This window comes from Zea mays, chromosome 7 (genome assembly GCF_902167145.1).
Source record: "Zea mays cultivar B73 chromosome 7, Zm-B73-REFERENCE-NAM-5.0, whole genome shotgun sequence".
Classification (NCBI taxonomy): Eukaryota; Viridiplantae; Streptophyta; class Magnoliopsida; order Poales; family Poaceae; genus Zea; species Zea mays.
In genome coordinates this window covers 151,825,859-151,896,562 of record NC_050102.1, presented here as the reverse complement: position 1 = coordinate 151,896,562, position 70,704 = coordinate 151,825,859, and the positions used below count along the sequence as shown (strand labels likewise).

Genomic DNA, 70,704 nt, shown 5'->3' with positions numbered 1-70,704 from the left:
ATTGGTTTCGTGTTCTTTTGTTTTTTAATTATAAAGCTTGAAATGTTAATATCTATAAAATAAATTATGTGTTTTAAATTTCGGGTTTTGTTGTGAATTTTGGGCTATATGATTTTTGGTCCCTGTACGAATTTCAGGCTAGAATTTAAATTTCATGCCTTTTCAATTTCGAGCCGACCGAAATAAACAATGCATGTTTAACCAATAACGTGTTGAGCCACGGGCCAAAAGCTAAGCCCATGGATCAGCCTGTCACGACCTGGGCCAGCCCGAAATTCAACCGTGTCGAGGCTTTCCGTGTTTGGACCGGGCCAGACCGGACGGCCCAAATATACACTTATAGTTGGAACCCTATTTAGACTTTGTAGAACTGTGCTAAAGACATTCCTTCATTTTTTTTACACTTGTCCTCTTGATATTCCTTAAAATACGGATGAGTTATACATGCTTAGACCCAGTCCAACACCTATAAAGTCATCTAAAAATATTGTTTTGTATTGTAGACTGTATTGTTTGTAGAGTAAAGTTTAAATATAAACATATACATGAATAAGTCGGTAGAGATAGCCTTACCTGTTATCCATCTAGATACAAGACTTCCTACTGCACACCGAGACCGGAGATCAACGTCCGTGACCGAACCGGAGTACGGGACACCCTTTTCGACCGCGACGCCTTTTCACGAGGCCACGCAGCCGACAAGTGTCCATCTGCGGCAGGCAGTATGAAGGAGAGGGAGAGCGGAGTGGACTAGGCGTACGCAGTTTGGTGGACACAGACAGCGCGATCAAATCAACACCTGTCAGAGTGGCGCTCCGGTGACGGCCACAAAGACGACACCAGGTGTACTTAACTCGCTTTAAAGATCGGGGGGTGTTGAGGGTGGGGGCACGTCAGCTAATCCCCCAAGAGTACTATTATATTAGTAAATGTATAAATATACATTACGTGTTGAACTAGCAAACTGTTCCTGGCATCGTATCAACAAAATCTGGTGCCGCGTATGGCGCAACGTGGGGAATGAGATAAGCCTGGGATTAGGATCCCACCAACGTCTCTCTCTCTATCTGTTTTTTCTTGGCGGGGGATGTGTGTGGGGGGGGGGGGGGGGGGGGGGTGCTCGCTGATGTTGCTGGTGCAGTGGTATTGGATTAGTATCCTTGTCTAGACTCCACCTTGGCCGCCATAGCCATACAAGTGAGTGCACAGAGAGAATCTTTGACAGCACCGGCGTCGGCACCTCCGATCCGTCTCCTCCAGATCTTGATCCTGGGGACTCGTTGCCGTCTCCGCCAGCGGCTTGGCACGTGTGCGCCACTCCACGTCGAAGATTACCCTGTCCCTGTGCGCAGGCTGCGCTGATGTGCTGCCACTGCCATCACGCACCTCACGACCGACACGACGCTGTTGCCTGCCACCGAGTGCCGGCTGCCGACCTGCTTGTCGAGCTTTTTTTCTTTAATAAAAAAAAGGTGCCCCACGACACGCGAGCTGTCATCGGCTCGGGTCAGTATCGCTGGCTACTGGCTATGCTGGCCGAGCCCACGCTGCTCCGGATTTCGCTGGATTTGCCTTACCAAATCTGGTAACTCGCGCCGGTGGCGCGCTGATTAATTTAAGGTGCATTTAGTTGAATGTACAGTGAGAAATGAAATGAGGCGGTCATATTTTTTATAGTGTCTGTATGAGAGTCAAGCGATGACGAGATGAACACCAGAGTAATTTTTGGTGGCAGCACGATAAAAAAAATCGAGAAAATATTGTCATCTCTGACTTATCCTAATTCGACATCAAATCAAACACATCATTATAGTCCACTAGTGGTCAGTGGTGGGTTAGCTAGGCAGTGCCCACAGACCCACTCCCAGGGCCAGAGATCTCCCAGACGATGCCGGAACGTGGGCTTGTTCATAAACGGCGGAGGGCTGAAAATATTTCTTTCCGGCGCGCGTGCGCGTACAAGTTGCCGTTAAACTACTGTACATGAAAGTGGGGCCAGGGTACACTATGCACAGAACTCGTGCTGCCCATGCACGCGCTGCCTTCTTTCAAAGACGGCGATTGCTTTCCCGTTATCGCTGTGCAAGAGTTTAGTAAAAAAAATTGAAATTTCGTCTCGCGGAACGCGCAAACAGGCAGGACGGCTCGGCTCGGTCACTTAGCGAGCTCGGTAATGAGGCTCGGCTCGGCTCGATATAGGCTCGCGAGCCGGCTCGGCTCGGCTCGCGAGCCTGTACACTCAAGTACTCAACAACATTAATTATAGTCATTAGCTCAAATTTGAAGCACAATATGTTCCATGTAATAAAAAAATTATGTCCCTGCACTCTAGTTCCTTGTGAGTTGTGACCAAAACAGCACAATTACACACTGGTCAACGGAGATTCGAGTAAGCAGTAGTTTGGACCGAGCCTCGAGCCAGCTCGCGAGCCTCACCGAGCCGGCTCGGCTCGGCTCGTTAGTGTAGCGAGCCGCAGAATTAGGCTCGGCTCGGGCTCATTTAGGCTCGCGAGCCTCACCGAGCTGAGCCGAGCCTGATCGAGCCCGAGCCGGCTCGCGAGCCTCGAGCTTTTTTTCCAGCCCTAGGCAGGAGCAAGGAGGATGAGAGAGATCTCCAGAGTTCCACGCCTCCACCAGACCACCACCCATTTGTCCCCGACCCCGACCGCTGCTGCACATCATCCTCCCGCCGCTCGGCGTCTTCCTCCGATTCGGCTGCTGCAGAGAGCAGAGTAAGCACCTCTTCCCAGGCACCCGATCATCCCATGATCCGTTCCTCTGTGCACACGCCTCTTGGCCCGGACTCCCTCGTTCGCACCGCGCGTGCCTGCCTCTGCCTATAGCGTCGCGCTAGGTTTCGGTAGGCGAATCATTCGATTTTTCAAGCTATTCGGACGGTGCTCGATAGGAATTCCAACGCATAGGAGTATCAAACGATTAACTTAGGGCCTGTTTGTTTACCCCATAGATTATATAATCTGGATTAAATAATCCTAAAAGACAAACAAACAGTCTAGCTTATTTGCCCAGATTATATAATCTAACCCCTTGGATTATGATAATCCATAAGCAAGTGAGGATGTGCTTATTTCAGATTATTTTTTTCCCACTTCCCCACTACCCTTTCAAGTTTCCTAGAAATTACTCACCATTGCCATTATAATCTACCGAATCGTTTTTGCGCCTATCGGATCGGAGAAGCCCGCCGCCCAACAGAAACACGCCAGATAATCTGGGTAAACAAACAGCACTACTCAGATTATATAATTCAAATTATATAATCCAGATTATATAATCCTCCAAAAATAATCCAGATTATATAATCCATTAGGGTAAACAAACAGGCCCTTAACTCCCACCGAATCTTGTGTCGCATAAGCTGTAGGAGTACCTGTTTTGCTTCTTTCGTCGTGCGTTGGCCGTCTGTTGTTGGGTTGGGCTTTTGTGTTTGGTTTCCCGCAAAAGACTGTATCGAGGACTAGAGCTCATAAGCCTATTATTATTATTATTACATTGATGAGCAATGATACTCTGTTCTAGGGACAAGTCAGCAGCATTCATTTCGCCGCCACATTCTTTTTTTTTTTGCCTGATGGAATGGAAGAGTGAGTAAACCAAACAGCTAATTTGGCTAATCTGAATCACGAAACTCAGTGGGATGGAGCAGTGATATATACAATCGTCTGTTCTAATTTATCCAAGTGACCCTATTTTTTTGGCGTAAGCTTTCATGTTTCTTATTACCCGACTTGTGAGCTCTTTACTCTTTATTGTGGTCCAGCTATTCAATCCGTAACAGTGGTGCTACAAGAGAATGGGATGTACCTGTATTCCTGAACCCTGAGAGCAATTAATCCTGAGAGCAATTAACCGGTCTCCGTTCGCAGCCCCCTCCACTTCCTCTGCAGCTCCGGTGATATGGGCAGTGGATTCGGGTGCCGCCAGATCTTGCGCCTCATCCCGTGATCTGGAGGCGGCACGTCTTCATGTCGATGATGATAGCCCAGCGTGCAGCCAGCCAAATATGTTATCAGAATGATTCTGTTTCCCGGTGCTGATTGCTCGTGCACATGTGCATGCAGCCCAGCGATTCGGATAGATCGCGAGCACCTGTGTAGACTGTTTGCAGCGGATGCTGCTCTGGAACTGGAAGCTTTGTTTAATGACACCTTCGGATTGCAAGGACCTGCACCCTTACCTGCCCACTTGAGCGTATCCGCGTATATGCTTTGCTCACTTGTCCGGATAATCTGGTACACTGATGATATATGCTGGTTGATTCAGCCGTAGTGTATTTATTCTGAAAAAAAATATCACATCTGATTCTCTTCTTGATTCTTAATATCGCTGCCTCAGACTTTTTCTTTTTGTCTGGACGATGTAACTCGACTGGCGTCATCGGTGACCTACAAGCTAAGCTGCGGGAAGGTCATTGAGGAGATACGCATGCCTCGTTGCTTAGACGGATCAAATCGTTCCAACAAACTCAGCCGAGCCAATTGCGTTAGCAACGAGGCATCTTTCACCCCCCCCCCCCCCCCCCCCCCCCCCCCTTTTCCCCAGTCAGGCAGATAATTTATGAGACGGTAGAAAGACCACATGACAAAATTAAATAAGATTGTAAAAAAACTAGTGCGGTATATAATTCAAGTTTCATATCGATACACGATACAAAATTAAAGAATAAAATTGTTTAAACAAAATAACCAAACATGCAGCTAATATTTTTATGAACGAATCAAAGCCGTGTACCTTGTCAAATGTCGATCTCCTAAAAGGGTAGGGGTTGAAAGGATCACGATGCCCAAGAGGGGGGGTGAATTGGGCTTTTCTAATAATCAACACTAATTAAAACCTAAGCAAGAGCTAAACAAGAGCCCAACTTCACCCCAACAACTAGCACTAAGAATATAATACTAGAAATGTAACAAAGCTAAGATAATACTTCAAATACTTGCTAAACAAATACACAATGTAAAGTGCTTGAATTAAGTGCGTAATATAAAGCAAAGTTTAGAAGACTCCTCCAATTTTTCCCGAGGTATCGAAGAGTCGGCACTCTCCACTAGTCCTCGTTGGAGCACCCGCGCAAGGGTATCGCTCCCCCTTGGTCCTCGCAAGAACCAAGTGCTCACTACGAGATGATCCTTTGCCACTCCGGCGCGGTGGATCCCTCGAGACCGCTTACAAACTTGAGTCGGGTCACCAACAAGATCTTCACGGTGATCACCGAGCTCCCAACGCCACCAAGCCGTCTAGGTGATGCCGATCACCAAGAGTAACAAGCCATAGACTTTCGCTTGACCAAGAGAAGCCTAATGCAAGTGGTGTGTGCTCTAGGTGGCTCTTACTAGCGCTAATGAGGAACAAGCGTGGATTATGATTCTCTAATCTCCTCACAAGGCTTTTGGTGCTTGCAATACTCTACCAAGGTGCTGGAATAAATGTGGAGTGCAAGACGTTGAATATGGTGGGTGGAAGGGGTATAAATAGCCCTCACCCACCAACTAGCCGTTACAGGCAACTTGCTGCGCGATGGCGCACCGGACAGTCCGGTGCGCCACCGGTGCGCCAACGGTGCGCCACCGGTGCGCCAACGGTCACTTCCAACGGCTAGTTCTGACAGCTAGCCGTTGGACTTATGGCGCACCGGACAATGAACAGTTCACTGTCCGGTGAACACCGGACAGTCCGGTGCGATGTCCGGTGTGCCACTAAAATTCATTTCCGAAGGCTGCGCTCTCGGGTTTCTGCGACTGGGAGAGTCCCTGCCGTGGACCAGCCTGGCCCACCTGGCAGAGGGTGCACCGGACAGTCCGGTGCACACCGGACAGTCCGGTGCCCCAAAGCCAGAAACACTAAGTCTTGTTTTCAGCTGATTTTCAAATCGGTTTTCGTTCTAACTTTTGTGTGAGTTCTAGAGTGACACCTAGCACTGTATATGAGTGTGATTGTGCACCAACACTACACTAGAACTCTCTTGGTCAAACTACTCATCGACAACCCCTCTTTATAGTACGGCTAAAAGAGAATAAAAGACCTAACTAAATCGCGAGTGTCCACATCTCCTGACACTCGGACTCTTTAGACCTTCACCTTTTGTTCCGTCGTTTTAGCCGTCGCTTCGAGTTCTTATCTCAGGGATTGTTTTCACCGTTGTAGTACTTCTACCTGTCATGCGACCTAACTTACCATTTGTCTCTGCAAAACACACGTTAGTCACATATAATAATACGTTGTCATTAATCACTAAAACCAACCAGGGGCCTAGATGCTTTCAATCTCCCCCTTTTTGGTGATTGATGACAACCCTACAAGTTTTGTGAGAGTAGTTTGTTTTGAAAATTCTGTCAATAGAAAGAATGGTTAGTTATACTCAGTAATCTTTGACAGAAAGAATGTGTACCATAATAATAAGAGTGAGCGCATACACATCATAAGATTCTTGTTCATATAAAGAGAAAGTAAATTAATGAAACAAGAGCTAGAAGATTGGTGATATGATATAAGGTGAAAACGTAATACACACAGTCAACCAAAAGCAACGAGAGTATATGACGAGTTTGTGAGCCAAAAACATAAAGCTAGTACAGAGAGTAGCAGGCACAAATAATACATCAAAAGGACACTGACTCTCTACTAACTCTCTAACTCCCCCTAGCTCTCACAACTCATATCTCTCCCCCTTTGGCGTCAAACACCAAAAGGGACCTGAAACTAAACATCTGAAGCAGGAGGAGGCGGCGGGGGCACATCCGGTCGAGGTCGAGGTAGCAGAGCGAACGCCGACGGAGGGTCAGAGTCAGTCTCGGATCCAGGATCTGCGGTAGAAGCTGGAGCTGGTACTGACTCGGACACAGGCAGCGCTGCAGGAGCTACCGGAACAGAAGCGGTCACAGATACTGCCACAGCGGTAGTGGTAACAGCAGATGCTGGTGGCACTGGCGGCTGCGGGCAGATAGAGCTGAGAACCGGAGAAGTGAACGCCAAGGTGACCGGCCGGAGCGGAGAGGTGACAGCAGGGGGTGCAGACAAGATCGAGGGCACCACTGGAGCGTGAAGCGAAGAAGGCGGAGCAGACTGAACTGGAGGAGCTGAGATACCAGAATGCTGAAGCATGAGGGCCATGAATGCCCTATTCTCTGCCCTATCCTGAATAAGCTGCTGCTGAAGAGCATCCTGCCTGTCCTGCATGCTCTGAAACATCGAGAGCATCGTCTCGGATAACCGGGCCTGCTCGGCTGCCAGGTTGGCCAGAATCGCCGCAAGAGCAGGGTCCATAGCCGGAGGAGGAGCAGGAGCAGCACGAGAACTCCCAGCCTCATGATCATGGGAGCGTGGAGGCATAGGAGGCGGAGGCGGAGGAGGAATCCCAAAATCATCATCATCATCATCATCAGCTGTACCCTGGGTGTCAAACTGTCGAAGTGCGGCATCCTCGGCCGGAGTGTCAAACACAGGAGCATAAGCTGGCACTGGAATCTCTGGAGCAGGACGGTAAGATCCAAACACAAGGCGTGAGGCCTCAAGGGTACTCTGAAAACGAGGTGGCTGGATCAGCTGCGCAAATATGTGGCATAAGTAGTGAGCATAGGGTAGCTGCCGCCGAGCACGAATCCCATCCAGAACAGTGTCCTCAATCTCACAGATCAGAAAGTCAACAACATCAAACTCAGAGTGGGATACCAGGGCACCAAGGAGCCAAAGCTGAATATGAGTGGTGGCCTCCCTGTATCCCATCCTAGGCAGGAGTGTCCGTCTGACGAGCTCATACAAGTACTTCGCTGCAGTAGTGAAGTCTGCTGGAGAACGTCGTGACCCATCTGAAAAAGGCGGGCGGAACAGAGCCGCGGCGTGAGCTGTCCCTGGAGCCACACCGCCGTGAGGGCGACGTGGAGGATCTGAAGTGCCGTAACAGAGACTGTGGAGGCGAGTAGTCGACTCAGGGAATCCAAAAAGCTGTCTGATCTGACTGGCAGTGATCGTGACATCCTCGCGCTCAAAGCGAAACCTCATCCACTGATGATCCGGGTCAATCCAAACAGAGGCATAGAAGACGCGGACCCACTCCTCAACATATCTGCCGCTGATAGTCAGAAAGGACAGAAGGCCTGGCAAATAGGTGAGATGCGCCTCAGACTCAGCACCGGCTGCTAGCAAGAAGGCTGGAAGATCCAAGAGGCGGTGAACACGTAGCGCAATCTGAGCAGACATCTGAGCCCTGAAGAAAGACTCCTGAATCCGTGTGCTGAAAAGAACTCCTGCTGCTGGGTCTCTCTGAGCTGGCAGCCAAGACTCCACGGGTACGTACCTGAACCGACGTACCCGGGCTGCAGTAGCACGCTGAAGATCAAACAGACGAGGATCCGAAGCCAGAGGACGAACCTCAGTCTCATCACGCTCCCGGAAGCGAGGTGGAGGGACAGGTGGAGCAGAAGCGGGAGCGGGTGCAGGGGTAGCAGTGGAAGCTGGCGTGGTGCTGGTAGTGGGTATGGCGGTGGAGGTGGATGGAGCAATAGGAGTGACTGGGGCAGGCAGAGTGGGTGGCGGAGTGGAAGCGGAGGTGTGAGTGGAGGAGCGAGACCGGGAGGCGAGACGACGAGCACGGAAAGCAATCTGATCTGAAGGAACATCCGGCTGATCTCCAAGTGCTGCCTGTGCAGCGGCTGCTGCAGCTGCTGCTGCTGCACGAGCCTCTCTGTCCGAACGCCGCTTCTTGCGGCCTTCCTGCTGCTCCAGATACACAGTCTTGCCCTTCACCTGCCTGAAGGGGCGACGAGGGTCCTCATCGTCGCCACCCCCTGATGCTGACGCATTCTTCGTGCGCGGCATCCTGAACTAAAGTCTGCAAATGAGATAGAGAGACTAAGCACAGAGCAAATAGTGACTGATAGATTTAGCAAAGAGTGAGATGTCTACCTGGAAAGCGCACACTGGAGGTGACGATCCAGGCAGAACGGAAGACGGCACACGGTCACACAGGGTCACTGAAATGACAGAAGAGGTGAGCACGTATTAGTCACATAGTCATAAGCATATGAAATGTGAATAAATACATACACAAAGAGATATGGCACGAGACGGGACGATCGATAAGTCAAAAGCCGTGAAAACGACGTTTGACGGACATAGGATGATTGGAATTCAAATTGAGGCACAAAACGATATGGGATTGAGCCGATACTTCACGAATAGGTTTATATAGGTCAATATGAGTGAAGTGGGTGCTTGGTTTGAATTTAGGCGAAGAAATAGGGTTTAGGGCACTCGGCTCGGAAACGATCGCGTAAAACGGGAATTTTGGTGAAATTTAAGCCTGGGATCTTGGATTGGCGTGAAATTTGGCAAGTAGGTTACTAGAAGTGTGGTGGAGGTGCCTGAAAAATTTGGGTTCAATTGGAGCAAATTTGGCTGGTTTGGGCATTTCACCGAGCACGTGGTGTGCGGAGATCTAGGGTTTTAGGGAAATGGCTATTTGAGGTGGGAATGCCCTCCCGAAGGAGCCAAGGACCTGCAGGGATATGTAATAGAGACCAAGAAACACATTTCACCAGTTGGAAGCATGGGATTTCACAGATTTGAATTTGCACAGGAAGGTGGTGAATTTGGTGGTACAGAGGCTTTGAAAACTGAGAGCAGGGAGAAAGGGGGAAGGGAAGAGCTGCTCACGGAGGGGAAGAGTGCGGTCGAGGTCGCCGGAGTCCAGCAGGGATGGTCGCCGCCGGTGAAGCTCGCCGGCGGGGGAGAAATCGCCCCTGGACAGAGAGCGCGTGTGCTGGGAGAAAGAAAGGGGCCTCTGGCCTGGCTCGGGCTGGAGGCTGTTTTTTAAAACGCGAGATGGGCACACCGGACAGTCTACAGTGCCTGTCCGGTGCACACCGGACAGCGCACAGTAGATGTCCGGTGAACCACCGGACAGCGCACAGGAAAAGAGGAACTTCGCGCGCGGCTGCCGGTGCACCGGACATTGCACAGTGCAGTGTCCGGTGCACACCGGACTGTCCGGTGAGCCCAGACAGAGGGGAGTTTGGAAAATTTTGAATTTTTCTATCTAACTCCTAACCAAACCAAATCCCAACTTATAATCACACAAAATAACACTTGTTGGGACAGGTATTGGCACCCTCATATATTTTTCAAAATATTTTGCCATAGGCTAGATAATTTTTAAAGAAAGTAGGCAAATGGTGAAATTTGCATTTGGGCTTGCACTAGGGGTTTTCAAGAGTGATTTGAGTTTTGAATACTCCCCCTAAGTGCAGTACCTCCTGCATATTTCAAGAACCAATAATTTGCATGAAAAGGAAGAATTTAAGTGCTAAAAGCTTAAAACTAAGACTTGTCAAGTTTGACCGAGTTAAGCTTTTTCACTCGCTTTATTGGCGGTTATCTCAACTAGGTTAGACAAGCCCTAGATGCAATACAAGGAATTTAAATATGCAATGCAAGTGACAACACCATTTGACCTTTCACATAAAATTTCTGAGATCAAGAATATTTAGTTCATTCCTCAACATGCAAAAGCGGGTCTTATCAAGAGGCTTAGTGAAAATATCCGCTAATTGATCTTCCGATCTCACTCCTTCTAAAACAATATCTCCTTTGGCAACATGATCTCTAAGGAAGTGATGACGGATATCAATGTGCTTGGTGCGAGAGTGTTGAACAGGATTATTAGCAATTTTAACAGCACTCTCATTATCACACAACAAAGGTACTTTTTCTAGAACTACGCCATAGTCTAGAAGAGTTTGCTTCATATATAAAATCTGTGTGCAACAAGCACCTGCGGCAATGTATTCCGCTTCGGCAGTTGACAAGGCAACACTATTTTGCTTTTTGGATGTCCATGAAACTAGTGATCTACCAAGCAGATGGCATCCCCCAGAAGTACTTTTCCTATCAATTTTGCAACCGGCATAATCCGAATCGGAATAGCCAATTAGATCAAAAGTAGCTCCTTTGGGATACCACAGACCAACGCTTGTGGTGTGCTTGAGATACCTAAGAATTCTCTTAACAGCGTGAAGATGAGCTTTCTTAGGATTAGATTGAAATCTAGCACACATGCAGACACTAAACATAATATCGGGCCTAGATGCGGTAAGGTATAATAAACTACCAATCATAGAACGGTAGAGAGTTTGATTAACCGGGTTACCTCCCTCATCTAAGTCGAGATGTCCATTTGTAGGCATGGGGGTCTTGATTGGTTTGCACTTCTCCATGTTGAATCTTTTCAACAAGTCTTTGGTATACTTCTCTTGTGAGAGAAAGTTACCATCTTTCATTTGCTTGACTTGAAAGCCGAGGAAGTATGTTAGCTCACCAATCATTGACATCTCGAACTCCTTCGACATCAACTCACCAAATTCCTTGCAATGACAGTCATTTGTCGAGCCAAAGATTATATCATCAACATATACTTGACAAATGAAAATATCACCGTTATGTTTCTTTGTGAAGAGAGTTGTGTCGACGGTCCCGATTTTGAAGCCCTTTTCGATGAGGAAGTCGCGAAGACGCTCGTACCAAGCCCTTGGAGCTTGCTTTAGCCCATAAAGCGCCTTGGACAACGGATGGCTTCCAGTCGAGCAACCGGTGCAAAGGTCTCTCCAAAATCTAAGCCTTCAACTTGAGAGAATCCCTTTGCGACAAGTCTTGCCTTGTTTCTTACAATCACACCTTGATCATCTTGTTTGTTTCTGAACACCCACTTTGTTCCAATGATTCTTGCATCTTGTGGGGGCTTCTCCAGGGTCCAAACTTCGTTACGGGTGAAGTTGTTAAGTTCTTCATGCATGGCATTCACCCAATCCGGATCCTGTAGCGCCTCATCTATACAAGTAGGCTCAACACAAGAAACAAAAGAGTGATGTTCAATAAAATTAGCATGTCTATGTGATCGAGTAATAACCCCTTGTGAAGGACTCCCGATGATTTGGTTTTGAGGATGAGCTTGAAGTAGTGATGAGTTTCTCCTGTCAACCACTTGGGAAGAAGATCCTGGAGCATCAACATCTTCGGCTTGTACCCTTGCTTGTTCATGAGAGACAAATGTATCTTCATTTGCATGCCTCTCATCTTTTTCATCATCTTGTGGTACATTTGATGAAGAAGGCCTGTCAATGATTTGCACCTCTTCTTCATCTTCTTTTGGTTTGATAGCTCCAATAGGCATATTCTTCATTGCTTCCCTAAGTGGCTCATCACCTACATCATCAAGATTTTCAAGTGCTCCTTGGGAGCCATTAGTCTCATCAAATTCCACATCATATGTTTCTTCTACCACGCCAGTGGCATGGTTGAATACTCGATATGCTTTGGACTTTAATGAATAACCCAAAAGAAAACCAATATCACAACGTCTTTGAAACTTCCCTAGATGATGGCGTTTTTTGTAGATGTAGCATTTGCACCCAAACACCCGGAAGAAAGAGACGTCTGGCTTTTTCCCATTTAGCAGTTCATAAGGAGTCTTCGCAAGTAGCCGGTGAGGAAATAGCCTGTTTGATGCATAGCACGCAGTGTTGACAGCTTCGGCCCAAAACCTCTCCGGTGTGTTATACTCATCAATCATTGTTCTTGCAAGAGTGATCAAGGTCCTATTTTTCCTTTCAACAACTCCATTTTGTTGAGGTGTATATGTGGCAGATACTTCATGCTTGATCCCAATTTCATCACAGTACTCATGAATGTTGGTGTTGTCAAATTCTTTGCCATTGTCACTTCTGATCTTCTTAATCTTGCAATCAAATTCATTTTGTGCTTTCTTGGCAAACTTCTTGAATATAGATGCAACTTCAGATTTGTCATGGAGAAAGAACACCCAAGTGTATCTTGAGAAATCATCAACAATCACTAGACAGTAGAGGTTGCCACCGGCACTGACATAATTTGTAGGTCCAAATAAATCCATATGTAGTAGTTCCAGTGGCCTTGATGTTGACATGAAAGCTTTAGTAGGATGTGTATTAGCAACTTGCTTTCCAGCTTGACATGCACTGCATGGCTTGTCTTTTTCAAACACCACATCCTTTAATCCTCTAACCATATCTTTCTTTAATACCTTCTTGAGAGTGCTCATTCCAACATGTGCAAGCCTCCTATGCCAAAGCCATCCAAGAGAAGCTTTGGTGAAGAGGCAAGTTCTTAAGTCTGCATCTTCTGAAGTGAAATCCACTAAGTAGAGGTTGTTGTATCTAAATCCCTTGAATACCATTGATTCATCATCCATTTTTGTTACAATAACCTCTGATGGAGTGAATAAGCATTGAAGTCCAAGATCACAGAGTTGTCCCACTGATAATAAGTTGAAGCTCAAGGGTGCAACTAAGAGAACATTTGATATTGATAAATCATTTGAGATTGCCACCTTGCCAAGTCCTTGTACTTTTCCTTTTGAGTTGTCTCCAAATGTGATTTTATCTTGACCATCAACATTCTCATCTAATGAGGTGAACATCCGTGGGTTGCCAGTCATATGTTGTGTGCATCCACTGTCAATAACCCAATGGCTCCCACCGGTCTTGTAGTTCACCTACATTCACAGACAATTCAAGCTTGAGTTTTGAGAGCCCTATATTGCATAGGACCAGTGACTCTCTCAATTAAGGACTTTGCCACCCAGATTTGTCTAGGTCTATTCTTATTTGGTGGACCTAGGAATGTAACCTTAATCTTTCCATTTGCAACCTTTCTTAGAACATAGTGAGCATTGAAGGCAAATGGTCTTGAGTGCTTAGGCAAGGGAGTTGGTGGTTTAGCTTTGCAGTTGTGGGCAAAATGACCTTCATTTCCACACTCAAAGCATTTGATAGGCTTGTGAGTCTGCATTGGCTTGTATTGAGTGATAGCTTTCTTTTGCACAAAAGCATTGTATCCAATACCACTCTTGTTATTTTTCATAACAGTGTTCATAAGCAGCTCATTTTGGAGGTATTGACCCTTGTTGAACTTTTGCACACTTGTTGCAAGATGTTCATTTTCATTTTTTAGTTTCTTGACCTCATTCTTAAGCCTTTGATTATCCACTGCCAACTCATTGTTGAAATCATTGTTCTCAATAGCAACTTTTCCTCTAGTAGTTGCATCAGTCAAGTAATTCTTCAATTTTTGGTTGTCTAAAGTCAGGACTTCAACTTTTTCAGCCAATTCAGCATGTAGACTAGTTTGCTCTTCTTGAATCAAATCATCACATGAGGTTGCTACATCAAGCTTAACAACAGGGTTAATAGCCTCATGTGTTTTGCAAGATAAAAGTTCATTTTCAACAAGAAGATTGTCATGATCAAATTTAATTTGAGTATAGTCTTCCTTGATCTTAACTAGTCTATTTTGCAACTCCCTATTAGCTTCATTTAATTTGTCATATTTTTCCTTAGCATCTTTTAGGGAGTTTGTGAGCTCATTTACAGTTGATGACATAGTTTTATTTTCTTCTTTTATTTCATCACTAGCCTTTATAACTATGTCATACTTGGCATTTAAAGATTCATTTTCATTTTTCAACCTATCACATTTAGCTTTTGACTTTCTAATGATTTGAGTATATTCTTTAAGTAAGTCAGCTAACTCATCATATGAAGGTGAAGCAAATTCTTCGTCACTATCACTATCACTAGCATCATCAATATTAATATCATTTTGTACCTTCCGTTCACCCCTAGCCATAAGGCACAGGTGAGAAGTGGATGATGGCGATGGTGGTGGTGAAGAGAAGTCCCCGGCGATGGCCGCAACTTTTTCATCATCCTCTTCTTCACTTGAAGAAGATCCACTTGATGATTCGACGTCGGTGAGCCAGTCGCCAACAATATAAGCCTTTCCATTCTTCTTTTTGTGGAACCTCTTTTGCTTCCCATCCCTTCTTTTGAAGAATTTCTTTTCTTTCTTTTCATCATCGCTGTCATCTTCTTTCTTGCCCTTGAACTTGTTCTTCTTGGGCTTGTTGCATTGATGAGCAAGATGACCAAGCTCACCACAGTTGTAGCAGTCCATCTCAGAAATGGGCTTTCTTTTGTTGGAAAAGAACTTCTTCTTTCTTGAATCAAATTTGATGCCTTCTCTATTTAGCTTCTTCAACATCTTGGTGGTCTTCCTTACCATCAAGGCAATGTTTGCATCAAGGTCATCATCACTTGAGAATTCTTCCTCAACTTGTATTTTTGCTTTTCCTTTTCTTTCAAGATTTGCTTTGAGAGCCAAATCCTTTCTTTTGGAAGATGATTCTTCTTTGTTGATGTGCATGTACATTTCATGGGCATTGATCTTTCCCAAAATTTGTGTAGGTGTGGTAACTGAAAGATCCATTTGATGTAGCACAGTGACAATGTGTCCATATTTGTCTATTGGGAGGACACTGAGAATCTTCCTCACAACATCCGGTTGTGAGATTTGAGTAAGCCCCAATCCATTGACTTTCTCTACAAGAATATTAAGTCGTGAGTACATAGCGTTTGCATTTTCATTAGTAAGCATTTCAAAAGAATTTAACTTTCGCATAGCTATGTGATATCTCTCCTCACGTTCACTTCTAGTTCCTTCGTGTAGAGCACAAATGTCCATCCACAAATCATGAGCATTTTTATGATTCCGAACTCTATTGAACACATCTTTGCAAAGGCCTCTAAAAAGGGTGTTTTTGGCCTTCGCATTCCATTTCTCATAATTGAACTCATCACCTACAAGATTTGTGGGATCTCTAGGTTGGGGAAACCCTTGTGTGGCGGCTTTATAGACACCAATGTCTATAGCCTCTAAGTATGCTTCCATACGAATTTTCCAATAAGGAAAATCGTCACCATCAAAAACGGGAGGAGGTCCATCCCCACCGGACATCGTAACTCTAGCGGTTAAGCTAATCTATGAGCAACAAGGCTTTGATACCAATTGAAAGGATCACGATGCCCAAGAGGGGGGGTGAATTGGGCTTTTCTAATAATCAACACTAATTAAAACCTAAGCAAGAGCTAAACAAGAGCCCAACTTCACCCCAACAACTAGCACTAAGAATATAATACTAGAAATGTAACAAAGCTAAGATAATACTTCAAATACTTGCTAAACAAATACACAATGTAAAGTGCTTGAATTAAGTGCGTAATATAAAGCAAAGTTTAGAAGACTCCTCCAATTTTTCCCGAGGTATCGAAGAGTCGGCACTCTCCACTAGTCCTCGTTGGAGCACCCGCGCAAGGGTATCGCTCCCCCTTGGTCCTCGCAAGAACCAAGTGCTCACTACGAGATGATCCTTTGCCACTCCGGCGCGGTGGATCCCTCGAGACCGCTTACAAACTTGAGTCGGGTCACCAACAAGATCTTCACGGTGATCACCGAGCTCCCAACGCCACCAAGCCGTCTAGGTGATGCCGATCACCAAGAGTAACAAGCCATAGACTTTCGCTTGACCAAGAGAAGCCTAATGCAAGTGGTGTGTGCTCTAGGTGGCTCTTACTAGCGCTAATGAGGAACAAGCGTGGATTGTGATTCTCTAATCTCCTCACAAGGCTTTTGGTGCTTGCAATACTCTACCAAGGTGCTGGAATAAATGTGGAGTGCAAGACGTTGAATATGGTGGGTGGAAGGGGTATAAATAGCCCTCACCCACCAACTAGCCGTTACAGGCAACTTGCTGCGCGATGGCGCACCGGACAGTCCGGTGCGCCACCGGTGCGCCAACGGTGCGCCACCGGTGCGCCAACGGTCACTTCCAACGGCTAGTTCTGACAGCTAGCCGTTGGACTTATGGCGCACCGGACAATGAACAGTTCACTGTTCGGTGAACACCGGACAGTCCGGTGCGATGTCCGGTGTGCCACTAAAATTCATTTCCGAAGGCTGCGCTCTCGGGTTTCTGCGACTGGGAGAGTCCCTGCCGTGGACCAGCCTGGCCCACCTGGCAGAGGGTGCACCGGACAGTCCGGTGCACACCGGACAGTCCGGTGCCCCAAAGCCAGAAACACTAAGTCTTGTTTTCAGCTGATTTTCAAATCGGTTTTCGTTCTAACTTTTGTGTGAGTTCTAGAGTGACACCTAGCACTGTATATGAGTGTGATTGTGCACCAACACTACACTAGAACTCTCTTGGTCAAACTACTCATCGACAACCCCTCTTTATAGTACGGCTAAAAGAGAATAAAAGACCTAACTAAATCGCGAGTGTCCACATCTCCTGACACTCGGACTCTTTAGACCTTCACCTTTTGTTCCGTCGTTTTAGCCGTCGCTTCGAGTTCTTATCTCAGGGATTGTTTTCACCGTTGTAGTACTTCTACCTGTCATGCGACCTAACTTACCATTTGTCTCTGCAAAACACACGTTAGTCACATATAATAATACGTTGTCATTAATCACTAAAACCAACCAGGGGCCTAGATGCTTTCAGGGGTGAGGTCAGACGACGTCTCCAAATGAGAGGCAGGGTTTGCTGATTCGTCAAGCTCGTTGGACGCGGAGACGGGTTGCATCGTTGCGACGAGCGAGACCCAGCTTGTCGGTGTCGCGACGACGACGTGGCGGGGGGTGGAGGCGCCAGGAAATGAAGGGTCGGGCAGCATAGCATGAAGAAGGAGGCGACAATCAAAACGGGGCATCGAGGTAAATTGGTTTAGATGGCACCAGAAAGATTAGGATCAGACTGATAGATGCGAGGGCTAGGTCGGGGAGACATGATTGTTTTAGGCCTTGTTGTAAACTTCTAAAGCTAATTATTAACAGGTTTTAGCTAAGTTGATAGATGCGAGGGATAGGTCGGGGAAACATGATTGTTTTAGGCCTTGTTGTAAACTTCTAAAGCTAATTATTAACAGGTTTTAGCTAAGTTGAGGCAGCTAACAGCTGATGATTATTGGAAGGTATAGCTAAAAATTAGTTGATCCATTCTAAGTTTCTCAACTAATTTTAGAGCTAGGTTTAGAATATGACTATCATATCAAAACTTTGAATTTTTTTAATACTTAACAATAAACCATCATTATGTATAAAAGGTTGCAGAATTGAGAGGAGAGGGGGGATAAATGATCATTATTTTTTATACTTAAATTATGGCCCTTTTGGACGGATCACATCTGGCACCTGATGATATTGATAGTTTTGTGGCCACTTGACTGAACCCTCTTCTGTTAGTGCCGTACGTGTAGTTTCTCAACCACGTCTTTTCATCTCGTTGATGGTTCAGTGTGCAGGCTGTGGAAATAAAATACGCATCGATCAGATTGATTCGTTTCCGGTGTCGAATGTTCGTGCCCATGTGCATCCCAGCATCCCAGAGTGATCCTGATAGATTGCGATCACCTGTTTAGACTGTGTGCAGCCGCTCTTGGAGCTTTTGATTAATGACGCTTGGGATTGCATGGATCCTGTCTGCATTGCTGTACGGATGGGAGGAAGAGGATAGCTATAGGACCTGGAGCCAGCAGGGGAAAGACGGCGTGAGTTCGATGGACTTCGTAGCCGTAGAAGGAAACGCGTCCGGCGTCCGCACCGCACCGCACCCGACGTGTACTGCTACTGCATCGGTCGTGGCTCGTGGACCGGTGGACGAAGAGGCCACAGCCATCCAGCCCAGTGGTGGGCCGCCTTGGAAAAACACATGTCGCCCACGGGCCGGACCGTGGTCTTGCCTCCCTGGCCTGGGCTTTACTAGTACCTTGCGGCGTGGGCCGACCGAGCCTGGCCCGTCCTGAGAAATGTCCAGATCTCCCCCCAACCATCTTCCTCCCGCCCTCCGTGAAGGAAAGGAAGACAGGAGGAATTCGGAAGTCCACGGGTTTTCGTTCCGCGTTTGGCAGTTACACGTGGCGTTTTTTTTTCTCTTCTACCTCACCGTCAGCCGTTGGGATACGGTTCAGATGGCCGGGTCGCAGAGTCACATGCCAGAACAATGGCCACGGCATCGCATCTTACGCTTTCGTCTCAGGCACCAGGCAGGTCAGACACCGCATACATCCAGTGCTTTGGTGACGCACCCAGCTACTACCCAAGGTCTGCGTTTGCCTGCTCGTGCAGTGCTGTTCGGACAACAAGATGGCCAGAAACATGCAGGCTTGCCAGTTATATTTTTCAGGTCGGCAAGCCAGGCCTGTAATATTGCCTGTCACTGTACTACCACCCACGACCACGACCGTGATTGTTCGAGCACCGCAGATGGTGCGCGGCAGCATCCGGTCCAGTCCAGCGGGTACCCGATGGCAGCTGGTTGCCGTCCCGAACCGAATAGTCAACTGCCTGCCGGAGCAATGACAGAATAGAACGGGTAAAGCCGCTGCGTTTGTGCAAATTGCAGCGTAGTGAGTCTCGTTGCTTTGCAAGGCAGGCGGTCAAGGGAGCGGGCGCGCGGCCAGGCCAGGGGAAGGAACAAAGAAGAGGAAAGATGCCGTGCCTCGCCGCTGCCACGCACGCTCGACAGCGCCACCAACCGCGGGCAAGTGGAAACCGAAAGCGAGGTGGGGGTGGGGCGGCGCGTGCCGTGGATGGAGGTCGCTACCAACCGCAGCTGAACCGCGGGCGCCCGCCCGCCTGCCTGCCTGCCGCGCGCGGCCCGCTGGTTGCCGTGGAAAAACGAGGGCACCCGCTCCCGCCTTCCGCATGCGCTGGGAGTGGGCTCCACGCACGCCGCACTGACTTTCCCTTCCCACCCCCGGTACAGTCCAGCGCCACCACCCAACAAAAGCCGCCGCTACCCGGCGCGCTCCGCTCATTCGCGATATGGATTTTCTCCGTGATCTGCATCTGCCTCTCCCACTCCGCGCCGCAGACGCGTTTCCGTTCCAACCCCGCCCGTCCCGTCCCGCCACGCCCCGCGGTCTCCGCGCTGTGCCGTCGGCCCTGGGGACGGGAGGGATCCGGTCAGCGCTGGCGTCACGCCCCACTCCGCCACGCCCGGCGCCCGCCCTGCCTAACCTAAAAATTAAAATGCGGTCCGACGCGCGCCTCCACTGTCCACTCCACCCCGCTGCCCCCCACGGCCACGGGCAGCGCCCGGTCCACGGCGCCCGCCTGGCTGACGCGCGGGGCCCAGGGTCCCCCAGCTGGCGCGCGCGGCAGGTGGCGCGCCGGGCGCACGCGGGCGGTTGATGCGGGAAGGAAGAGGACGAGGACGAGGACGACGGACGGACCGGGGCCCCCCGCCGGGCCAGCCAGCCCCAGCCAGCCTCCTCTCGGTTCCGGTGATCCGGTCTCCCACTTTCCGCGGCTCCCCTCCCCACCTCGTGCTCCCTCCTCCCCTTTCTTTCGCCCCGCGGGCCGATTCCTACTCATCAGCCGCGGCGGGAGAAGACAAGCGCCTTTCTCCCCGGAATTCCGCGCCCACCACCACCACCACCACCTCCTCCCTCCCCTGTGCATTTGGCAGCGCAGATCCCGCCGCTCCCGTCCAGCCATCCTCTTCTCCCTTGCTCTACTAGGCCTTGACTGTTCTCGACTCCCCAGTCACCAACTCGGTTTCCTCTTCCACGCCGCGTTCCGTTCGGCCGCTTGATCCAACACGCCAGCAGCTGCTGCCGCGTAAAACACCGGGAAATACCTGCCTTCCTTTCTGGTGTAAGCAAGTTTCAACTCCCGAAGTTTGCTGCTTTGGGTAAATCTTTTCTGACCTTTCAGGTCTCAGCATCACCAGGCCCCTTTTACTACCAATCTTTCTGTCCGATCACTGCAATTTTAAGCTTCAGTCCCCTTTTTCGGAAAATCCAGTCTCTGACAAAGCTGTTCGGCGGCTCATGCACCAGTAGCTTCAGCTAAGATCTCCCCATGCCACAGACTCCTCCTCCTCCAGGACCGTCAGCCATGGTATAGAGCTATAGCGCTGCTCCGGCCGGCCTGCCTGCCTAAGCTGCGGAATTCGGGCCCCCTCCCCGGCTTCCCGCGCCATGGACGGCCTCCCCGACGCCGACACGGCGCCGGTTGCGGCCGCGCCGGCGCAGAAGCGCGACGAGTGGAGCGAGAGCGGCATCCTGCGCCTGCTCGAGGCCTACGAGGCCAAGTGGCTGCTGCGGAACCGCGCCAAGCTCAAGTGGAGCGATTGGGTCGACATCGCCCGCGAGGTGTCCGTGCATTGCGCCGACGACGCCGCAGCCGCGGGGAAGCCCCCCGGCCATGGCGGCGGCAGCAGCGCCAAGACCCCCAACCAGTGCAAGAACAAGATCGAGTCCATGAAGAAGCGGTACCGGGCGGAGGCCGCGGCGGCGGCGCGCGCGGGCCCCGCCGCCGCCGGCCCGACCTGGAGGTTCTTTGCCCGCATGGACGGGCTGCTCAAAGGGCCGCCCGTCTGCTCTGCCCAGGTGCAGCAGCCCGAGCTGACTAGCAGCATAGACTTGCGAGCTCCGGCGAAACCAGAGGCCGAGGTAGAACTAGCCGATTTTGCCACGCAGTTGCGGGAGGCAGTTCCAGTTCCAGGTGCATTCTCTGATCTGATGAACATCGACACGAATGGCGCTGTCCCGGATAAAGCGGAGAAGGTTGACAACAGCATGCAGAAGGAGAGCAGGCCTGCTGATAGCGATGCCAACGTGAGCTCCCCAAGGAGTAAGGTGGCCGACGAGGACGTGGAGGAGGTGGACAAGGCCTGGGACCGGCCCAGCAAGAGAAAGAGCACAGAATTCGATATAGCCAAGAGCATCGAGCTGCTGGCTAGCTCGTTCTTGAAGATTGAGCACGCCAGGATGGAGATGTACAGGGAGACAGAAAGGATGAGGGTTGAAGCTGAGATTAAGAAGGGGGAGATGGAGCTCAAGAGAACTGAGATCATGGCGAAAACGCACCTTCAGATCGCTAGGCTTTTTGCAAAGAAATTGAAACAGAGCAGTGGAAAGAATGGTGTCAGTTCGTCAGTAACAGCTGAAGTGGACACCCTTACCAAGAAAGGCGAGAATGGTTAGTGTCAAACACAACATCCTGATAAAAATTTTATACTTTCGCAAAAAAGTTTCTAAAACTTGTTATATGGTTACAACATGACAAAGCAAAGTTTTCCCTCGAGAGTACATAGCTTTCTCTGTGTTAGAGTCCCCCATTTGTTAGGTCTGTACTTCTGTGCCTGTTCCTGAATATATGAATAGAATTGGGAGTCTCAGCCTAAATTAGCTATAGCAGTTCTCTCTATCAGAAGTTGATTATTATGTAATGTTTGTGACAATTTGAGAGTTTATGCTGTGGTAGGGCTGTAACATTCCAACTTTGCTGCTGTTCTCTGCTTTTCATTATTCTCAGCTAATTCTTAGAAATGAAGTATTGGTTTGTTATTGTGAGTCAAGATCTTTCCATAGTAAATGGACATAATGCTCGTGTTCCGGGATCATTTATTTATTTACTTGTCATAGAAGGGATTCATCGCAGGCTGATACCGCGTGTTTGGTTGCCCGAATTAGGAGAGCCCGAATTAGGAGAGTCAGACTCCTCGCATGCATTGACCATGACTCAGCATTTAGCACGTGTTTGGTTCGCTACATCCAGGAGACTGGCTCTGCACCCACTTGTGTAGTCTAGACTTATTCGGTTGCATCCGCAGATACGTGGGGATAGGCCGTATGCTCGTATGCGACGGGACACGCTCGCGCGAGCCTGGGTGTGGGCGCACAGTGATCCAATCACATGGATAGTACTTGTGATAGTATTGTAATGTAAGTGCAATGCGCAGCTCTAGTACAAGATTTGTTTCAGAGTACAGATATTGCTGCAATGCGTGGAATATGTTAGTCTTTCACAATGAAAAGGAACACTTCTACATTAACGAGATGATCCTGTGTGTTCCAAACACATGGCTCCTGAATATTCAAATACAGACATGAGTACATTTATATCCTGCAGAAACGGATTGGAACTGCATAATACACCATCTACTAACTCCATATACACTATGGACTGCTAGTGATTTGTATGCTAGTGTGATTCTGAAATTCCGTGCATCCCCAAAAGTAGAAACTGAAAAGGCGTTCCTATCATTCACATGATGGATACGATTGTTTCTGACTACATGCTGGGGCCATCGATAGACTGAGATCACATGCGTATACCCTAGAAAGCATTGCTGTGTAAAAGTAGGATGAACATGTTGAATCGTGGGATTACTTCTTGTGTCTTCTTATTCAAGTGCACTTTCTAATTTGCTAAGAACTCTTCCCTACTATGTGACTAAAATTGCATGAAAGTTGGAGGCATAATACTTCTTTTTTTAATCATGAATCTGTCTACCTGCCACTGCCAGCCTATATGCAGAGTCACCCACATATGTCCTATTGATGATATTGAGATAGGGATATAATATTCACTGTGTTCTGATAAAAAAAAGACAATAAGATTAAGTTCTTGAAGGATTTGCAATCACTGAGTGATTTGTGTACTTCTTTTCCCGTTCAATGCTTACTTCCTGGGGTTTCTGTCGTCGTTACCTTACATAGGCTCACACCTCTTATGCTGCTCAGATGTTATCCTGTCTGTTATTTAGCTTTAATGATGTTATTGCATTGTACAGGCAACCTGCATTCCTATGTACTCCCAACGTTCTTTTTTATTTGTCGCGTTTTAGTTCAAAAATGAACTAGTCGACGACAAATATTCGAGAACGGAGGTAGTATTATAGCTCTACCTCTTTACTGTTGCATATGCATTCCAATTTCAGTTTGGACTTACAAAACGAATTCAAATCACATGTGTGCTTGTTTAGTTATATAGGACAAATTTTGTTTGTGCCATATACAATTTACTGAATCATGTAGGTGCACTGTTCACCTTATGTTGTTTTCCTGTGGCCAATCCTCTTCTCACCATTGGGCTTGTGAATTTCAGGTTCCGGGTGATGTGGCATGCCCGGCAGTTGATTCTATCCTCAGCGTACATGGCACCTCACTTTTCCTGTGCAGCAAGTGTACCGAGTCTGATTGAGAAATAGTCAGCTGTAAACTTACAGATGCAATAATGGGAGCGAAGATTTGACTGTTTGGCCCATTGCGGGATTATAGAAGCGATTTTTGAATCAGTGACTTCCTAAGTCTGAAAGTTTCTGCCCTCTGTTCGTGTAGTAATTTACTGACAAGTGACAACCACCATTTGTATAAGCACATGCCCATGCTGTGAAGAAATGAAGCAGCAATCACCAATGCTGTGGTAAAAATGTACTCCCCTTCAGGCCTCGATGACCAGGTAGAACGACTTCTGCGTAAACGAGCCTTAGATGTAAATATGCGAGCGAGACTTTTATAGGCTGTTTGGTTTGAGGAATGATCTAGTCCATCGTCTTCTCACTCCTCACATTTTTGTTTGGTTTGTGGAATGGATTGAGTTGATCCACCATCAGCTCATTTCTTATAGTTATTTAGTTAGTACTAATATGAGGAATGAGGTTATTCCACTAGATTTGAGGAATTGACTCATGATGCACCACCATATTTTGGATGAAGTGATTCCTCAAATCAAACACCCCCTTATATCTTTGTAAGCATACAAACGAGACTTCTCAGTTCTAAACGGAGTTGTATTTTAAAATATAGGGCTGTAATACAAAAAATCTGCTCCAACACATATCCTAATTTTTTTAAAAAAAACGTCAAATAATTGTAGGACTCGACCTTTTAGGTTTTAAATATAAAAGCAACTCCAATAAAGATGCTAAACTGGGTCATATTTTAAATTAAAGAGTTTAAGACTCAGAAATAGTTTTTCAAAAATGGTTCTCATTTATAAATTTTAAGCAAATTTATATAGGACTCGAACCCTAGAGTCCTATAAATATATAACCCAACATAGGAGTCCGGCTATCTCAACCGTCGAACCCTTCGTGAATCCCCATCCCCTTCATCGATGGGCCATCAACACCCTTGATGAGCAGTCGCCGGCACACAGTTGTTTCCGTCTGCCCCGTCTGTCCTTCCAACTTGCTGAGCCGGAGACGTACATGCCATGTTCCCTTCCGTCTCCACACCAGGGCCCTGTCTCGTTCGTCAGCCGCCAGCGAACAAGCCTTGTTCTCTCCTGTCGACGCACATGATTTCAACTTCTTCACTCGCTAGGTACGTCCGCAGTTTGATCACAGGATTATCATCTTCGTCACCCGCAAGGTTGGTTCACCGTTGGCACGCAGGATTGGCATCTCGTCGGCGTGCCCTGCTGCAACCTGTCGGCGTGTCCTGCTCCAGCGACCTCGAACTCCAACCCATGGATCAAAGGAAGGTGCAACAGCCACAAAGGAGTCGTCGAAGGTCGTCGCTAAACACTGCCATAGATGCAATTCGGCAAGAATCAACAGGTCCCCTTGCAGTTGGAGTTGCTGACCGCCCTCAACTTGCATCTCGGTCACAGTTCAGCAGTGACAATTCATCTTGGACCGCGCTCAATGTTCGGCAACATTGATCCCTCTTGGATGGCATCTGATTCTAGGTTTGAATTCCATGAACTTCTTTCGGTTGATTTCCTTCACACTGATGTTCATTTATTGTTAATTGCTTTGCTCGTGTTTGTGTCAACAATACTTTTAGGTTCTAGTAACTATTTTATTCTTGCTTCTCCCAGAGTGGTTACTACACGTCACTACTAAGCCAGGATGTTGCAGATGATTTTGTCTCAGTTGATTATGTGCAAGTTGATATTGAAGTTGTACAATCACCGGGGCTGAATGAAATGAGCTCACATTCAACTAAAAGGTGCCGATCCAAAAAATTCAGTGAAGAGGACACACTATTAGTTTCAGGCTATCTTAATATGAGTAAAGACCCTATTATTGAAGAGATAAAAAAGATGGCACATTTTGGGAAAGAGTATGGAAATACTTTCACAAGAATAGGACATTCGAGTGTGATAGTAATTGGTCGTCTTTGAAGCGTTGTTGGGGTATAATTCAAAAGGAAGTGAAGATTTTTCAACATTACTATGACACCACAGAAAGAAAAAAAATGAAAGTGGAAAAACTAGTGATGACAAGGTGAAATTTGCATATGTTTATACAACAATTTCTTCACATAGCAGCATTTGCTCACATGATTTATCATTGTCATTTTGTAGCTTGCTAAAGCGAAAGCGAAATTTCGTGAAGACCATCAAGGAAAGACATTTTTTGTCTTTCACGTTTGGATTATTCTTAGGCATGAGCCAAAGTGGACTTTCAAAGATTCAAAGCTGAAAGACCTTCATGAGGCTAATAGTAATGGTCCTGTCAATGTTGACAAACCACTAGGGAGGAAAGATGATGAGCGAGAAAACATGATGGCTGCGATATGGTGATATTCTCTTTGGAGAAGTTAACAAGATGAGAGAAGAAAGGCAAGAAACAAATAAATACCGGAAGGTTCGTGATGACAAGTTTTATGAGCTTGAGATGACCAAGGTTCAATTGGAGCGAGACCCGCAGGACAAGGACATTAAGCAAACAGACACAAGCACAATGGACGATGACTCCAAACTATACTTCAAGATGATGAAACAAAATATTTTGGCTCAGTGTTTTGGGAGTAGTTAGGCAATAGTACCTGACTTGGGTTTCAGGACCAGTATTGTCAAATAAAAACCTTTAGTTTGCAGTCTCGTGTTCTGGGAATAAAAACGTAAGCTACCTTCCCTGGGTTGATAGGTGGCTTATTTTGCTCAATTGTAATAGGTCGAATCTTGTTTAATACTTTACACTGGTAGTATCCACAGTTCTTGCTTCATATTGTAATAGTTCTATAATCAAAACCTTTCAAAGATTCCAGGCCGCGCATTGATTAATGATATATCTATTTATCACTGTATCATTTGAGCAGCTCAGTACATTTTTGTGTTGTACAATAGGTGATCTGTTTTCTGTTGTTTCATTTGAATGGTGTTATTTGTCGCTCAGGCGACTGCTTTGAGGTATAGTAGTACTTAGCAATATAAGTATCGTGGAGATTACGTGCGGAGGAAGATAAAAGAGTCTATAAAATTTAGGATGTAGAACGCAACGACTCGGTCAATTTTGTGTTTACATTAATTTTGGACGGTTTTGACTAAAATGATTCTCATGAAGCTAGCTGAAAAACTGTGCGTTTGACAGTCTGCAACAGATTCTAATGCCCAGAAGATGAAAAAAGCTAAAACAAACATGACCATTATTTAAGCAGTTCAGTAGTAAAGAGAGGGTCCATAGAAATCATATGTTTATAATGTATCCGGCCTATGTTTAAACTGTATACATCTTATAAAAGTGTCCATCCAATATATAGGAGATAAGAGAGAAACATAGATAAAAATATTAAGATCTATTTATGTAGTTTTTTTATTTTTAGTATTTAATTTGCTACTTCTAAAAATTTAGAAATATTAGCGAATATAATGTTTAATTACTGATTTTTGTGTAAATTTATATAAATTTTGAATATTATAAGATGCCAGAATAAAAAAAGGCAGAATTGACTCCACTTAGATCATGTTACGTCACCAAAACTGCTAACTAAAAACGTCCATATGGTTATTGATTTTATAAAGTTGAGAGGATTAAATAACTAATTTTAAAGGTGAAAGAGTGAAATAGACCGCATTCTAAAGATTAGGGAACTATGTAGATTTTTCCAGAGTTTAGGATTATTGTTATAATAACTGGCCATTAATGTGCACCCACATGTCAGTGCCGATGCATGAGAACAGGAAAAAAAATTGGTGCAGCACTGCTGCAAACAGTTTGGTTTACAGCCCCTCACAAAAAATAATGATAGACCCCACCTGCAGTAGCAATAATACAACTACAACGTTATCTGGTGGACCTGCAGGTGGGGTCTATCTGTCTTTTTGTGAGAGGCTGCAAACAGTATGATTTGCAGCAGGGCTGCACCAAATTTTTTTCATGAGAACAGGCCGTCACCACTTGGTCCACCCCTTCGCTGTCCTCTCTGGCTAAAAAGAACCGCAGAAAGATCGTTTTTTTTCCCTGTCCCCGTTCTTGCACTCGAGTTCTTCAGTTCTTAGGAATAGTCAGACGGAACAACTCGAGTTTGCCATGGTGGTGATCTGGAACCGGGGTGTGCTGCCCCCTCTTTGATTCCCTGATTGGTCTCGCTCCAGTTCGACGCGGGATTTGGACGGGACGGGCGGAAGTTGGGAGAGCAGAGCGGCCGGCATGTTTGGGTCCAGGGTCCAGGATGAGGTGGAGATGCAGAGGAGGCCTAACAACAGGTACACATCTTGATTCCATACGGCTTCCTTTTCCACCGCGATCTATTTTAAGTTCTGACGTTTTTGGATTGCCTGCTGAGAGTCGATGAGTTGCTGTTAGAATTTTGCTGAACTGAGATTGACTTTGGGTTTGCTGAGTTTTTTTTTTGTGGGGTGGGGGGGGGGGGGGGGGGGGGGAGGTTCGGATTCGATTCTAGAAGAGAGGACATAAAAGGTGGTGGTGTACCTTGGTAGGCTCTTCGTTACCTCGAGGAATCGGATAGTACCAATTTTAAGCTTTGATCCCGTTTAAGCCTGGATTCAAGTTCGTTTTGCTGGAGGGGATGAGTGACTCTAGGATGGAGAGTTGGAGACTGAGAGATCTTTATTGGAGATTAAGGCTATGTTTGAATGCACTAAAGCTAATAGCTGGTTACTAAAATTAGGTGAGGACATCCAACTAATAGTTAAGCTAGTAGCTATTTTTAACAAATTAGCTAATAGTTAGCTAGCTAATTTCACTACCAATTTTTAGCCAACTAACATTAACTCTAGTGCATTCAAACACCCCCTAACTCGTCATGTCCACAAGAACGCGTTGGTTTAATTTAGTGTGCATGAGCATGGCAGAATCGTATGATAATTTGTGAAAATGGCAGTAGAATTTGAGAGCATTACTAGATTTCATTTGTTCAAGCTTAACGTTTGTCCTGCATTTATATTCAGGTTTATGGACAATCTTCATTTCCCCCCTTTCAACTAGCCTGAATCCCATGCAATTGCATGGTAAATTGAATAGTACGGTTCTATTTGCTAAACAGTTGTAACTTGCTTAGTTTAAAAAAGAGCTGTTTTTGTCCAACAATCACGACTACTATATATCTCTGTCTTACAATTAAGAGTTAGAGACTTCTTTTGGGACCTCTGTTATAATTCTCTTCTCTATATTAGTGATGTAAGGAGAGCTTCTAGACACTTTTACTTTTTAAGGATTGTGATAATCTCTAGCCCTTAGGGCATGTTTGGGAGCAAAGGAAATGAAGGGGATTGGAGGGGCTAAAATCCCCTTGTTATTTAAAATTGAATAGCAAGGGAATTTTAGCCCCTCCAATTCTCTCCATTTCCATTGCTCCCAAACAAGCCCTTAAACGGAAGGTAGCATGATGAACTAATGGTTTTGCCTATCGGGTGAAGATGGTCCGTGGAATCCTATGTATTATTCTTCTATTGTTACTACTTTGGTTCGAAACCACACTATTTCGACCCAAAATCATTGGTTTTTGTTGTATTTATATTTCTTGCGCTTTTGCTATTTTTCTAACTTTCTGTTTATCTTTAGGATCTTTCCCGACGAGAGACAAAATCAATCTAAGTCATTGTATCAAACTACACGGGCTGACAGATTTGGCGCAAATAGAATAGATCTGAAGAATCCTGAGAAGCTTAAGGTGTTAAATGAAAGCAACAAACCCTGGCACCAGCGTATTCTAGACCCTGGAAGTAATATTGTACTGAGATGGAACAGGGTGTACCTTGTGGCATGTTTGTTTGCTCTTTTTATAGATCCTTTTTTCTATTACCTTCCATTGATTAGACAAAATGGCAATGGATCTTCATGTGTTGCCAAGGACCAGGGACTGAGCATAAGAATCACTGTCCTACGATCACTTGCTGACTTATTTTACATGTTGAACATAGCAATCAAGTTTCATACTGCATATGTGGATCCAAAGTCCAGAGTCCTTGGAAAGGGAGAGCTTGTTGTGGATATTAAGAAGATTCAACGAAGATATATAAGAACTGATTTCTTTGTAGACATACTTGCAGCTGTGCCACTTCCACAGGTAAAGGCCTCACGAAGATTAGTGGCTGCAGCCCTTGTTGCATAATTTAATTGCTTATATTGCATTTTCTTATTTTACCATTTTTATTGGTACTACAATCACCTGTGGTATATGTTCAATAGATGCATATTATTTTGACTAAATTGATTGATTTGCGTCTATGTGGCGGTAAGATTCTCATGGTAAGCCTTTGGGTTGAGTCCATGTCATTATTTTCCTTAATATAAGTAAGTCATCCGACCTTCCTGGTGATGTTGCTATTTCCTATCCTAGGAAATTGTAGGCAGTAAACGTACAATTGCGACAACCACATTGTGACTTAAGGTGCACCCAGCTACCTTTTTACTCAGATGTATTCATGCCATATATCATCTGAATCTAATTGACATCCACTTTAGATCGTAAGAAAGAATTCAATGAAATTTATTGTAATAAGCTAATACTAGCACTGTTATTGATGCCTTATATGTATTTATATCCTGTTCTCTTGATTTTCCCCTTTTCATTAGTGGCTCATGTTGGGTTTCAACTCTAGCCTACCCAACATGGTTGGGACTAAAAGGTTTAGTGGTGGTATTGAAATTTAATCAGCTAGCTTAGCTGAATGCTTGTACATTAACTTCGCCTGTGTAGCTGAAATTTTTAAGGGGGTGTTTGGTTTGTGGGGACTAATTTTTAGTCCCTCCATTTTATTCTATTTTAGTCTGGCGTATTTGGCAATTTAGAGACTAAAATGGAATAAAATGGAGGGACTAAAAATTAGTCCCTAGAAACCAAACACCCCCTAAGTGATGATTGTTGCAAATACTGAATATGATGACTTGGTTTATTTCGTGCAAAAAAAATTTAGTTAAGAATTAATCTTTCTGGGTGATTTTGTTTTGCAGGTTACTGTGTGGTTAATTATGCCTGCGATAAAAAGCTCAGATTATAACATCCGGAACACTACATTTGCTCTCGTAATTGTAATTCAGTATGTCATAAGAATGTATCTCATCATCCCTTTAAGCAATCAGATTATCAAAGCTGTTGGAGTAGTTGCAAAGTCAGCTTGGGGGGGAGCAGCATACAATCTTCTTCTCTACATGCTTGCAAGCCATGTATGGTTATCCACTTTCAATTTCATTTACGAAATTCGTGGGGATGTTAATCCTAATTAAAATTTATTTCAGCTTCTGTTTGTTCCAAGGGACACACATGGTTTTATTTGCTATTGAGAATGGAGTCTTGTCTTCTCTTTATATGGAACCTAATATCTGTTTTCTGGTCATTTTTCTTGATTCGACAAATATATCCATTATCATGGAATGCTTTAGAATTCAGTCTTGTGTTCTGCACAAAGCAACAAAACTGTTTCAAGTAGACATGCATGTGAGCTCAATTGTGAGAAACAATGCTATCATCTTGGATCTTGTGGTTACACTTTTGTATGCGCGATACTAAAATTATGTTACTTATTACCTGTGTTCATTGCTGCAGATTACTGGTGCAATATATTACCTTCTCTCCATCGAACGGCAGATTACATGCTGGGATCAGCAGTGCGTTGCTGAGTACAATGATACACATTGCAACTTTAGTTTTATAAGCTGTGAGAATAATGGTTCTAATGATTATTCTGTGTGGGCAAATAAGACAAAAGTATTTGCCAACTGTGATGCCACGAATAGTAGTATATCATTTAACTACGGGATGTTTTCTAGTGCACTGAGTAAAGGTGCTGTATCATCTCCATTCCTTGAGAAGTATTTCTTTTGCCTATGGTGGGGCTTGCTGCAGCTTAGGTAGTGATCCACCACTATACTCTGTTACTTTGGGTTCCTTTGTATGTCTAATACAGTTACTGATGTTAGTGTTGTTCTGTGTCTGTTAACACCTTTTCAGTTCAAGCGGAAATCCTCTCGTGACAAGTGCATTTATCACAGAGAATGCATTTGCGATAGCAATTGGTGCTATCAGTCTCATACTCTTTGCTCAGTTGATTGGCAAAATGCAGGTAGTGTCATAAATTATCACTTCTGAACTACACTAAGAAGTTTTGGGGTCGATACTTTACTTTTCATGCTTGTATTACCAGTTAACTCAGCATTAGTAATTGCATTATGTGATAAATTTGGAAGCAATTTAAAAGCTGAACTAGTTTTGCAAAATTACCTTGTTATCAGTTCTATTGTGCATTCTGTGTTAGGCTATTGTCACTTTCTGTCTTTTTTTTAACGGATGCTTCAACTTCAAGCATATAAAGTATGAACTTCCATTTCATGTTTTGAGATTTCTGATAAAAATAAGGATATTGCTGTTCCTGTGTTCAGCAAGCCATTTTCCACACTGCTAACCCACTTGAAGTCTGATTCAGAGATCACTTCCTATTCTTCTTCTTGTAGACATACCTGCAGTCTATCAGTAAAAGGCTTGAAGAGTGGAGGCTGAGGCAAAGGGACATGGATGAGTGGATGAGACACCATCAACTCCCATCTCATCTTCAAGAACGTGTGCGGCGGTTCGTTCAAGTCAAATGGCTTGCTACAAGAGGAGTAGAAGAAGAATCCATCTTGCAAGCTTTGCCTGCTGATATTCGTCGGGATGTGCAGCGTCATCTTTGTTTGGACCTCGTTAGACGTGTAAGTTGTGGTTATATAACCTAGCCCCCATCTCGCAGATGATAAGTAGAGCTTTTAGTTTTCGGAAGCTTCTTGATGGTAATAAACAAGTTGACGCTCTGTTGCACCATTGCTTTTTGATTCCATTCTGCATTTCTGCAATGCAGGTACCTTTTTTCTCTGAGATGGATAACCAACTTCTCGATGCCATCTGTGAGCGGCTGGTGTCTTTCCTGTGCCCTGAGAACACGTACATCTCTCGCGAGGGTGATCCTGTGAACGAGATGCTCTTCATTATACGCGGGAAACTAGAGAGCTCAACGACAAATGGTGGCCGCAGCAACTTCTTCAACTCCATCATCCTGCGCCCCGGCGATTTCGCAGGCGAGGAGCTGCTCACGTGGGCCCTGCTCCCCAAGACCAACGTCCACTTCCCGCTCTCGACAAGGACCGTACGGAGCCACACAGAGGTGGAGGCCTTCGCTCTGCGGGCTGAGGACCTGAAGTTCGTCGCGAACCAGTTCCGTAGGCTCCACAGCAAGAAGCTCCAGCACACGTTCCGGTTCTACTCCCACCACTGGAGGACCTGGGCCGCCTGCTTCATCCAGGCCGCTTGGCGGCAGCACCAGAGGAGGAAGCTGGCCGAGAGCCTCAGCCGCTGGGAGTCGTACTCGTGGTGGTCGGCGGAGGACCACCCAACCGGCGATAAGCCGAGGCAGGAGGGCACCTCGAGCGGCGGCGGCGGCACGAGGACGATCGCTGAAGGTGCCATCGCCCATATGCACAAGCTCGCCTCTGCTTCCAGAAGGTTCCGCACCGAGGACGTCGCTATCCGCAGGCTGCAGAAGCCTGACGAGCCCGATTTCTCCGCGGACCATTTTGATTGAACCTTCTTAATATTGTGCTTCGCAGCTGGGAGTTGCATGTTGTACGAACGATCGCAGCCGTAGCATATATACTCTACTGTAATTTTACTGCACAGCCATCTTAGGTGTCGTGAATTGTAATAGAAAAAGAAGATGTATCGTGTAATTCTAAATCCAGAATCTACCCTGTATAGGCTTAACCTTTTGTGCAGTGCATAAACTTGAGTATTTCGAAGCGTCATATGTGACTTGTTAGAGACCAGAGCAGTGACAGCACTACAGATGAGTGATAACATTGGTATAGCTCGAGCACATGTCACCAGCGCCAACTCTGCTCCGGCTACTGCCGCCGAGATCCAGGGGCAACGTTAAATCAAAATGGTCCAGAATGGAAACAGTCATGGTATAAATGTTTCAGATTTAAAACGTGTACCATACCTTTTAAGCACCGGATGCAACGCATGTAACTTGTCTTGATGTGGTAAGGACAGAACCGTGCCGTGCGCAAGGCATCCATCGGCCACCCGTACCTCACACGGGAGCCGATGGCGACGCCGACGCCTGAGGAACAATTTAAGCCCGATTGGTTGTCGAAGATATGGGCCCTTCAGGTCGGAAATTAACACCTGGAAGGCCCAAGTAGACAATTGTGTTGATGAATTGGAGTTAGGAGTAGTAATGTATCACAATCCAAATGTTTTTTTCACGATTCATTTGAGCCCTTACTTATTTTAGTTTAAAATAATAAAAATAATGCTCGGATCTAATATCCTTAAACTTTAGGGTGTAAATTTTATATCTCATTACCACCCCTAGTTGGAGCACGCCGTGCTCAACGAGCGGGTGGAACGCGAGTTAGGTGTCTTTTTTACTGCTAGTGGGTTTGGCGCTGGAGGTCGCTGCCGAGTTTTTTCTACTCGTGTACCATGCTCACTAATCATATTCATTGAATTTCTTTAAAAATAGCACTTGGAAATATAAATCTTCTAATATTATATAATTTTATTTTATTTATTTTTCCCTATCTTATGGATATATCTTCTTATATGGCTTCTCTGTCCATGAAGCAAACTTCTTGTTGATGGTAAATTATCGTACCGCCATCTTGAGCTCCTCCATTATTGAGTAGTCCATTCGTTCCCTATCTTAAGGTTACTGAGGTTTGTCCTAAAAGTCAATATTTTGAAACTTTGATCATTAATAGCAAAATATTCATAAATATTGACTAAATAAAATAAAACTATTACATTTATTTATTATTAAAAGCATGTGCCACGTTATATAATTCCTGTAATTTAAAAATAATTATTTTTATAGATATTATTGGTCAAAGTTTTAAAGCTTTGACTTAAAACAAATCTTTGTGACCTTAAGATAAGGAACGGAGGGAGTAGATTGTACCAATATCCATTATTGAGTGGTTCTTATCATATGAAATAACCATCTCACTTGATACGACATCACTAGCAGGAATGGCAACACAATCATTATTAACAACATGTTCATCACATACAAATTCGGTTGGTGTCTCTTCTCTTAAGCCTAAAAGCGCATACATCTATTTTTCACCCAAAACTGCAATTATATTTTGCTCACCATGTGTCTCCAAAGCTATCCCAATCAACTATTGCCATATTTTCTATAAGCTCTAGTTTAGACCTAAACAAATGCAATCCTCTATTGAACATATATCATGATTGTATGAGGTCCAATACTCTATAGGACCAATAACAAAATAATGAAGGCAATAATCCTGTTCAGCAGCCACACACTTGCTTTTGTTGTCAGACCTGCAACCTCGATATTCGTGTCTCACGATGCAGGACCGTATGCACGACTGTATCCATGAGCTGCTATAAACGTTTACTAAATATGTGCAACACTAGTACTCATTTTGCATATCCACAACCACGACTCCACGAGATGCTGGACTCATCAGTCTAAGGGTATATATGTCCTTTCAGGTTCCCGATACAAGGAAAAAAAATGTCATTTTAATAAAATGGAATATATTCTTAGTGTTGTTTTTTGAAACAAATGGTCCGGATGGCAAAACTTCGAAGAACAGGTTTGAAGTCCTAATTTTCTCGTTGGCAACAGCTCCGTCCAACGTGCATCGAGATTCGTGATCCTGAAACTTGTGGTATTTGGTTTCGCTTCTCTGGCCTCCGTCCTGCTCGCCTGCCCCATCCGCCGCGCCGCGAGCCGCCTCTCCTTCCTCGGCGTGTTCCTGGCTTGCCTTTGCCGCGGTAAGTGAGGTTGGAAATTAGCTTAGAATCCGCTACGAATTCCTTATCATCTTCCTTCGATTCCGTGTTCTTTTGCTTTTTTCTCTCTCTTGACAAAATTATGCCCCGTCCGATTGCCGAGCGGCGCTGTTGGTGATAGTCGTTTCATTCCCCAATCTAGCTCTAGTAGCAGTGGCATGAGGGCGGGGCGGCCGAAGATCGGCGACCAAGCGACCAGCGACGTGGTAGTGCGGCTACGGACGCCGGAGGGCCGCGACGAGTGGCTCTACTGCCACTCCGCGGTCCTCGCCGCCGGCAGCACCTACTTCGCCGACCGCCTCTCCGACGCCTGGCCGACGTGCCAGATCCTCGGCTCGCGCTACTGCGTCGAGGTCTACTGCCAGGAGCTGGACCTGAGCTCCTATGTCACAGCGCTCCGGCTCCTATACGCCATCGAGCCCTGCTCGCATTTCGGCGTCCGCGGCGCGCTGGGCGTGCTCCAGGCGGCCGTGCACCTTGGATGCGGGCAGATCGCCGCCGCCTGCGCCGGCTACATTGAGTCCGCCCCCTGGGAGGAGGCCGACGAGGAGGAGATTCTGAGGACCGTCCCCGGCCTCGGCCCGCAGTACGAGTGCATCCTCGCGCGTCTCCGGCCAATCGATCCGGCTCCGGTGACGAGCATATTCCTTTCGGCGTTCCGGCACGCGACGCTCTCGTCGGCGGCTGGGCCAGCGCGGGAGCTCAAGTCCGCCGCTCAGGAGCAGCTGGAGTACATGCTCACCGAAGATGACGACGCCCCATTGGTAGCCCTTGACAACGACACTGTGAAGTCTCAAGTGAAGGATTGTGCCACTGCTTTACTAAGCCAGTTCAGTGCTTTCATGAGCTCTATCCTGACGAAACAAAAGGAGGCGCCTCCTCTTGATGGTGAGCACGGCCAGCTTCAGCAGGAGTTACAGTTTTTTCTTTGTGATATCTCTTGGGTCTCTCAGGTCCTGAGCAAGCTCGAGATGATGAAGTGCATTGTTGTCTACTGGGTCGGAGTGTCCACTGATATGGTAGAAACTGTTGACGCGGTATGCACTGGGGATGACTGTCTGAAGACCAGGCTGAAGGTGGTAGAGGTGTCTGCAAAAGTCCTGGAGGCTGTTGCATTTGGCAATGTCATCCTTCCAGCCGAAAAACGCCGTCATATGGTGAATTTATGGATTCGATTCGCAAGGGTGACAAAATCTTTGGCTGATCAGGCCGATCAGGATGGTGACGGCGAAGCTGAGACACCAAAGGAAAACCTGGACAATGAGGTCTGGCAGGGCCTGGAGTCTGCAATTGTTTCGATTGTGCTGACACTGCCGTCAAATAGTCAAGCTGAGATTTTGTCAGAGTGGCTTCAGTCGAAACATGTTAGATATCCTGACCTGACAGAGGCATTTGAAGCCTGGTGTTATAGATCGAAGGTTGCTAAAAGAAGGCTCTCTTTCTTGAGCGACATTGGCCAGGTATCTTGATTCCTGACCAATTAACAATTAACCGAAGCGGACATGAGATATCTGAATTGAACAAGTTTGCATGCTTTCTGCTGGGGAAAATCATCAGGTTCTGTGATCACCAGCATAAATTTTGGAATTTGGAGGCAGTGCAGAAAAGGGCTCTTGCCAATATTCGTATCCATGACATGAATCCTGATAACAAGTAGCCGAAGCGGGGAGGGCCTGTTCGGTTGTTTGGGATTGGAGCCCCGAATTAATTCCTAGCCGAATTACTTATCTAATTTATATAGATTTTAATAAGCTGGAATGAATCCTGGCTTATTCCGGTACAACCGAACGGGCCCTTAGTAAATTACCCAGAGTTTGTCTCTATAGATTGCAGACTAACTTTAATCTGAAGCGAAACGGCCTGTGATTAATAGGGTGTCATTTCTTGCTTGTGGAAAAGAAGTTTGTAATGAGTGATCAGTTAACATTGTCTTTGAGAAAAGACTCAAGGGATGCGACATATTCACTTACCGAATGTAAATCATGATTCATGAGCAGTTGACATGCATCTATACGTGTGTCCTTTGTTTCGTGAGGGTCATGACTCGCTGCCCACGCTGGACGCAGAGCTTTTATAACAGGGCCATTATTATTCAAGAAAAATGCTATGGTGGCCAGTACTTATTAATGTCCTCTCCATGGCCTAATGGATAAGGCATTTGACTCCTATAATTAGGTGATTGTGGGTTTGAGTCCTCACTTCGTTGTTTTTTTTTTGCCGTGCTCTGATTATTATTTTTCTTCCCTACCGGTGTTCACAAATTTAACAAAAATACTTCCATCTTACTTAGGTCCCGTTTAATAAAAGAGCTAATCATTACCTAACTAAAAGTTAGCTCTGATGCATCCAAATGAAAAACTTAATAGATAGACTGATTTTTAGCCAAGACTTGTTAACAAACTAACGCCAGGAACCATTTAGAAAGTCACTTTTGCCCGCTCAAGTGGCGAGACATCCTCCTAGTACTGATGCCTACAAATAACAATTTTAACTCATATTGTTCGCTAGTGATTACAGATATAGTTCAGAGAATGTAACGTGGACATGAATAAAGATAATATGGTGATCTAGAAAATCAACGCCTCAAAGGAAGACACAAGATGAAAGAGGCCTGAACAAAGAGATGTGAAGAAATGAAGAAAACATGCTACCTAGCAGCGTTTGATGTGTCCGATGAAGCACCGGATAAAACACCGAACATGAGTAATACTAAAGTAAAGAAAAAAGATGAAGAATCATAGTACATCGGGCAAGCAGGTATGCGTTAGAAGTCACACCCGACAGAGCACTTAGACTGAGCGCAACGGTGAACGCTACCGCGCCCCCTCCCCTTGCATGTCGGCTGTAGGGGGCACCCTATGGCCGCAGCGGTGCCCCCTACAGCGCCCCCTACGTGTCGGTCCCCTTCTCTCTCCCCCCAGATCTAGCGTGTCACTGTTCATCACCCTAAACACTGTGCTGTGGGTCCACGAGTAATTGTTAGTAGATAAAAAATTGATAGTTGGTATAGAAAATGATATTTTATAGTGGTAGTGGGGTATAGGGGAGTATTTAGGGGGAACCGCTGCGGGAGATGAAAAAATAGGGGGAAAAATAGGGGGGAAAAGTGATATAGGGGGAAAAATTTAGAGGTAACGGTTGCGGATAGCCTTAGGCTAACTGCAACGGTGCCCCCTTGGCAACCCCCTTCTCTTGCATGCCGGCTGTAGGGGGCACTCTACCGCCAGAGCGGTGCCCCCTACAGCGCCCCCTACGCGCTGGCCCCCTTCTCTCCCCCAGATATAGTGTGTCATTGTTCATCCCCTAAACATTGTGCTGTGGGTCCACGAGTAATTGTTAGTAGATAAAAAATTAATAGTTAATATAGAAAATGATATTTTATAGTTATAGTGGGGTATAGGGGGAGTATTTAGGGGGAACCGCTGCGGGAGATAAAAAAATAAGGAGAAAAAATGATATAGGGGGAAAAATTTAGAGGTAACGGTTGTGAATAGCCTTAGCACGGTACCACACAAGGAAGGACAGTTGAAGGAATCAAAGGCGACAGGAGTTCCAGCCCATTTGTCGAGGGGTCCGATGGTGTAGGCCCATTTAGTAAGTTTTCCTTTTTTTATTTTGTTCAAACTTCATTGAAGTTTAGTTTGAATTCAGACGAGTATTTTTAAATCCGGTTTTAACGAAAAGTCTTAGAATAATCCATAGTATTTATAAGAAAATTGGCATAAGAAGTTATCAAAATTTATAATTTTTTTCTCTCTCAAGAAATCGGTGATACGGCCTGGATGCTAGCCGGCTAGCCCGGTTAGCCGAACTGTTTGATGACCCTTGCCCGACACTGGGTCAAGTCCTGATGACCGTATGTTTCGTGCATATGATATGATAGTATTTCTTCCGCTTGGTGCGCTCTAAGGCCCTGAGTTGTGTCGTTTTTCTCCATGGGAGACATCATTACTACTATCGCCTGCGGTGGCACAGACCTAGGGGTTCACTGAGGCCTTGCCTTAAACCTAGAAGGTAAAGACATTCATTAGCCTCAGCTGAGTAGTGCATGCAGGGAGTATGCCATACGTGTCCCTCAGCGGCTGGAGCACACATGTTCGCCAAGGAGAGCAGCTCATCTACCCGTCCATCCCTATGTGGGATATCCATACCTTAAAAAAAATTACCCCTAGATACCGTATTATATCTATACCTGCCGATAGCAAATTTCATCCTTCCTATATCCAATGAATAATTATTCATGGTTACTTATCTATATAAGTATCCATTGCCAACCGTGCATCCCTAATCCCGCATGCCATGGTGGAAGGTGACGAAGATGGAGGCCGAGAAGACATGCGAGATGAGATGTCTCTGACCCATCAGAAATATTGCACGAGAAGTCACACATCGTTTTATTGGGCTGTTGCTGGATAGCATGGAGATCAAACCCTATATCGGATTCGGATCGATAGTAGGGCGCCCTCAAAATCGAACACGAACTGCCGAACAGAGAGTCCCCTCCAATGATCAAATAGAGGCGTTGTAGATATTGATGGGCCAGGATAAATACCTCCGGCCGTACGTGATGAAAAATCAATAGATACACGATTAAACAAATTAACCATGAATGACCAGTCAGCTATCGGTCAACCATCTACTGCATTCCCCAACCGAAGCCCGAAGAAATTAACCGGTGGTTTAATTAGTCGTTGGGTACCCTCAATCAGAGCTGATCGAATCAATTGACGACAGCTTCTTATCACCGTTCACCGATGAGTCACACTCACACCGTATAGGTGATGCAAAGCTAACTGAAGTTAGCTGAGGAGAGCGAGGCACGGCAAGCTCATCAATCTATCATCTCATCTCATCTCATCAGTGTGTGTGCTGTGTGGCCCACCACCATGGTCCATCATTATATTCATTCACGCGCTTGTCCGATCCGATTGCCTCGTCTGGCTCCAACACGTACGATGATGTGCTCTCCCTGAGATTTCTCCTGAGTCCTTCCGCTCCTCGCCGATCGAGATAAATTAAGCAAGCGGCGCATGCATGCATGGCGTGGCGAGATGTTTGCCTGAGCCTGTGATATATACAGGCAACAGCCAACAGGCATACATATACTGCTACCGCCCCGGTACTGTACCGTGCTCGGAAGCTGCCTGCCTGCCTTGGTGCCTGCAAAAGAGCTAGCGCTGAGCCAACGCGAAGGCCACCCTCACTTGACTGACTTCTACAGTTCTACTGCAGTGCCATCAGCCGAAGTAGCTTTCTTTCTATGCTTTAGGGGTGTGAACGTACTATATGACAGACAGTAGATCAACAGACGCGTGATCTCTGCTAGATAGATAGATAGATAGATACATAGATGACCATGATAGCAAGCAACTCAACACCAGGCCAGGCAACAAGAGGCCGCCAGATCGGCCTGCTGCTGCCAAACAAGTCTGTACTGTACCTGTAGGCAGGCGACCAATCAGCGGCTGCGATTTTGGACTCTTGCCACCGCTCTGGACTTTTGGCAGGTTAGGACAGGACTCTTGAGATTTTCTTGTGTCTGTGTCCTGTCACATGCATGCACTAGGATTAAGCTAGGATTGTGACTGTCCACTCCAGCTGCCCCAGCTGGGCACTACTAACGCGCGCCGTTGTCGCCATCCCTCATGCATATAGTCTCTAAGCACCTATAGGCTATATAGCTACCAAGCTTTAGCTACATACATGTACTCAAATGTGCACTTTGATTAAGCTAGCTTTTCCTCTCTCTTTTTTCCAGTGCTAGTCGTTAATTAATTAGGGGAGTTTTCAGCTTGCATGCATATAATATATAAACTAGGTTAAGTTTTTTTTCTATAATTTGAAAGGAAATGTATCCTACGTACAAGATCTCCTTAGTATATGTCATTAGGCTATATTACAGCATTAGTTATTTTGAGAGATTCCTTTCCTCGTTTACAATGACCGGCATGTACGCTACTATGATTGATCTGGCGGAGCTATAGGGCATGGAGAGTACCCAACTTAAAGAAATCGCGGTAGCTTTGCATTGGTGCGGTGCTAACATCTAGTTTCCTAACTGGGAGCTACAAGGGCTTCATGTGAGACTGCTTTCTTGCTAACCACTCGAGACGAAAGAGTTCGTAGCCAGACCAGCTCAGCAGCTCTCGATGGGTCAATCGTTTTTTTTTACTGGCGATGATGGATCGCTATTAGTCTCTGTGGTCTGTACTTGTCATCGCTGCCATGGCAAATCACCTTTTTCAGAAAGGGAGAGAAGAGTAGTAGTCTTATTTGCTAAATGCTAGCTATCTCTCCGTTGCTCTGCGACAGGCCGGGCACATGTTAACCTTGTCCGTAAACGTCAAATTCCTACTGTTTATGTCCCCCCCAATTGGCAGGTGTTCCAATATGGCTCATCATCCTGGATGCGTGCAGGATGACGACTCGTTCAGAAAGAGCAAGCGTTTTTTGCGAGTGTGTGCATGCATGCAGTGCAGGTTTTTTTTTTACTGTGCGTAGTATACTCCATGCATGCATGCTGTTGACTGTTGTGGGTTTAGTTTAGGTAAACACATCTCATCGATGGATCCACGTTTGTATATGGCGTGCGTACCCTCCAGCTAGCGTTTCAGAGCAGCTACTGGAAAACAATTTGGTGCAGCCGGCTGTAAACCAGAATTTTTGTAGCCCCTCACAAAAAAGGAGGATTGACCCCACATGCAGGTCCACCAGATAACGTTTTAGTTGTGTTATTGCTGCTGCGAGTGAGTCAATTCTTTTTTTTTTGTAAGGGGCTGCAAACATTCTGGTTTATAGTCGGCTGCACCAAATTTTTTTTCCAGCTACTGATCCGATGGATCGACCGGATCCTGCAAGCAAGAGCGAGCCCCGGCCATCAGTGCGTTTTTCCATTCAGAGTTGGGGAGACTACTCTTGCAGTCAGGCAAAGCAAGTTCTTCCAAGAAGAAAGGGCTAGCTAACCACAACTTTGCCAAAGACACAAGCAAAGGCATGGAACACAGCACCTGTGAACAGAACAGGACAGACGGCCGGTGAAACTCTTCAGTTGCTTGGTGGTGGGCCTTTTGTTCGTATACGTGTTGAGATACAAATTTAGCTACCTCAAAAAATGAACATGGACGTTCAAATAGAGCAGATTGCACTGGATAGCATGAGTAGATAGAGAGATACAGAGCATAATACATATGCTAGATTCGTCAATATACTTGTACTATATGTACATTGTTTTTGAGCATGCTGTCCATGCATGATATATATATAGATGTAGATAGATAAATGATAGTACAATCGAGACCGTATATATGGAATGGCTTAGGCGCTTCGCTATATATAGATTCAAGATTAGTTATTGCATGAATTATATATAGAGGCCAGCTATATATACACATACGTATTCTAGTCAGAGCTCAAAGCACCAGCTGCTGATCCAAGAGAAGGCTACCCGCTAGCTAGCAAATTCTAACACGACTTGCGCCGGATCGGCCTGAGAATGAGATGAATTGGACGGACGTACGCGCGCCAGATATATGCTGCATGCACCAACTAATCAACAAGCTAAGCATGCAAAGCATCTGCTCAGAGCTTGAGCGACAAGTCGATCTCCTCCCCGCTCTGGCCATGGCCGTGGCCGAGGCCGAGGCGGCCGCAGCCACCATCAGCGGCGGCCGCAGTGTCTGCACCCCAGCCCATCGCGAAGCCCGGTGGCGCCGCCTGCTGCGCCATGGCGTCCTCCTCCCTCGCGAGCCTCGTGGCGCCGTAGTACGCGGTCGGCACGAGCCCGCTCCTTCTGTTGCTTTCCGGCGCGGCAGCATGGAAGGCTACGGCCGGGGCCGGTGGTGGCGGGGACGACGGTGGAGGCGCGGCGAGGATGTCCCGGCTGCGCTTGGCGAGGGTGCGCTCGAGCTTGTGCGCGTTCTGGTGTCCGCCCAGCGCCTGCGAGCTGCAGAACTTGCGGTGGCAGTAGTTGCAGGCGAAGGCCTCCCCCGGGCGGTGGTCGGCAGCGAAGGGCGGCGCGGGCACGGGCACCGCGGCGGAGCGATGGAGCGGAGATGGGTCCAGGCGCAGGTCGAGGCTGACGCCATGAGCGTGTGACGTCGGCGCGTTCTCCATCGATCGAAGGGGGAAAAAATCGAACCTTTTTTTGTTGTTGTTTCACGAGTGCGAGAAGAAGTGACGAGGCCACGAGGGAGGAGAGAGCGTGTGTTTGCAGGGTAGGGTAGAAGCCAAGCCAAGGCCCAAGAGGGCGACTGGGCGAGAATGCAGTGGCTTGGGCGGGGTATATAAAGAGGGTGCCGCCGTGCCGGAACTGGATGGCCAGTACGCTGCCCGGAAGCAGGGCCGTCCCTGTGGGGGTGCCAAGGGTGCGGCCGCACCGGGCCCCCAAAAATAGAGGGCCCCGTAGCCACTGTACGGTAGTATTTTTTCCTATTAAACTTATCTATTATAGACACAAATACGTAAAGTGTGATGCGTTATCGAGCTATCAACTAGTCTCGTTTATATTCTTAAACTGTCTCAATTACTTATCCAATACCCATCCGTTTCAAAATAGTATTTGTTTTAGTTCTTAATTTTTATGTTTATATTGATGATGATAAATCCACTAAAGAAGCAAAACAAATTCTATTTTGATATAGGGAGAGTATTATAAACTATACATATGATGGTTGCTTTGGCAGAGAGAAGCTTTTTAAAATTGAAATATTTTTGTGAACTATTTTTGATCAACAATAACTCAAGAGATGTTAAATGGCTTGGTGATTCTATATATCGAAAAAAGTTGTTGGATGAGATTGATCTCAATGATAGAAGAGATGACTTTGTATCACAAAATGTTAAAAGATATTTTTAATAATATGAGATAACAAGTGTTTTTGCTATATTTTACATTTGTTATCTTGTAAACTTTAAAATAGTGCATAATAATTTTTATATATTAAATATTTGATAATATATATAATTATATATATATGTGGATGGGCCTCGATATCGGATTTCGCACCGGGCCCCTGAAAAGTCAGGAACGGCCCTGCCCGGAAGCCCGGGATATGCGCGTCTTCTGCGACTATTTTTTTTTCTATACTAGAAAAATTGGAGGAGAATATGTAACTCTCAGATGTTGTCTCATAAATATATAAGGTTATATATAGCACAAAATGGTCATGCACCTTTGATTCTGGTGGGTTTGGAGATGTCTCTCCTAATCTAGATAATGATGTTATCTCTATCTTCTAATCTCGCCAGTGTTGTTATCTATTATATAAATCATTTTCATGTGCATCTCTATATATATACAAGAATAAAATTCAAGAGAGCCTCGTTTTGCGCCACTTCAACGTATATCAAACAAAGAAAAAATTTTAATTACCCATCACACAACCTTCTTCCTCAATCCTCATCTTCCTCCTTTCATGTGGGACGCCACTCTTTCCATCACCATGGCACCGATCCTCACACACCAATTCGTCATGATTTGACTGGTTGAATTCAATTTTTTCTCCTATAGCGTGCTTAGCTTCGTATCTGTGGTGGAGTATTGTGTCTCTAATGTAACAGGCTAAGGCCCAGCCCATATACTCTTGATATATAAACCTAACCAAATTGGAGTTAGGTTTTCCTCCAAACCTCCCTAACATGGTATCATCCATGGTTCCTCCATCCCTACCTCTCCCTTAAGTGGTGTCGGCTCCGTGCTCGTTGCCGGCCACACCCCCTTCTCCTCCCCCTCCACGGCACGTGGGCCTTGGTGGCTACAACCGTCTATCCTCCTCCCACACTGGTTGTCGCTCCTCTCGTGGTAGCGCCCCTCCTCCCCTCGTATGTGCTCGCTTGAGCCACAGAGGCAAGTTTGACCTACCTCATGTCTAGCTCCTCCATAGCGCCTCGGCCTCGCGGCTGCCCCCCTCCAGCTTGTGCACTCAACTAGAGATGGCAATGGGTACCCGAAACCCGATGGGTTTTTACCCTATTAGGGTACGGGTTTAGGTCAATTTTCATACCCATGGGTTTGTTAATAGGCATAAATCTATACCCGGCGGGTTTATGGGTACGGGTTTGTTCCTATAGTACCCAAACCCGTGAACCCGTGGGATTTTTAAACCCGACCAAACCTAGTGCATATTGTCATTTTATTTTATAAACGAACAACAAACTTGTTATTCCTTATTGACTTCATAATTTTTATCAATTGGTGAATGTATCAGTAGTCGGTGAGAGTGTTGCTTGCTTGCTATTATAGTTTTTACTAGCGTTATATATGTGGTGGATGGATAACTTAGTGCAAGGTCACTTAATTATACAACTTATTATTTGTATTTCATTCTCTCTACTAATAATTTTTATACCAAATCATGAACTCGTTGTTCATTACATAGATTTTGGATCATGATATCATTAATCATTATGATACTTATCGATTATGAGAAGAACAAGTATATTGGAGATGAAACCCGCGGGTAACCCATGGGTACCCGCTAACCCGATGGGTACGGGTTTGGGCAAAATCTCAAACCCATCATGGGTACGGGTTTTTTAATGGGCATAGATATTTTTCACGGATACGGGTTTGGGACGACAAAACCCAGCGGGTTTGTACCCGTTGCCATCTCTACACTCAACTGCCATGGGCGTGGTCTACCTCCTCCCACCTCTACTTACGCCCAATGTGGCAGCAACAATGGGCTCACCTTGATGATTATATTAATTTTAATTAGGTAGGTGTCTGCAATCACACAATAGTACAAACATACCAATATAAACAGAAAAGAATCGATACTAGTCTTCAGATCTATTCCTAAATCTTCATCCAAACTTGTCGAACACCTTGATGATTATGGTCTCCAGATGTCCACAACCAACATTCAAACTACTATTTATGTAGCAACGACCACCATCTGATCTATTAAGTTAGCCAGAAAATTACATGTAGAAAAGAGTTTGATTTAACATTATTGAACACTCTATCATTTCTATTCAACCAAATGACCCAACAAAGGGTTACAACACCTAGTAAATTTTGTCTTGTGTGCTTTGGCGATACCGTCAAGGACCAAACATATGTGAGATACTAGTAGGTGGTTGACTTCCAGACATCATATATAATACGTTTCAAATGAATCAAGAGAAATGACAGTTAAAGAACAAATGTTATCTAGTTTTCAATGAAGAACAAAAACAACATTTAGTGCACCCTTGACAATTCCTTTTGTAAAATTATCTTTTGTGAGAGTAACATCCTTTTGAAGGTACTAAATAATTTTTAAAATTTTTAGAGGTATATTAAGTTTCCATATAGGGCTCTTGTTAGAAACAACTCCATCTTATATCATAGCCAAGTACATGGAACGAACCAAAAAATACCACTTCTATATAGATCACAAAAAAGGTGTCTAGACTACCTTTTGTACTAGTTTGTGTCAATCTACCAAATTCACACCCACCTCATTAGACCACTACAAGAAATCAACTAATCCATGACGAATTCTCGGTGACGTAATTAGAAAACGTCATGAAGATGGCTTCGTGACGGTTTTTTGCTATTCCATGACAAATTTTGTGAACCCCATTACAAAAGAAACGTCATAGATTACAATTAGTGACCCCCCATTACACGACGTTATCAAAATTTGTCATAATCATGGCTTTGTGACGGTTTTTGCTAATCCATGACAAATTTTGTCTGTCACACCCACCTCATTAGGCTTGGTAAGGTCAAGTGAGAATTAGTGCTTATTACTCTTGATGATCGTCATCACTAGACATCTTGGTGGCAATCGAGAGTTTGGTGAACACCCAGAGAGCTTATGTGTGACCCAACTCAAGAGCGAACACAACTATGAGTGATTCACCGTACCATGCTAGTGAGGCAAAGAACCATCTAATAGAGAGCACTTAGTATTTGCACGGATCAATGGGAAGCGACACCTTTGCGCTCGTGCTCTAATGAGGACTAGTAGGGAGTGTCCACTTTCTGGTAATCATCAATACATCAAGGTGTTCCTAATTCTTTCTTTATTGAAGTATTTATATTGATATAGGAGTGGAACTTATAATGCCAAACTTTTGATCTGATAGACATAGACACTTTTAGGCACAAGAAGTCAAGTTAGGCTTGTTAATAGATTTATTCGTGCAAATAAATTTAGAGAAGCATAATTCACTCTTATCTTGGACATTTTGATCCTTTCAGCACCTTATTCATGGCCTTCGTAATCTGGCGAAATGATTTAGTAGACTTTGTCTTTTGAACAAGATGCGAAGATGATTGAATTACTTTGATCTTTGCTTTGAGTCTTCGCGCTCAGGTGAAACATTTGTCTTGGTCTTTCATGTTGCTTCTTCTTCTTCATATAAAGCCAATCCTAAAAGCAGATGTTAAATAAAAAGAGAAAGGAATTGCTAATCGACTTCAAAACATCGGAGACTACGTTTGTCCAAGGTCAAATCTCCAACACATATTAGCCACTAAATTAAAGAGAATTCGGTGGCAGAGAATCACCCTGGCGTAGTCCTTTTCTCGTTTGGAATTAATGTCCAATATCATCATTTACTGTAGTGGCCACGCTCCCCCTCACATTGTTTGATCAATCCATTGACATCAACGAGGCGAAAAGCCTTTCATCCTCAACATTTGTTGAAGAAATGACCAATTCACCTTATTGTAGGTCATTTCAAAATTCATCTCTATGATAACCCATCAAACTTTTTCCTATGCATCTCTTGAAAATGGTCTCTTAAAGTATAACAACTCCTGTCAAAATGTTCGTACTAGACATGAAAGCAGTTTGGGAAGGCTTATAGTAACCTTTCAGCTACTGTAGCTATATATCTTGTTTGCCATGGCATTTGTGAAGATTTAGAAACTTAAATCAAGAAGAAAAAATGGTCTAATGTGATAAATATGTATAGCTTCCTTCTGTCTTGGAATTAATGTAATAAATCTAAAGATTAGGTTGTACAGATTCAAGTCACCCTCATGGAATTCATTAAAAAGAGCTAAGAGCTGAGGTCTCCCTTAATATCTTCTCCCAGAATGCTTGATAGAACTTGGTCGGAAAGTCGTCCGATCCTGACACCTTGTTTCAAGAGAGGAATGAAATCTATGCGAACATATTTGTCCGCAAATCTAGAAATATGTTATTTTGCATGTTCGTGTCGTCATCAACACTCTTCCATCCCCCTATAGCTCATCATCAACATTTTAGGATGCATCTTGTTTCCTCACAAGTTGACGTTATAAGGCCATTTCCATCGGAGCATGGATATGAGCGTGCAAAACAATGTTTTACACTGTAGACTACATTGTTTAGGGAGTGACTAGGGAGTGGGATAGGAAGGCTACTAGAGATAGCCTAACAGGGACAGATTTGGAGGACTCAACCCCCTATATCCATGAAACTCTATTAAATAAAAATGTGGAGCGTAGAGGAGAAGAGAGGTGGAAGAAGAAGAGGAGGTTGAGGTAGATGAGAAGGGAGGAGGAAGAAGTCAGATAGACCATAAGTGTTATGTCTCGTTTTAATATAAAAAAATAGTATCCTGTCCATGACTCGACATCATCTATGTTGATACAAGTTAGAAAAATGCTGCATTTCTCGATATGTGTATGCTTTTTTTTCCATATTAATCTTCTTTTGTTGTTGGTTAAATATTAAGATAACGCTACAGACGTCTTTGATGAAATTGCATATATAGTGGGTTGAAGACATAAGTACACTCGTGCTGGTCCGTACACGCGCTGTCCTCTTCCATGCATACGTAGATGCACCGCACACACTGACACTGACACACCTGCTGAAGCTGAAGCGCATTCCATCCATATGGAAGCAACAGCACTCCACTGATGCGCTGCAGTGCGCGGAGTGGAGAAGAAGACGACGAGGACCGATGGCCACCACGCACGCAGTCAAGTCGTCGGGGGGCGCGTACAGATCGGCAGGGAAGAGGGAGTGGTGAACATGCGCATGTGCGTGAATACAACGTGGATGCTGCTGTGTCGAGACGAGACACGAGAGCCGTCTGGATCATCTCTCTCGGCTGTCGGCTCAGCTCAGCTACAGGCGTGGGGTCACCTGTGCCTCTCCCAAGCCGAGAAAGACCCTCGCGCGCGAGCAGAAAGAAACGAAGCCGGGTGCCCGGACTCTGGTCCTCCACTCCACTCGGACACTCGTGCTAGCAGAGCCAGAGCAGCAGCCTTTGGCCTTGTGCATAGCTCAGCAGCTGGTCCCGTCAGTTCGTCACACACGCCACGCCACGCCACGCATCTCCGCACAGGAGCAGTGATCAGTGGATGGAGATGGAGCCAATAGCGAGCACCAGACAGAGGGCCTTGCTTGCCCCTGCAGATCCTGCTCTGCTTGCCTGCCTGTCCATTCCATCCACACTCGCGTCGCGTCGCGAGCGATTCTTTCTGGCCGGCCGCATGCATGCATCAGGCTGTGCGCAGCGGTACACCCTAGCGATCCCACTCCCCTTACATGCGGTGCGTAGGGGCACCCTATGGCCGCAGCGGTGCCCCTACAGCGCCCTCTACGTGTCGGTCCCCTTCTCTCTCCCCCCAGATATAGGCCCTGTTTGGCACAGCTTATTTTCAGCTTCTTCACAAATTTAAGCAGAAGTTCTGCCAAACAGCTAGCTTCTGCAGCAGCTTATCAGTTCAGCTGCTTCTCAGAATACACTAAAAGCAGTCAACAAGCAGAAGCTGCTTTTCACCAGCTTATCAGATAAGCTGCTTTTTCAACAAGCAGCAGCTGTGCCAAACAGGGCCATAGCGTGTCACTGTTTATCACCTTAAACACTGTGCTGTGGGTCCACGAGTAATTGTTAGTAGATAAAAAATTGATAGTTGGTATAGAAAATGATATTTTATAGTGGTAGTGGGGTATAGGGGAAGTATTTAGGGGGAACCGCTGCGGGAGATGAAAAATAGGGGGGAAAATAGAGAGAAAAAGTGATATAAGGGGAAAAATTTAGGGGTAACGGTTGCGGATAGCCTCAGCGAGCGGTGCTCTGGAGGGAGTGTAGAGTAAGTACCACACTGCATGCTGTGTTGGCGTGTCCGATATGCCTGACGACCTGAGCTGAGCAGTCAGTGCGAAACACCGGAGCCTGCAAGTGCAACCCCGTATCCGCCACGTATCTGACTGTCTCGCTGTCAGAGGAAGGGCACATGGTAAAGCTACTAGTACAGGCATGTTCACTTGTTCGCTATTTGGCATAGGCGCGCGCTACTACAGGAGAAAAGGTCACAGAGGTATGGATGGACAGGTTCTTTTTTTTTGTATATATATATCTCTCTCTCTTCATTTTGAGGTACGTCTTGGAGGACAGACAGCAGGAGGGAACTCGAAACAAGCAGCTACAAAAGTGTCCAGCAAAGCAAGTGCAAGTGATGAGCCAATGGCTGTTTTATTCACTATAGCCTTAGCGCCAGAAATCACAACGATGATTTCCAGAACGAACATACATAAGCACCTGCACCGCTGCTGCCTGCTGGCGCCTGATACTCTACCATCACTAGGTGACTGGCTATGTCACTTTTAAATAAATATAACTATATAAAGCGGGGAAACCTCTGTTTCTTTTCTTCTTTATTTTTTTAAAAAAATAGAACCATATCACTAGTATATATGTTTCCCATCGAACAGATCATGTAAAAATTCCTACTAATCATACCCCAGCCGGTGCATCTAATTTTCCTCCACGACGTTGATTTAGGTTTGTATTCGCCGGCAACTACGACGGACAGGGTCCACGTTTCTTTGGCATACGTCACCAAACATCTCTCAAGTATCTCCCTTCCATCTGCAGGCTCTTCACGTAGCTTTCTGCCTTGGAGTTGTTGTCCATAGACCCCTGCACAGCACACATTCAGGGTACCGTTCAGTGAATCGGAACAATGATTGGTCTGTACCCCTGTTGTAAAACACTAGCGATGGTTTATCAAGGCGTCGTCGTGTGAAGCGAGCGCGTGTTCAAGACCAGCAGTTACCCTGGCCTGAACCTGATGAACGGATCGAGGAGGCTAGGAACGCTGAACTGTATGGTCTTTAGTCGGCAACTGGTGGGTCGGTAGGTACTAGCCAAAGGGCGTGGAACTACAGTTTTTTTTCTACAAGATGATTTGACTGACTATACCCATTACCCTCGTTATGAGGCTACATTCCAGAAAGACACGTTGGGGACAGAATACCATAACAAATGTATTAAACGGACGCAAAAGGGGATTTATTTACTCAAACAAGACAAGAAAAGTTACACTGGACCTAACGCAGCAAGGTTCTGATGTTGCTGACAGTAGTCAGCAGCCGAGCTTTGCAAGATCGATGCTTGGTTGTGGTTTCAAAAGCTTGAGTAAATATTAACAGGTAAAGCAGTCTAGCGGCCATCCACTTTTTAGGCCCCCCTCGGCAATGCAGTTAACCAAGTCTAGAGTGCAACAGGGGGACAGTGACACAACACGAGTAGCCGTACCTGCTCCTGGACGATGGTATGTAGCGTGCGATGGACATCTCTAGCCATGCCTTTTGCGTCACCGCAAACATAAATGTAGCCGCCCTGAGAAATGATGCTCCAAAGCTCGGCAGCCTGGGGAAGGTCACGTAACGATGGTGAAATGGAGGGGAAATATACGCCTTCCCAACGAAACATGATTAGAGCAATGGTAATCGGATTACCTTTTGCGCCATTTTGTGCTGAACATACTCTTTTGTAGGACCCTCACGAGAAAAGGCTACGATCAACTCAGAGAGGGCACCGGCATCAACAAAATTATTGAGCTCATCCTCGTATATGAAGTCCTGAACAAATAAAGCATTCATCAGTAAAGTTAGTTTAAAAAAAACTAGGAAGTACGTCCAGCAACATGTAAGATCATTTAACGCATTTCTGTATGTAAATAGTAATGCGGAAAACTTTCTTGACAGATAATGAGCTTTGAAAGAGAAATAATCACATAGCAGATAAGTATTTTCTATGTCAGAAGCATAGGTGAGAAAAAAAAAACCGAAAGATTTCAGCAGTCATGGATTTCTGCATGCTAACTGTAGACGAAGAGGGAAAATTTGAAACATAAGCCATACCATCTTCCGATTTCTGCACCCAAAGAAGAGGACAGCATGGCCCAGTTCCACCTCTGCCTGTTTTAAAGCTAGTCGTTCCTGCCAGTGCAAAATACAGCAGCCATTCACAATCTTAGAGGGGGGCAAAGTTGGAAGAACAATGGACGACTTTAAGACAACAACAACAAAAAAAACCTGTAAGAAGCCCCTGAAAGGTGCCAGACCAGTCCCAGGGCCAATCATTATAATGGGCACAGTAGGATCAGCAGGCAGTTTGAAGTTTGATTGCCTAACAAAAATTGGAGCCCAGCTGCAGTCTTTGCTATCTTCCAAGGGAGTCGAATGCTGCAAGTAGGATGAGCATACTAAAATGTTTACTGGATGGCATGATGAGTGATACAAATCACTTGAAAGGATTTCACAAAAAAAAGGCTTGAAAGGATTAGATTATTCTATACCTGAATAAATTTACGTGATTATATTTGTTGAAATTTGCACAACTCCGTTTCAAGATTCATCTTTTAAAAAAAAAAGAAACAGAAGGACAAAATGGCTTCTAAATGTGAAACAGTAGGCAACATTGTACCTTCATCCAAGTAGAACAGACTCCTTTGTGAATTCTTCCGGTAGGGGTTGGCCCATATACTAGTGCACATGTCACATGAATCCTTGTTGGTGCTATTCTGTAGCAATATAATTTCAGTCTTAATTGATCAATCGATTTGAACTTTTAAATGAGGTATTATTTAGAAGTCATAGGTACCTCGGTGAGGAAGATATTGAGTAGTATCTTGGCTGCAGGCGAGGACAAATAGCTGCAAAGAAAACACCAAGTGGAGGCTTTGCTGATGGGAACTCTGACATAACTTCCAAGAGACTTCTTTGGCTTGTGACTATCCATTGTGAATACTCCTTCTGCCAATGAAATTAATGTAAGAGACTGAAAGAGAAATACAACACCAAAATCAGAAAGTATATTGATCTATTTTACCAACCAACCTTTCCAGCAGGAGACGCGAGATGTCTAAGCCGCTCAGCCTCTTTAGAATCAGATGCATGAGCAGCCAGCGCCAGTAAAGCACTCTGCAACAGCCATTGCGGAAATACATTAATGTGAATGAAATTGTCATAACAAATGCATGAAAAGAGACAAATGTAAGTTCACCTTCTTAGGCGAATTCAAAAGATCTGCATATCTCGTAAGCGCAGTCCTCACTGTGCAAGGGGACGGGAAAGGAGGTGGCAAAGAACCCCCACAGAGCGGGGTACCATCCTCTTGGTCAGCATAAATAGAGAATAAAGTATCTGGTGAATAACCTAGCAGTTTTTCTGCCTCTTCAACAGTTTCGATGCAATTTTCAGCATAGACACCAACATGATCTCCAGTTTCATATCTATATAGGTAAAGAGGACTAATCAGCAATCTGAAGTCCAAATTAACAAATATGCATGTCTATTATCTACTACTACTTCCCGAATTAACATATAGAATTAACCGGATATACTAACTTTAGGCCAGTTCCAGCAATATCAAACTCTAAATGAATGCAGGATCGGTCAGAAGCTGGTGTATGAAGCTCTCGCCGAACAGCCACATTTGCTCTGCAAGAAAGCATGATCTGCATCAGCTCATAAGACAGGCACAGCCAAATTTCCAGGCATATGAAAGTACAAAAATATCCATACCTGCAAGGATGTTGAATGTCATAAACAGTATGGCCATTACTGAGAGCAAAAGACTTGTTAATGTACATGTCATCCTCTGGTTTGACAAACACAACTCTATATTCTGGGATAGCAGCTGTGTAAGGAGTTGGTGCAGTTGAAGAATCATCTTCCTGGCGGAGCAATTTATCCAATTCTGGCCATAGAAGTTCCTTCCTTTAATCAGAGGAACCAGCAAAAGGCATTAGCTTCGGCACAAGTGTCAAAGAAAAAGGAACGTAATCTACTATATTGAGATAAAAGTTGGGCAATGTGAGTGTAAGAAAAATAAACCGAGGCTCATTAACAGTTAAAGTTTTGGTGTTTGATGATCAACATAACCATTTAGACTAACATCATCTTCTAGTCTTTGATCATAGTTCAAAGGATGTAGAGTGGACTTGGATGAAGACAAATAGGTGACTCAAATGATCAAAACCTTAAATAAGACATTAGAAGACATGATTCCTTCAAGTACATGCAAGAGTCCAAGGCACAAGATAGAAGAAACCCGGACGAAGACACGCAAAGAAACAAAGGAAAACAGACTGCTTAGTAGCACAGCACCGGACATATCCGGTGAGACACCGAATTAACCACTAGATACGAGTTGTACGTTACTGAAGAAGGGCTCTTGCAACAGGTGTGCACGGACGAAGCACCAGATACGACACTCAGGGAAGACTGCAACATGTTTAGCGAGATCCACAAGGCACCAGACACGTCCAGTGTACCACCAGATACCCCACCAAACGGGGTACTTAGAGAGGGTTAGAAAGAGAATAGAGACGGCTATAACGCACCAGACGTGTACGGTGTAACGCAGGTCAAAGCACTGGATGCCCGGACTCAAAAGGCTAGCAATGGATAGTTCTAACGCCTACCTAAGGTGGACAAGCACCGTTCTATCCAATGTGGGCACCGGAGTGTCGGTGAGTGCCAGAACTAATGTGTCACTTCCAACCTGTGTTTTCAAGTCGTCCGACTAATCGCGATTAGTCGCGATTAGTCGGGCTAGTCGGTTAGCAGAGCTCGATTAGGCAGCCGACTCGACTAGAGTACCTGGTCGCCCTGGTCGTCCGACTAGTCGACGATTAGGGCCGATTAGTCGCTCGATTAGCCGGTTCTGGGCGACTAGGTTTAGGACCTAGATTTTTTTTGGACTTGTAGTATTAATGTGTGTTGTGTGGTACTGGTATCTGGGACTTGTAGTATTAATAACTAGTAAGTGTTTCTCTGCTGTTTTCACTTTTCAGTATTGCTGAATTCATGTCATGTTTACCTTATCCTTCATAATATAGTATATGAAGTTCATATATACTATATAGTTATATAATTATTTACTATATAGTATAATAGTATATATTATATAGTATATACATAGGTCCTGGTCTCCTGGATGAACAGGACGACCAGTAAACGACCAGGTCGACCAGAGCTCGATTAGTCGGACCTAGTCGACGACTAATCGAGATTAGTCGCTGGTCGGCCCCCCAGTTCGACTAGCTGGTCGAGCGACCAGAAAACATAGCTTCCAACTGCTAGTTTTGCACTTGGGGCTATATATATACCACTCCAACCGACCATTTTAGAGAGTTGAGAAACATTGCAAGTGAGTTGAGACTCATTCCTAGTAGCTCTAGATACAAAAGTGCTCAAAGATACTCATGCTATCTCCAGCAACTTACTTATCACCATACCCATATTCAAAGTTACCCAACTAGGAGCTTGGTCCTCGTGTGGGAATCCTCGCGAGGGGCTCCAACGCAGACTAGAGGGAAGCTCGCGCGCTTCTCTATACCTCGGTAAAAATATCAAAGATGTTGACGGAAGTTTGAATCCCTATCGCCTTTAAACTTTTGTATTTATATTGTGTATCTTGATCGTGTGCTTTACCTTCCAAGCTTAGTTGTTAGGCTAATGGATAGGCTTGGAACCTAGATTGCATAACTCTTTGCGGTAGACATAGCAACACTTAGTCAAAATTATAGTTGTACATAGATAGTTTATTTATTTATTGTATAGGTTTTGACTAGGAAAATAATAGAGACCATACTTAGAAAATTAGATTGTCTAATTCACCCCACCCCCTCTCTCCCCCTTAGGCATCAAGATCCTTATAATCAGCAAACAGAAGCACTATACACAAGATAAAACAAATGGATAACCAGGAAAAAAAGAAATCCATGCCTCAAAAAAAATGAGACCACAGTTAAGTTCACTGGGATTCAGAATGTTAAATGGATTTGGGTGAGATCTTGTAATCACAAATCTTCTTTGGATAAAATTCAGCAAAAGCTTAAAGTGTTTAAGCAATATTATAAAGGGTAGGGTTTTAATCTACAGGGGGAGTGGAGGAAGAAAAGAAGCTTGATACAGAGTGAGTTAAGTGAGTTGGAGGAGCAAGAAGAATCTGTGGGGCTGCTACCCCATCAGGTGGAGAGAAAAGTAGAGTTGTTGAATGGAAATTTTAGTTTGTTAGAACAAGAGGAATTATACTGGTATAAGGAGCCATGAGTCATGGCTGCTAAAAGGAGACAATAATACAGTTTTTTTTCACAAATGTGCAAATGGTAGAAAAAGAAAAAAATATTATCTTAACTTTGAAAAAAGTTGGGGTATGTTATGGTCACTAGATCGGTGAGGGATTGGAGAGGGGTATCGATGGGCAGGAACGTCGGTCGGGGGCCTTTGCCCACGGCCAAGCAAGAGGAGGGTTTGTCCCTTCTAATTCTTGTCTGCTTTATTTCTCATCCATTGATTACATAAATAGGCCGGTTGGCTGCCCCTATCTAGCTAGAGATCCTTATCTCCTAAAAACTCTTAACAAACTACTAACTGATAACCTTCCTAGATAATCTCAACTAATCTCCTAAATAATCTCAACTAATCTTCTAATCTTATTTCTAACTATCCTTATCTAATCCCCCTTGAGGGCCCAGGGCTGCTGCTACCGCAGCCCCTCCGTGGGCCTCCTTAGGCCCTGACACTACACCCCTCCTGGACAAGCAGCTCGCCCTCGAGCTGCCGCATAACGGGTGCTCAAAGACCGAGTCTACTTGACCCAAAACCAAACACCTAGAAGACAAGCCTTTTACATCTCGGCTTATCTTATTATTTTGAATCTGATTTTTTTTACCCCATAAGATAAGGCGGACACGCACGTGTGCAGCCACCTGGATCCCATGGACGCCATCTGCACGAAAGGGGAGCGCATGGATGGGCACCTGGAATAGGTCGCAACAATAACCAGCGGAGGCGCCCTCGTGGCGGACGGTAGCGGAATGTGGTGGCGCTAAATAGTGCGCCCTTGTTGATGACGAGGTGAGTGTCTTCCCTACCGCCGCTGTCGTAGAGTTGAAGTTCGTCGCCCGCGGGACACGTATCATGCTCGCACTTCGAGATAGCGGCCTGGTGCCACTGCTGATGGCCGTCCGACAGGGTGAGGTCGCGCCGACGTGTGCCGAGGTCAACCGTCACCAAGGCTGCCTCGAGCATCTGCCGGCGCATCTCCCGCACTTTCTATCGTGCAAGGAAGCCACGAGCAGCAGCTTGTATGCCCACAGCCGCCGACGTCCGGAGCCGTGCGGACAGCGCCAGCTGGTGTTGCTCATGTTGCACTGCTGCCTTGATTTGCAGCAGCCCTTGCTCAACCTTCTGGAGCGTGGCTTGCATCTTTGTGAGATCAGCCCTTATGTTGGTCCACAAATCTCCCATCGATGGAGCTGGTGATTGCTGAGTCGTGGCTGCCCCTAGTGGCGTCGCCCATGGGGACGGAGACGCCGTCAACGAAGATGATGTGATGAAATTTGGCATTGTCCCTGGGGATGGGCACGCCGGCGTCCAGGATGTGGTGACAAAATTGGCAGGCGATGCTGCCCATGGAGATAGGGACGCTGGTTGCCAGGATGGCGTGACGAAGGTGGCATGCGGCGCAGCCCATGGAGATGGGGACGTCGGTTGCCAGGACGGTGTGACGAAGGTGACATGCGGCGTTGTCCATGGAGATGGGGACGCCGATTGCCAGGATGACGCCGCGAAATTGGCAGCAGAAGCCATGGGATCAGATCGAAACCCAAGCTAGTCGATACCAGATGTTATGGTCACTAGATCGGTGAGGGATTGGAGAGGGGTATCGATGGGCAGGAACGTCGGCCGGGGGCCTTTGCCCACGGCCAAGCAAGAGGAGGGTTTGTCCCTTCTAATTCTTGTCTGCTTTATTTCTCATCCATTGATTACATAAATAGGCCGGTTGGCTGCCCCTATCTAGCTAGAGATCCTTATCTCCTAAAAACTCTCAACAAACTACTAACTGATAACCTTCCTAGATAATCTCAACTAATCTTCTAAATAATCTCAACTAATCTTCTAATCTTATTTCTAACTATCCTTATCTAATCCCCCTTGAGGGCCCATGGCTGCTGCTACCGCAGCCCCTCCGTGGGCCTCCTTAGGCCCTGACAGGGTACTTATTGAAGGGGATGAAAATCTACAAAGACATGCAACTAAATATTATAAAGAACTATTTGGCACTGAACCAAGTTATAAAGAACTATTTGGCCCTGCTGACTAAAGATAATTTGCTCAGAAGGAAGTGGATAGGAAGTCCTGATTCCTATTTTTGTAGCTGTAATGAGTCAATTGAGCATTTATTCTTTTCTTGTCCTATTTCAAGAGTGATTTGGGCTTGTATTGCACATTGCTTTGGTGCTAATAGAATCCCACTTACTCTAAACCAGTGATGGACCTGGTGTGATAGGTGGATCCCTTTAGGAATGAAAAACCATGTGTGGGGGGTGTAGCTGCAATTTGTTGAGCAATATGGAAAGCTTGGAATAAAGCATGTTTTGACAATAAAATTATCAAAAATCCCTTGGAGATCATTTGCCACGCATGTGCATTAATGAAATATTGGACAGGTCTACATGGAGAGCTGGACAGGGAGGCACTGGAAGCTGGAGTCAACACCATGCTGCAGGTGGCCATGGACACACTGGCGTCCAAGAGAAGCAAGTTGGCAGTGGGCTCAAAAGAAGATTATGGACATAAGTGTTAGGTTTTTTAGTTGGCTGTTTCTTTTGCTGTCGAAACTGGTAGGTTGTTTGGTGTGCTGCTGAAGACAGTAGTGCGGTGTTGTTTTCGCATGTTTAGCTATCTTTCGACTGTTTTGACGTGCGGGGTGTTAAGTCTTAGTTTTGCTCCATTTCGTTAAACTGGTGGTTGGTTTCGGTGGTCGCTTCCTGTTGCGCAGGTGGTTCAGCACTTATCTTCGCTTCCTCTTATCAGTCTGTAATATATTTCTGACTCTTGTATTTCCATTCTATGAATCAAAATGGGGTTACCTCAATTCAAAAAAAAGTTCACTGGGATTCGTACCATGCGTTAAAGTCATCCTCAATGCATTGATCATCATCTCCAAGACCAACAGGAACGATACGTTTGGCACCTAGATGAGATGTAAATGGAAAGAAATTAATTACCATCGAATATTCAAGAACACAAATTAACTTGAAATGGCATGTAATCCACAATAAGTAATACAAAAGATACAATGTATCTCACTGAAGAATAATATTTACATTGTGAAACAGCTGGTCAGTCCTTTCTTAAAAATAAAGGTTGATTTGGTTTACTTATACAAAGGTTAGACGTTCCACTCAGGCAACCATAAAAAAACAGATATTCAACTCTTTAAGCATTTAAGCAGTATTACCAAATAACACGAAGAAAAATGCAATGTGTTTACACTACACATGATCACCCACAATATAGCTTACATTTAATATGCATTCTAAAAGAAATTCCACCTATGACTAGTGCGACGTGCAGAAGTTTTCAGGGAACACAAGCATATAGTCATACATACTGTAGTAACAAGAATCATTGATGTGGCCAGAGATTTTGTTACCTTGTTCTGCGAGGAGTTGATCAACCACCTTTCCAACCTTCAGTTGATAATGAATTGGCAACAAGAATAGCATAAGTACAAATCAGAGATCATGCATGCATCCAGTCAATGTAGACACACCAGCAAACCTTGTTAAAGTGCTCATACTGTCTATTTCCGAGGCCAAACACCCCAAACCGAAGATTATTCAACCACTCGCCTCTCTCATTACCCTGCAGCCAAACCCAAAAAAGGCAATTAATGCATAGTACCAAAGGGTCATCCACAAGTGCAACCATAAAAGTAAATTTGTATCCCAACCTCTGAGAACCATTTATAAAACCTCGCTGCATTGTCAGTTGGCTCTCCATCGCCATAACTGAAACGACAACAAGACATGTTGGCAAATGGCAATTCACCAGAAACAAAATTCATACTTTCTCCATGCTTGATTGATTAACTTAATCACACCGCCCCAATTCTTACGTTGCCAGGAAGAACAATGCGATGCTCTCCTTCTTAAGCTTCTCCTCGTATTCCTCATCCTCAGCGGCGTAATCTTCCTGAACCCCAAGGCAACAGATGAGCTGACAAAAGCAAGAAATTTTGAGAAGCGGCATAAGGATGAAGCTTCCGCGACATACCAGATCGACCACCTTGAAGACAGCCTTGTCGTACCTCGCCTTGGCCTCTTCGGCGAGCGCCTACATCCACGCCCAAAAGTGCCGTCAAATCCGATCTTAGCCAGCGGTGCAAGCAAGCGAGCAGAGCGCCGAGCTCTGGCTGTAGTCTGTAGAAGGGACCGCAAACACAGCAAACAGAGGAGCAGAGTTTGAGTAGGGACCTTGGCAAAGCCCTCAGCGGTGCCGGTCTGCGTGCCGAAGAAGACAATGACCCTCTGCCTGCCGTCGTCGGGGTCCGGCTCGTCCTTGGGCTTCACGGCGAGCGGGCGCGGCGGCGCCTGTGCCGCGGCCGCGGCCGCCCGAGGCGCGGAGGAGCGGCGGACGAGCAGGGCAACGCCGCAGCCGACTAGCACGGCGAGAGAGGTGGTGAGCAGCAGGAAGAGGTGTCGATTCTCGGCGAGCGCGGACGCCCAGTGCGCCCCGCCTTCGGGGTCCCGCCCCGTCAGCAGTGCCGCTAGCAGGTCCAGCGCCGAGGGCTTCAGAGCCGCCGACGCCGCCGAGTCCATCGGAGCTTGGTGGGCAGGGTGCGGCTCGCGGCCGGGCGTGTCTGGTTCCGATGGGATCGTGGCGCGGAGATAATGCCCGTGCTCGTGGCCGCGAGAGGGGTTGCGGCACCGGCGGGGAGGCACGGGAAGTTTTGTGAGGCGCGGGCGTGCGGCGCGGCGGCGGTGGCTGCAGGGCGCAGGCTGAGGAGGCGGCGGGTTACCCAGCCGATCAAACGCCGAGAACTTGGAACGGACGGAGCCGGGTATGGCGAGCAGCGAGTAGCGACCGCGGCGCGGGTGCCTTGGCCAGTTGGCCTTCGGGGCAATGCAATGGCACCGGGCCCTGGCGGATTTGGCTCGATTTCTTTGTGGGTTTGTGCCTTTGTGGCACTCGTTAAGCCACCGGCCTCTGTAACAGCGACCCGCAAATTGTGTATTTCTGGCGCTCCGGCGCTCCGCGCTCGTCCTGCTCCTGCTGTGTGGGGCTCGGACGCTGCGGGCTGCCGGCCCAGATTGTGACTAGGGATGCTAACGGGATCTAAGTTTTACGCCATAAAATTAATTTAAGAATCAGATTAAATAAGGATCAGATTTGATTTATATTTATTTTTTTAACTAAAATTAGTTAAATCTTAAATAAATTATGAAGAGTCATTTGAATCGTGGTTTATTATCACCCCTATTTGTGATATGTCCAGTATGGCGTATGTGTCGGTGTTTATGATCATCACACACGTCTTTACAAGTGCAGCATTTAGACCGTTTGATACCATAACTAATTGCATCTAGCTAAAAATTAGCATTAATTGAGTTTGAAAAAAGTATAAAATAGCTCTAGTTCATCTTAATAGAGTCATTTTTAGCCAAAACTCTAACAAATAATTTGCTAACTAACTAAGGGCATATACAATCTAGAGCCTCCTGTTCGGTTTCTGAAGCAGAAAAGACGAATAAGAAACACTGTGATACAGTAGAATGTTTTTAAAATCATTCACATAATAGATGTAGCTGAGAGACAATACGATTCATGAGTGTTTAGTCACCTTTTGCAAACAATTCCTTTTGGTTCAGGAACAGAAGACACAGGTTTTTTAGCAAGACCTGTGGTGTGTCCAGCGATGTATTCTGCACATCCAGCCAGTTTAGCACTAGTTAACTTTTTTCCTATCCTTTGCATTCAGCCAGATGACAAAAAGAGCACGCAGTTCGGAGACAGACAGGATTCATAGACAATAGACAAGCTTGATGAATTTTATTGATCTTTTTCAGCGTTGTCATTACACCAACTACATGGATAATAGGCAAGAAATCCATTCTATTCTACAACACAGACTACACCGTAACACCAACTTGTACCTATGTATCCACATTACATAAGAATGAAGCAGTGCGGAAGCCAGTAGCGCTTGCATTGCAGGGAGCCAAGCTTTGAAGCTAAAATAGAGTTAGGCCCCGTTTCAATCTCACGGGATAAACTTTAGCTTCCTGCTAAACTTTAGCTATATGAATTGAAGTGCTAAAGTTTAGCTTTAATTATCACCATTAGCTCTTCTGTTTAGATTACAAATGGCTAAAAGTAGCTAAAAAAAAGCTGCTAAAGTTTATCTCGCGGGATTGGAACAGGGCCTTAGACGTCGTACGGGAACTCAAAATATAGTGAAGTTTCCCCATAACATACAACACCATTCACTAAAATTCATATGGCTTTAGAGGATGTTTGAATGTATTAGAAATTATAGTTAGTAGCTAAAATTAGCTGGAGACATACAAACACGTACACTAGCTAATACTTTAACTATTAGCTATTTTTAGTAATTAGACAATAGCTAGCTAGATAATTCCACTAATAATTTTTTATCCAACTAACTATTAGCTCTAGTACATTCAAACACCCCCTTATACATATGATAGAAAATTCAAAAGAATTTTGTAAAATTGAGGGGTTGTTTGGTTCGTAACTAACTGCGATATATTTTACCTAAGTTTAATTGTTCGAATTGAAAAATTAATCTTGAACAGAAAAGTTAGTCAAAGTGTGTAAAGACCGTTAATCTCTTGTTACGGGGAAGCGTACAGAAAACATTCTATAGGATTATTAGTATCCTCCAAAGTTTTCTAGGTTTCCATTTTATATCTGGCAAACTATAAATAAACTGGTTCGAGCGAGGAGGCCCACCACTTCAACTAGTGGTGTTGTTTCGCAAGATCACGGTTCCTTTCGCCCCCTCTTGCTCTCTCAAGTGGTCTCAAATCGTGATGTCGACCTCCCCCCAACGACGGCGAGCAGCTAGAAGTGTCTAGGTTGATTTGGACACTCACCGAAAATAGCAAGACCGGGGATCAGCACATCTGACTTTTGACACGCCACATCTGAAACGATACTTGTCGCTTGCATGCATGGTGTACGTGTGGCAAATCAAACCGACACGGAGCTTGTATAGTTTGCCATCTTCGTTATTTCTTTGATTGATTTGCTGATTGATTCTAATGAAATTGATAAACATTCGCTTTAAAAGCATGCATCAAATGAATTCAAGAAGTGGATGGGGACAGTCGGACAGAGAGCTCCAGAACCAACGATGATGATGATTGATGAAAGTGAGTGGAGGACGAGATCGAGGGCATGAGCAATATTACGCGCGCCCATGCAGCGATACTTTGGTTTCGTGCTCTCGTCAAGGTGACCGATCGACCGCCACACACTTGTCCATGCATGGCATTGCCGTAGAAGTGTAGTAGTTTCATTGGATGATACCCGTGTGTGCGCTTGTCTCACGGGCTAGCTAACTAGCTAGGTTAATCATCTCCACCACATCATGGCATGCATGTTGTTTTTCTATCTCGAAAGGAAGAAATTAATTAGCACGTTGTGGCAGAAACATGCATAGCAAATCACGTGCCAAGGAACTCCTCCCACTACCGGAATCCGGTCCTTTGCCGAGTGCTTTTTTATTGGGCACTCGATAAAGTCCTACGTTCGGTAAAGAGCTTGTTTACCGAGCGCGGGACAATCGGCACAGAAAAACACTCGGCAAATAATACTTTGCCGAGTGGCAAACACTCGGCAAAGATGGCGCTCGGCAAATGGCCGTTAGTGGCCGTCTACAGCTGACGGCCGTCAACCTTTGCCGAGGGCCGAAGTCCGGCACTCGGCAAAGCATACTCTTTGTCCAGTGTTAAATATCTGACACTCGGCAAAGAAAGTCTTTACCGAGTGTCTTCAGTGGGCACTCGGCAAAGCATTTTTTTTATTTTTTTTATTTTCCCAACCAAACTTTTTGTGGTGTGTTCCTACACTATATAGATCTATATGTACCATTTTGGGGCAATTATAACAGTGTTTTCAGTAGCTAGTAAATTTAGTTCGTTTATTTGAATTTCTTCGGAAAATTTAGATTTAAACTGCAAGTCACTCGAAACTTGGATAATCGTGCATGCAAAAATGATACAAATGTTATTTAGCACAAGTTACGACCGATTTCAGGAGCGGAGCGGAAACTTCGATCAACATGCTCACTAAACATGGTCGTGAACTTGCCGTCCACATGTTTAAAAATTGTATAAAACACAAATAAAGTCAGAAAATTATGAAACTTGTCTACGTGTCATGATATCATATGTGGAGATTGTGATAAAAAATTGAAAAGATTTCGAGAAAACTATGACGCACTATATGTAGAAACCTAAGAGATCCACATTGAAACTCTATGATTTCATGTGTAGTTCTCTTAGGTTTCTACACATCGTGTTTCACAACTTTCTCCAAATATTCTTAAATTTTTATCACAGCCTCTACATATGATATCATGACACGTGGACAAGTTTCATGATTTTCTGACTTTGTTTGTGTTTTATAAAATTTTTAAACATGTGGATGGCAAGTTCACGACCATGTTGAGTGAGCATGGTGCTCGAAGTTTCCGGCCCGCTCCTGAAATCGATCGTTGTGCTAAATAGCATGGATATGATTTTTGCATGCACGGTTTTCAAAGTTTCGAATGACTTGTAGTTCAAATATGATTTTTTCGAAGAAATTCAAATAAACGAACTAAATCTACTAGTTATAGAAAACACTTTTCTAATTGTCCCAAAATAATACATGTAGGTCTGTATAGTGTAGGAACATACCACAAAAAGTTTGGTTGGGAAAATAAAAAAATAAAAATGTAATTTGCCGAGTGTCCATAAATGACACTCGACAAAGTAGCATTTGCCGAGTGTCAGCTGGTTGACACTCAGTAAAGAATATTAAAATAATCTTTGACGAGCGTCGCCCAGGGGACACTTGGCAAAGACGCCTTTGTCGAGTGCCCCCGATCTGGCACTCGGCAAAGTGTATTTTAAGATTAAAAAAATATGTGTCGAGTGCCAGATCACGGGCACTCGGCAAAGCACTCGTACATAGCAATGGTCAGTCCTTTCTTTCTCACTCTCTCACTCTCTTCTCACGCGTCGCCGCCGCCGTTGCGCCCTCGGCCGCAGTCGCGACCTCGCCTCGCCCGCCGCCGCGCCATCTCCCGCCGCCACGCCCCTGCACCTCGCCTGCCGCCGCGCCCTCGTCGGCGCCCACCCGCCGCGCCTCGCTCGACCACCGTGCCCGGCCACCACGCCTCGCCCTCGCCCGACCACCGCGCTCGCGCCCCTCGCCCGACCGCGCGCACCCTCCGGCCTCCACGCCGTCGTGCCTCGACCATCGCCGCGCCTCGGCCGCCGCTGCCCCCACGTCGTCGTGCCCTCGACCGTCGCCCACGACCAATCCTTCAAGGTGATTTATATGAAATAATTAGGTTTAATACTGAGTCAAATTTATATACGTGTATGATTAGGTTAATATGTAGTCTTGTTGTGTTATCTCTGATGGATTGAATATATATAGATGTGATTGCCGGCCATCGTGCTATTGAATTATGTGTGGATGTCAGCCGTCGTGCTGATACTTTTATTTGCAGAATTTCGAAACTTCCCCGTGCAGGGGAGGTGCTACCGAAATTTTCTATCGATAGGCTTCTGTTAGAGGATGGAGGACCGCGAGTGGATGTACATGGGCCGTAGAGTAAGGAACGATGTCACCACTGAATGGATTAGAAAGACCGATGATTTCATGGAACAGGCATATGGCGAAGCTGCTAAAGGAGCGAGTCTAGTCCCATGCACGTGCAGCAAATGTGTCATCCGGAAAAGAAAACCAAAGAAGGCCATGGTAGAACATATTTGGAAGAATGGATTTACGTCGGGCTATACTTGGTGGATCTTTCATGGTGAAGCACATCGTACGAGAGAGGAGGTGCTGAGACAACGCGTCGAGAATTATGATGCCCATGCGGGGGTAGCGGATATGTTGAATGACTATCAGGAGGCACAGTACACGGGAGGATGTATGGATGACGAGCCAGAGCCGACTGCAAAGGCGTTCTATGACATGTTCGACGCGGCACAAAAGCCCCTTCACGACCAGACAAAGGTTTCTCAACTGGATGCCATTGGGCGTGTAATGGCGTTCAAGTCGCAGTACACCATGAGTAGAGACACATTCGATGGCTTGTTGACGGTTATTGGGAGCCTGCTTCCGGATGACCACTTTGTCGAGTGCCCGAGAAAAAGTACTCGGCAAAGAAGGCTTTGTCGATGCACTGTGTGTTGAGCCCTCTTTGGCGAGTGTTTTTAAGGCTTTGCCGAGTGCTTCAGGCACTCGGCAAAGCCGTCGGTTCCGGTAGTGTCCGTCTTGCTCATACAGGTTTGGATGTGTGTGTGCTAACTTATAGAATGTTCGCCGCCCAGCACGACCAGGAACAGGCCCATGATACGCACGACACGTTGTAACGGGATGGGCACAGCACGGTTAATGTATCATGTCGTACCGTGCCAGCACACCGTGCCGTCGTACGTCTCGGCCCAAGCCCGACACGAGCACCACACTTTTTCGTGTCAGGCCATGCTGTAAGCCTGATGGGCCAATTAGTGTCTGAAAGTTGCCTAGAGGGGGGTGAATAGGCAAATCTAAAATTTACAGAATTTAAGCACAACTACAAGTCAGGGTTAGCGTTAGAAATAAAACCGAGTCCGAAAGAGAGGGTGAAAACAAATCAACCAAAGAAATAGAGCGGATGACACGATGATTTGTTTTTACCGAGGTTCGGTTTCTGCAAACCTACTCCCCGTTGAGGTGGTCACAAAGACCGGGTCTCTATCAACCATTTCCCTCTCTCAAACGGTCACCTAGACTGAGTGAGCTTTTCTCCTTAATCAACGAGTCACTTAGACCTCTTACAAGGACCACCACAACTTGGTGTCTCTTGATTGATTACAAGTTGCTTGAGAACAAGAATGGGGAAGAAGAAAAGCGATCCAAGAACACGAGCAAAACTCTCTCTAGTCACTATTTGCTTGGAGTGGATTTGGGACTTGGAGAGGCTTTGATTCTATTGAATTTGTGTCTTGTATTGATTGCACTAGCTCTTGTATTGGATGTGAAGTCTAAAAACTTGGATGCCTTGAAGTGGTGGTGGTTGGGGGTATTTATAGCCCCAACCACCAAACCAACCATTGGGGTTGGGCTGTTGTCGATGGGCGCACCGGACAATCCGGTGCGCCAGCCACGTCACCCAACCGTTAGGGTTCGACTGTTGGAGCTCTGACAGCCTGGGCCACCGGACAGTCATCGTTCACTGTCTGGTGCGCCTTCTGGCGCTGCTCTGATTCTGCGCACTTGTCGGGGACCATAATTAGGGGTACCCTCAAGACGCCTAATTCTCAGCTGGTAACCCCCATCAGCGTAAAGCTGCAAAGGCCTGATGGGTACGATTAAGTCAGGGATCAGTCCACACGAGTGACTCGATCACGCTTCACCCGAGCCTAGCCTCGGCCAAGGGCAGCCGACCTCGAGAGACTTCCATCTCGCCCGAGGCCCCCCTTTTTACGGCGGACACATCACCGGCTCGCCCGAGGCCTTGGCTTCGCTCAGAAGCAACCTTGACTAAATCGCCACACCGACTGACCAAATTGCAGGAGCATTTAACGCAAAGGTGGCCTGACACCTTTATCCTGACACGCGCCCCCGGCAGAGCCGAAGTGACCGCCGTCACTCCACCGCTCCACTGACCAGTCTGACAAAAGGACAGCGCCGCCTGCGCCACTCCGACTGCAGTGCCACTCGACAGAGTGAGTCTGACAGGCAGTCAGGCCTTGCCAAAGGCGCCACGGCGAACTCCGCTCCGCCCGACCCCAGGGCTCGGACTCGGGCTAAGGCCCGGAAGACGGCGAACTCCGCTCCGCCCGACCCCAGGGCTCGGACTCGGGCTAAGACCCGGAAGACGGCGAACTCCGCTCCGCCCGACCCCAGGGCTCGGACTCGGGCTAAGACCCGGAAGACGGCGAACTCCGCCTCGCCCGACCCCAGGGCTCGGACTCGGGCTAAGACCCGGAAGACGACGAAACTCCGCCTCGCCCGACCCCAGGGCTCGGACTCCGCCCTGGCCTCGGCCGAACGACTTCCGCCTCGCCCGACCCCATGGCTCGGGCTCGGCCTCGGCAACAGAGGATAGACTCAACCTCGGCTTCGGAGGAGCCCCCACGTCACCCTGCCTAGGGCACAGACCCGCCACGTCAACAGGAAGCGCCATCATCATCCTACCCCGAATCGACTCGGGCCACGAAGAACAAGACCGGCGTCCCATCCGGCCAGCTCCGCCGGAGGGGCAATGATGGCGCCCCACAAGCTCTGTGACGACGGCGGCCCCTAGCTCTCTTACGGAAGCAGGACGACGTCAGCAGGGACTCGACCGCTCCGACAGCTGTCCCTCCGCCAGGCTCCGTCGCACCTCCGACAGCCACGACATCACGCCAGCAAGGTGCCAAGATCTCTCTGGCTGCCACATTGGCATGTACCTAGGGCGCTAGCTCTCCCTCCGCTAGACACGTAGCACTCTGCTACACCCCCATTGTACACCTGGATCCTCTCCTTACGACTATAAAAGGGAGGACCAGGGCCTTCTTAGAGAAGGTTGGCCGCGCGGGACCGAGGACGGGACAGGCGCTCTCTTGGGGCCGCTCGCTTCCCTCACCCGCGTGGACGCTTGTAACCCCCCTACTGCAAGCGCACCTGACCTGGGCGCGGGACGAACACGAAGGCCGCGGGACTTCCACCTCTCTCACGCTCGACTTCGGCCACCTCGCCTCTCCCCCCTTCGCGCTCGCCCACGCGCTCGACCCATCTGGGCTGGGGCACGCAGCACACTCACTCGTCGGCTTAGGGACCCCCCTGTCTCGAAACACCGACAGTTGGCGCGCCAGGTAGGGGCCTGCTGCGTGCTGACGAACAGCTCCCCGTCAAGCTCCAGATGGGCAGTCTCCAGCAACCTCTCCGGCCCGGGACGATGCTTCGTTTCGGGACTCTTGAGTTCATGTCCTTCGACGGCAGCTACGACATGATACTTCTTCCACCGCCGCGCGACGACGACAATGGCGACCGACAACCCGCCCGCCGGCGGCGGAATCGACGACATCTTCCCCGCGTGGTGGAAGAGCAACATTCGGGCTCGCTCCGTCCTCTCCCCCGCCAACGGAGGAAGAGGCGGGGCCATCAAGGCCAGGCGGGAGGCCGCGCTTCGTTGGCCGTCGAGCGAATCGACGCCCCCGACGCCCCGACGGAAGGCACGCCGGACGTCAACCTCGCGCTCAAGACGGAGGCAAGCGACGTCCCCCCGCGACACGCTGACCCCGAACAAGAAGACGACGCCGGAGCGCTCGCGAAAAGCCTGCAGGACGTCGCCCTTGTACCTGAGACGACGGTGCAACTAGTCCCCGATGTGACTACGTCGCTCCTTGTCGACCAAAAGGTACCGACTAACTCCCATCTTGCGTCATTTCGACTCGGCCTCAACCCGCCAAACGACCTCGTTTTGGCGGGCGCTCTCATTGAGGCGAGTGCAACCCCACTGGGGTTTCGTATGCGGTCGCCTTGGGACCGGCTGACGGACGTCTCGACCTACGGGCCCTCTGGGTCCGAGGAAGATGACGATCCCAGCATCTGTTGGGATTTCTCCGGACTTGGCAACCCCAGTGCCATGCGGGACTTCATGACCGCATGTGACCACTGCCTATCCGACTGTTCCGATGGAAGCCGCAGCCTTGGCGACGAGAGCTGCGGCCCCAGCCGCGAATGTTTCCACATCGAGCTAGGGGATCCCTCCGAAGGCAACCATCTCGGCATGACGGAGG

At 46.2% G+C, this 70,704-nt stretch overlaps 5 protein-coding genes and 1 long non-coding RNA gene across 6 annotated transcripts; 4 read left to right on the top strand and 2 right to left on the bottom strand.

Annotated features, from left to right (window-relative positions):
• The first annotated feature begins 2,519 nt into the window (after window positions 1-2,519).
• On the top strand, window positions 2,520-4,337 carry LOC103633125 (uncharacterized). The gene is made up of 2 exons (XR_556357.4): window positions 2,520-2,732; window positions 3,782-4,337. It is a non-coding gene; the product is annotated as an uncharacterized lncRNA (long non-coding RNA).
• Window positions 4,338-19,966: 15,629 nt separating this feature from the next.
• Window positions 19,967-24,243, top strand: LOC103633124 (trihelix transcription factor ASIL1). Its single transcript, XM_008654802.4, has 2 exons — window positions 19,967-21,870; window positions 23,782-24,243. The coding sequence occupies exons 1-2, from the start codon at window positions 20,868-20,870 to the stop codon at window positions 23,790-23,792; spliced, it is 1,014 nt and encodes a 337-aa protein (XP_008653024.1). The 5' UTR covers window positions 19,967-20,867; the 3' UTR covers window positions 23,793-24,243.
• A 3,541-nt stretch (window positions 24,244-27,784) lies between these two features.
• Window positions 27,785-33,656, top strand: LOC100286178 (uncharacterized). The gene is made up of 7 exons (NM_001159066.2): window positions 27,785-28,113; window positions 29,432-29,936; window positions 30,824-31,036; window positions 31,416-31,720; window positions 31,821-31,932; window positions 32,321-32,557; window positions 32,704-33,656. The coding sequence occupies exons 1-7, from the start codon at window positions 28,058-28,060 to the stop codon at window positions 33,421-33,423; spliced, it is 2,148 nt and encodes a 715-aa protein (NP_001152538.2). The 5' UTR covers window positions 27,785-28,057; the 3' UTR covers window positions 33,424-33,656.
• Window positions 33,657-35,577: 1,921 nt separating this feature from the next.
• Window positions 35,578-37,627, top strand: LOC100278588 (uncharacterized). Its single transcript, NM_001151818.2, has 2 exons — window positions 35,578-35,651; window positions 35,812-37,627. The coding sequence occupies exon 2, from the start codon at window positions 35,828-35,830 to the stop codon at window positions 37,136-37,138; it is 1,311 nt and encodes a 436-aa protein (NP_001145290.2). The 5' UTR covers window positions 35,578-35,651; window positions 35,812-35,827; the 3' UTR covers window positions 37,139-37,627.
• Window positions 37,628-43,016: 5,389 nt separating this feature from the next.
• On the bottom strand, window positions 43,017-43,920 carry LOC100282331 (zinc finger protein 2). Its single transcript, NM_001155243.2, has one exon. It carries the CDS (start codon window positions 43,779-43,781, stop codon window positions 43,248-43,250), a length of 534 nt encoding a protein of 177 aa, NP_001148715.1. The 5' UTR covers window positions 43,782-43,920; the 3' UTR covers window positions 43,017-43,247.
• A 7,138-nt stretch (window positions 43,921-51,058) lies between these two features.
• Window positions 51,059-61,842, bottom strand: LOC103633123 (NADPH--cytochrome P450 reductase). The gene is made up of 18 exons (XM_008654801.3): window positions 61,165-61,842; window positions 60,965-61,024; window positions 60,807-60,883; window positions 60,642-60,699; window positions 60,470-60,553; window positions 60,342-60,378; window positions 59,810-59,879; window positions 54,416-54,610; window positions 54,239-54,331; window positions 53,895-54,123; window positions 53,729-53,812; window positions 53,493-53,644; window positions 53,316-53,412; window positions 52,925-53,074; window positions 52,751-52,828; window positions 52,346-52,468; window positions 52,143-52,256; window positions 51,059-51,524 (listed from the first exon to the last, which is right to left on the bottom strand). Exons 1-18 carry the CDS (start codon window positions 61,507-61,509, stop codon window positions 51,441-51,443), a joined length of 2,130 nt encoding a protein of 709 aa, XP_008653023.1. The 5' UTR covers window positions 61,510-61,842; the 3' UTR covers window positions 51,059-51,440.
• Window positions 61,843-70,704: the final 8,862 nt, after the last annotated feature.

What these genes read in the sequence shown, in the direction of transcription:
- LOC100282331 (NM_001155243.2), bottom strand. Translation starts at nt 43,781, where the DNA reads ATGGAGAACGCGCCGACGTCACACGCTCATGGCGTCAGCCTCGACCTG.
- LOC100278588 (NM_001151818.2), top strand. Translation starts at nt 35,828, where the DNA reads ATGAGGGCGGGGCGGCCGAAGATCGGCGACCAAGCGACCAGCGACGTG.
- LOC103633123 (XM_008654801.3), bottom strand. Translation starts at nt 61,509, where the DNA reads ATGGACTCGGCGGCGTCGGCGGCTCTGAAGCCCTCGGCGCTGGACCTG. An exon ending in TTTATAAATGGTTCTCAGAG is followed by an intron (nt 60,554 to 60,641) that starts GTTGGGATACAA and finishes GTTTGGCTGCAG; the next exon opens with GGTAATGAGAGAGGCGAGTG. An exon ending in ATTGCTGGAACTGGCCTAAA is followed by an intron (nt 54,124 to 54,238) that starts GTTAGTATATCC and finishes TTACCTATATAG; the next exon opens with ATATGAAACTGGAGATCATG.
- LOC100286178 (NM_001159066.2), top strand. Translation starts at nt 28,058, where the DNA reads ATGTTTGGGTCCAGGGTCCAGGATGAGGTGGAGATGCAGAGGAGGCCT. An exon ending in TGGGGCTTGCTGCAGCTTAG is followed by an intron (nt 31,721 to 31,820) that starts GTAGTGATCCAC and finishes ACACCTTTTCAG; the next exon opens with TTCAAGCGGAAATCCTCTCG. An exon ending in AGTTGATTGGCAAAATGCAG is followed by an intron (nt 31,933 to 32,320) that starts GTAGTGTCATAA and finishes TTCTTCTTGTAG; the next exon opens with ACATACCTGCAGTCTATCAG.
- LOC103633124 (XM_008654802.4), top strand. Translation starts at nt 20,868, where the DNA reads ATGGACGGCCTCCCCGACGCCGACACGGCGCCGGTTGCGGCCGCGCCG.